The sequence below is a fragment of the Triturus cristatus genome, chromosome 3_2, assembly GCF_964204655.1.
Source record: "Triturus cristatus chromosome 3_2, aTriCri1.1, whole genome shotgun sequence".
In the NCBI taxonomy this organism is placed as follows: domain Eukaryota; kingdom Metazoa; phylum Chordata; class Amphibia; order Caudata; family Salamandridae; genus Triturus; species Triturus cristatus.
The window spans coordinates 792,909,132-792,970,079 of NC_140584.1; the positions used below are offsets into that span (position 1 = coordinate 792,909,132).

General features: G+C 40.2%; 1 protein-coding gene across 1 annotated transcript; it reads left to right on the forward strand.

Annotated features, from left to right (window-relative positions):
- Window positions 1-16,148: 16,148 nt before the first annotated feature.
- FAM237A (family with sequence similarity 237 member A) lies at window positions 16,149-37,580 on the forward strand. The gene is made up of 2 exons (XM_085646897.1): window positions 16,149-16,542; window positions 37,435-37,580. The coding sequence occupies exons 1-2, from the start codon at window positions 16,149-16,151 to the stop codon at window positions 37,578-37,580; spliced, it is 540 nt and encodes a 179-aa protein (XP_085503023.1).
- Window positions 37,581-60,948: the final 23,368 nt, after the last annotated feature.

The window sequence follows — 60,948 nt, forward strand, 5'->3', positions numbered from 1 at the left end:
TGCCGAACTCACCACTTGGGAGGGGTTAACAATCTCCTCACCCATAGGGTAAAAATGTGTCGGAAAAAAATTAAAAAGGCAGTTTGGACAGTAAAGCAAGCTCATTATAACATGTTTTAGACTACCTTTATTCTAGCCAGCAAAAAATAGGAACTCAAAAGCCTTCGGTCAAACAGTAAATTAAACTGGAAATGGATCCTTACAAGAGTGAACATTACTGAATTTGAATTGTCATACCCGCTATTCAACAAAAGCAGGACGCCAAGGCCAGAGTCATGTAAATAGCTTCAATCATTCAATGAAAACAGATTTGTTGGTCAAGTGACAGGGAATTGACTCGACATGTCAAATTTCATGGTGACTGGGGAGGCAAATCTCAATGATTTGCATCGCTTTACTCCTGTAGATTAATGAAAGCAGTCTTGAATACTGTGCACTCAAACTGAAGAAGTTAACAACTTACAGTCAGATGGTGCCCCTGGACACAATGGACTACTGCAGCAATTATATAAATTAAACCTGATTTTTTGGTCCAACTAGTTACTCCCATTTTACTATTGTATTCTCTCCAGAGAAGAAACACCTGAGTCCTGTGGCAGTTCCTTAATTCATTCAATTTTCAAGGTAGGTAAGAGATCACACCCAGGTAATTACCACCTGATAGTCTTACTTCATAATGAGGCATAATATTTTGCAAGTCTCCTGCTTGAAGACTTAATCACCTGGATGAACTACCATGGGATAATCCCTTGAAACTAAACAGGGTTCCGACAGAAAACTGGGACACTGTCAAACCTGATGATATTATCCCTACTCCTGGAAAAGAAGTTGGTACTCATACGCTTCTATTCACATGTTTTGTGGATTTCAATGCTGCTTTTGATCAGGTCCCCAGAAAAAGTCTCTCGAAAAAACTGGTCTCTTGGGAAATCCCACTAAACTTGCTGAAAGAGATCTAGCTTCTTTTTACAGACACTTGGATATGAATTAAACGTGTTGATGGCACCCACCTCTCTAGGAAAATCTATACCACAATCGTTTTGAGGCAAAGATACGTTTTAGTACTCAAGCTTTTTAACCTATTGTTGGAAAGTGGCTTATTGGTAGTAGTAAATATATATTTCCACTGGCAATAAGGTCACTAAGACGATTTAAGGCTCAGTATAGGTCTTAGAAAATTATTCCCATGCTCAACCCTTGAGTGCTTGGCTGCGAGCAGATAGGCTTAACTTCAAAGACAGGTATGCAAAGCATTTAAAATCACAATTTCAGTAAATATTTAACACACAATAAAATCTAACAGCAATTTTTTAAAATGGGAAATATTTGTATCTTTAAAATGACACCAAAATAAAAAAATAATCCAATGTGGGTATCTGGAGATATGAATTTTTAAAGATTTAGCACTATATAGCACATAGAATCCTATAGCGCCCATTGTGACATATGGTCGCGCTAGATCGGGACAAAGTCAAAGTTTCAGGCTGACCGCGATAGAGCCCTACGCAGCTAACCCTCATAGTAGGTCTCAGTCAAAGTTTTTACCTTCTGGAGCATTCCTTTTCGGGGTCCCCAGAAGCTCTCAGCAATTCTAGATTCGGCGTGGGTTCGCTGGCTTGCCTTGCGACGAGCTCCCGGTCAAACTTATGGAAGTCAGACCTCCAGAGTATTCCAGCAGGACGAACCAGAGATCCAGGTCGTCTCGCAGTTGAAGGTGGGCGGTTTGGCTCTCGTGGTTGATTCAAGTCACCTTTTCTATGTTCAGACTTAGAATCTTTTAAGGAGATTTTTCTCCCAGGGTTCCTCGATGCACTTTACCAGGCCGGATTCCCTGAGGGTTCACCACCTTGGGTTTCCACCAACTCCCAGTCAAACTCTGGAAGTCGGACCTCTGGAGCTTTTCAGTGGGATGAACCTGGATGGCAGGCAGGCAGGCTCGCGGTTGAGGATTGCAGGCTTGGCTGTCCAGGTGGAGTTGGTCCACTTTTGAAGTAGTTTTCCAAAGTTACTCCAAAGTTCTTCACACTTTTGGAACTTCTTCCTGAAGTTCCTCTGAGGGCCCCAAAGTGTCCAAAACCTACTCAAGGGTCTGGAAGCTTGTGGAAATGTGGATTTTCCTGATCAGTTATGTCCCCTATCTTGGACCCCAACGGTTCTATGTGCATGTCACAAGTACATGTATGTTCCCTCCAGTTCCAGTTTCCAAACGCAAACATATGTGCGTCCACCGTCAACATGTTCTCTGTCAGATCCGCCATCAATGGGCTGGATATTCGATTCCTAAGTATGAAAGGCCACCGACTTTATATGGCTAAGTTACTCCATTTTTACAGTTCAGGCAAGTAGGCCCGATTCTGTCCTCAAAGCCTTCCCTGCTCTCTGTCTCTGACAGCTTCAGCTTGAGCTCGCATCTGTATCCATGAACTTTGTCCTACTCCCTGTGCAGCTAACGGTGCCTGCCTCGGCCAGTTTTGCCTGCCTGCCAAGAAGCTGTATTTCACCTTCGAATTATCTACTTTGCTCTTCAGCCGATGCATTCCTGTCTAGTGATTTAGGTAAACATTTCCTTTAGCTCACAAGCAAAGGACTCGGCCTTTCCGTCCTCCTGCAAGTAATTCATAGCCCTGTTGCCATGGAAAGTTTTCTGCCCCTCGCATCTCATATAGACACTTAGACGCTTGTACACGCACACAGTCAGTATAGAATAGATTCTGTTCGAGAGTCTTTTCTTGTGGATAACATAGTTCTCTAAACATAGGATGTTAGATATGATTTGGGATTAGGTTGACTTGACCCCCCAGACTTCTCGTCTCCACATGTAGAGCTAAATGTCAAGTCCCCTTCACCCCCTAGTTGCACGTCAATCACACGTCATGCTGCTGCGCACGCATCTATGTTAAGTATTATCTTATAGATCCACCTATGCATGATAATCAGAGCCAATCATGTTTCTTTCTGCTCCTTATTACGCCTAGTTTCGATTACGTACCACTATGTCATTTCTCTTATCAATTATTACGCCTTTTGCATTCGTTTCATTGTAATGTATGACCTATAAAAGTTACTTCTTGTCAATAAAGTATTGTACTTCACTTCCTGAACCCTCGTGGTGACGGAACCTGAAGGCCGCCACTCGAGTCGGCCATTTTGGAATAAAGCCCATTCAGAAAATCTCTTATACCACGGATTCTGCCTCTTGTTATTCTGAGCTATTTTACTTTATTTTAGATTCCGTATGAAATTCAGTCAAGGTAAAAAGAATATTTACCACATAATGGCGCCCGAACAGGGACACTTTCTCATCTCACGCGCCGGCGGTGCGTTGCAGGCCCGGTCTCCTGCCACAGCTGGACGGACCATAAACGCGTACCAGCAGGATTTCCTGTAAGCTCCCTCCGGTCAAACGGGGGCGACTGAGGCTGCGATCAACCCAGACGAGGCGGTGAGAAGTGCGAAGTATCCCGACCAGAGCCTAGCTGAGAGAGCAAGATCCGAGGTATACAGAGGCCCACCAGGTTTTCGAAATCCCGATGTCCAGAGGGTCCGCTGTCCGCAGTCATCGAGTCCCGTTCATTCTCTGAGGCCTTCCGTTTCAAGGAGCTACTCGGTGAGTACCATCGCCGGGGAGGCGTGTTGACAGCACATAGGTTGTGCCGGTCAAGACGGATTTGGGTACACAAATCCGGTCTGCACTGTTTAGCAGTGTATATGTACTGTTTAGCAGTATATCAAGTATTCCGAAGTATTCAGTTATTGTCAAGAATTCAGCTTGGTGATTAGTTATGCAGACTGTCATCATTGTCGGTCATTTTTTTTAAATGTTTAATGTTTAATGTTTAAAGTGTTCAAATGTCTTGCATATTGTGGTATGAATGATTGTTCATTGTTCACTGTTCATTATTGTGTTTTTTTTTTTTCCTCGTATTAAGTGAGTTCAAGAGTAAGTATCAGATCAGTTGTCAAGATGCCGCTCTTCTCGAAGTTAAGACAGATTACTACCAGAAAAGGGGTGCTTGAAGAAGCAGTTCCTATTCCTCCTAGGGACACCCCAGGGCATTTTATGTATCACAAGCATGGCTTAGATGCTATATTATTCCTTGATTTATGGGTAGATTATACCAAGGGATTGCCGGAAAGTCAAAGGTGGCCCGCAGCGGGAACCTGGGATGCAGAGTGCATCATGAAAGTGGAGGAAGAGTTATGGAAAAGAAAAGTCAGACAGTCACAGAAAGACGCTGTTGAGTTATGGCGTAAAGAATCTCATAGACGTACAGAAAAAGCACGTAGACAAGAAGAGAGGAGTAAAGAAAGTTCAAAGGAAGTTCAAGAAAATCTATTAATTGAGGAAGGAATCCGAGTGAAATCAGAACAAGTAGATAGACAAAGAAATGCTCTTATGAACGGTATGTATCCTCTTCTAGCCGAAGGATTACCTAAGGCTACTCCAGAGATACCAAAAGACTTGCCACCCCCATTATTTCCAATTAAGGTACATCCAAAAGGGCATCCCCGAACCGCAGAAGATGTTTTTCTTTCCTCATATCTAGATGACGCAGCTCCCGAGTATGCTAACCCCGCACCACATAGATCGTCTGGCGGAGGGGTTCAACGTCAGGACCAGGTATCTGTCCCCGTGCAACAGCAAGTCCCGACACAAGCTCCGGCAAGCAAATCTGTTTCATCTGTCCCCGCAATCGATCCGACAGTGGTATCGACACCTATAGTTGCTGTGTCACGTTCAACGAATCCATTCACACCCGACACCCCAGATGGGGCCACGGGAGGTGCTAGCAATACCTTTACACCACCTAGAATAAATAAACTTGTTTTTCAAGAGTCAGCGCATTCACGTACACCCAAATTCGTAAGTGAACGTACGCTTAAGGAACTCCTTATAGATTGTAGATATGACCCGGTGGTCGGTAAAGAGGACGAAATGGTCCTGGCATCATTACGTATCAGACGAGCCGCAGAGTATTTAGCGAGGTTACCAGGAATGATTACGCATCTAGATAAAATATATCATTTTGTCCAAACAGGGCGAGACCCAGAATGTATTAACAGAGCTATGGAATTCCAGACAGTAGAGATACAGGGGGAACTGTTACGTTTCCTCATAAACTGTGTGATCAGAAATCAAGACCGTCCGGGGGTAGACCCGAATACAATGCTTACTCTTACAAGATGGAGCCAGAATATATCAGAAGGGAGACACGATAAGAAAACCTGTATAATAGCCATGTGCCGAAAAATCCGTAGAGAAATAGAACGTATTCACGAAGAAAGATTGGAAACAGACGAGTTCGAGCAAGATGAAGTATCCGAATCAGGGAATTCCGCAAGACAGTCAGAAACCATAGCCTACGTAGGCAGAGGAAGATCCTGTGATAATACTAGATGCTTTTCCGATCCCATACACTCTGTATGTCCAAATAATAGCAGAACGTATCCGATGCCTGTAATAAATCTGAAGTCTCCTGAACATTTGTTTCAAGCCGCAGATAAAATACTACGAGAACGAAGGGGTTACCACCTCCTCGATTCCATGGATGAGCAAGAATTAGCCAGATCAGCCGTTCACTGGATTGACAGTCCTGAAAAATACGGTGATGAGACCGTAGCACACACGTTTTTTAACCTCAGTGCAGATGAACAACGTTTAGCTGGAATCTATATGATTCAGCAACTCCTTATATTATATAAGAGCCAACATGCTGACCCTGGTCCTTTACCTGATATATTAACGGAACTACTCACGAACAGATGGAGAGGTTCTAGTAATAAGTTAATTAAAGAAATATTAGTGTCACGTAAACAGTATGTCCTTTTTGTAAGTCCGGATTCTTTCCCGCTGCCCCGCAGAGAAAGAACGCCGTATTGTATGGATAGACAAAATCCCTTACGAGAAGTGCACCCAATAAAAGGCGAAGACAATCAGTTTCACCGTGTATTTGTATACACACCCATATCAAAAATTGAATTGTTAGAAATGAAGAAAGTAGTACCAAGTCATGACAAAGACCCAGCGGGTTTCCACCGAGAAATTAAGGACATGTTACTGATGGGAGAGTATACCTATCCTGATATTATGACGATATTAAAGGTACTCTTACCTGCTGGCATTTATGAAAAACTGAAAGAGAAAGAGTGGGAAGTGGGAGACCAAAAGATAGATTGGACAGCATTAGAAACGGAAGAAAAGGCCCGAGCTGCAGGTTCAGGGCTCGGGGATAAAGTTAAAGCATTACCAGGTTTACTAGTACAAGTACTGCCACGTTTATTAACTACGAAAAAGGAAGATTGGGGTGCAATCACGGCCTGTAAACAAAAGCATGATGAAGACACAAGTGACTATTATGCCCGATTTGAAAAATGTTTTGGAATAAATAGTGGTATAAAAACAAGTAGTGAGTCGTATCCACATTTATTTGTGACAAAATTAGTAGAAAATGCTTTACCTCCAGTAAAGAATAGAATATTGAAATTCGAGAGTACCTGGCAAAGTAACACTCCGTCACAAATGCTACAAATGTTACAGTATCATCACAATAGAATTAGAGATGAACAAGAACACGAACAAAGACGTATGAAAGATACAAAAAATGAAAATGCTAGTGTCTCAGACAGTACCGGCTGAAGGACATAAAAAGGGTATGACACAGTCCGATTCAGCAGGACCGGTAAAAGGGACATGCAATTATTGCAAAAAGCCAGGTCATTACGTACACGATTGTCCAGTTTTAAAACATAATATCGCCATAGGTAAAACGCAAGAAAGATCACGGCCACTCAGACAAGATCAGAATGTACAAGGAGCTATGCCGCATTCCCAGGCCATGCCAGCCGCACAACAGCCAATACAGTTTGTGCCAGCTGCACCACCGTTGCCTGTTACTGCCACACAAACCACAACACGACAAATGTATCAGACTGCACAGTATGAATATCCTGAGTATCAGCGTTACGCATGAACCAGCCTAGAGAGGGAAGTTGACTTACCGCTTATCGAGATTCCTGTAGATCAAGAAGGACCTTATGTACATAGTGAATTATTAGGTCAAGATAGAAAATTCTTACTCGATACAGGGGCAAGTCGAACAACTATAAAACGTAGTGAAGTTCCAGGGGCACCCCTCTCAGGCTCTCAAAATGTTTCCCTTGGTTTTTCAGGAAAACCTATTGTTAATGAAGTATCGCAGCCTCTTCCACTTACGATAGGACCTTTGACACGAACTACAGATTTACTGCTTACTAAATCATGCCCAGAAAATCTGTTAGGAATTAAAACTCTGAAAGCCCTAGGAGCCATAATATGTTGTTCTCCGGGAGGAATAAGGTTGTTTTTACGTGATTTTAAAGGTCACTATGTGTCTAGAGACATGGATCCCCGACTACAGACTTTACCAGCGCATCTATGGGCACAAGGCCCTACTGATGTTGGTTACATGAACATTACACCATACCGAGTTACACTCAAGGCAGGAGTGGTATTACCACGATTGCGACAATACAAGTTACCGCAAGATGCTGTAGTGGCTTTGCTGAAAATCATTGATGAGTTAATTGCCCAAGGAGTAGTTGTAGAAACAGACTCCAATGTATGTAATTCGCCGATAATTCCGATTCTTAAACGAACTGACCCTACTGCTCCGCCAGTATACCGATTGGTTATTGATTTGCGTGAACTAAACAAGTGCATTGTGCCACAATTTCCTGTGGTCCCCGATATATCATCATTATTGACAGCAATTGATTCCGAAGCAACATTCTTTACTGTAATTGATCTCAAGAATGCCTTTTTCAGCGTCCCAATAGATCCGGAAAGCCAATATTTGTTCGGATTCAGTTTAAATGGGCGCAGCTTTAAATTCTCACGCGCTCCCCAAGGATTCACAGAAAGCCCCAGCATCTACAGCCAAGCACTGAAACGAGAACTTGACAGTATCCACATGCCAGTCAACACTGCACTGCTTCAATATGTCGATGATCTGCTGATCACCGCGAGAAGCGAACCTGAATGTGAAAAGGCTTCTCTGACAGTTTTACATTTTCTAGCCGACAAGGGGCACAAGGTGTCTCCTTCTAAGCTGCAATTCTGTGTCCAGCGAGTTATTTATCTTGGTCACTCGCTGTCCAAGGAGGGAAGGCAGCTTACACCAGATCGCATCCAGTTAATTGCTAACATGTCAATACCCCAGACACAAAAGGAGGTGCGGGCTTTCATAGGCCTCACTTCATATTGTAGGCAGTGGATCCCTCAGTACGCATTTCTAGCAAAACCACTCATTCAGTTAACCACACAGGAGGCAGCCACATCGACTGTTCTCCCTTGGACTCAGGAACATACACAAGCTTTTGAAAGCCTAAAGGAAGCTTTATGCCAAGCACCTGTTTTAGCAACACCATGTTATAGCAAACATTTTACACTCTTTGTTACAGAACGCGAAGGTACTGCTTTGTCAGTACTCACTCAGGATCAAGCAGGATCACGCAAGCCATGTGCTTATTTTTCCAGTACATTAGATCCCGTAGCTCAGGCTTTGCCCGCGTGCCTGAAATCAGTGACGGCAACAGCTTTAGCAATCAGACAAAGCGATGCCATAGTGTTAGGACATCCATTGACAGTACAAGTACCACATGCAGTAGAAGTTCTTGTGAACCGAACACAAACACAACACTTGACAATAGCAAGACTTACCGGTTATGAACTGACATTGTTTCAGCCACACATAGAGATCCGACGGTGTAATACATTGAATCCTGCTACACTTTTACCTGTAATTGGAACAGACCCACTAGCTCATGATTGTGTTGAAATTATTGAAATAAAGACGAAACCTAGACAAGACTTGACAGACGTTCCATTGTTAGATCCAGACCTGACGTTGTATGTAGACGGATCGTGCATGAGAACAAGTACAGGAGATTTAGTGGCCGCGTATGCAGTCACAACAGACACTGAAGTTATTGAGACAAACTGTATAGATACTTTGTCAGCTCAAGCAGCAGAACTTATTGCTCTAACACAAGCCTGTATTCAAGCTACAAACAAGAAAGTTAATGTATACACTGACTCACGTTATGCATTCGGAGTTGTACACGACTTCGGCGTGCTGTGGCGAGAGAGAGGTTATTTAACCTCCCATGGTGCCCACATTCAGCACGGAACCCTCATTCATGCCTTGTTAGACGCAATACATCTACCAACTGCCATATCGATTATGAAATGTAAAGCACACACGAAGGTTACTGATATCATTTCTCAAGGCAATGATTTAGCTGACAGAACAGCTAAACAGACTGCTCAGAATCGCACATTAGACATGACAAAGCCAATAGTTCAGACACCAACACAGTGTATGACAATTAAGGATCCCGCACTTGACGTAATTGACATACAGACACATGCTACTGCAGAAGAATTAAAGAAATGGACTGAACTAGGAGGGATCCAGACAGATCAGGGATGGATGACGAAGGAGAAATCTGTATGGTTTCTTCCTGACTCTATGGTCCAAGCCATTATAGCTACAATTCACAGCCCAGCGCATTTAGGAGAGAAAGCTATGCTAGATAGCATTCAACACATTTGGTTCAACAAACATTTACGAGCAGCAGCTAAACAAAAAGTCCGTACCTGTATGATATGTTGTCAGTTCAACCCAGGAAAAAGTGTTCCCGTAGAACAGGGTGGATTCCAGACTCCTGATCATCCTTTTGAAGTGCTCCAAATGGATCATATCCAGATGGAACGATGTCGAGGATTCAAATATGTTCTGGTAGTTGTCTGCGCTCTCTCCCGATGGACTGAGGCGTACCCAGTATCAGATTACACGGCCCCGACTACTGCCAAACAGTTAGTTCGAGAATTCTTCCCGCGGTACGGTTTACCACGTGTTGTATATTCAGATAACGGCCAGCCTTTCTCATCCGAATTAATGAAACATGTCTCACTTTTGTTGGGATATCAGTGGAAATTCCACTGTGTCCGACACCCCGAGGCAGCAGGTCTCGTGGAACGACATAATCAAATTTTGAAAATCAGATTGTCTAAAATATGTAAGGAGAAAGGTGTTGACTGGATAGTAGCATTACCAGTTGCACTATTTTACATAAGAATGGTAGCACACTCTCGAACAGGGCTATCCCCGTATGAGGTGATCTTCGGAAGGCCACCAAATATGTGGGGGACGCCTATACCACGTAAAATAACTGATGTTAATTGTAATATGCTGACAGATTACTTGGCTTCCTTGATGTCTGCACTACAATCTTGTCGTTCACAGGTAGCTGCAGTTTTCCCTGACAACACTGAGGTGAAACCCCATGACGTTGTTCCGGGTGATCTGGTGTTTGTGAGGAATTTCGATCGCAAGACCCAGTTGGAGCCCAGGTGGAAAGCACCGAAGCTAGTCCTGCTGACCACAAGAACAGCCGTGAAAGTTGAGGGCCGCAAGGGCTGGATACATTCCAGCCACATTAAGAAATTTCATGGACTATCCTCGGATATAGACACTGTGCCCTGCACTCCCTCACAGACTGATTCAAAACTTCCTTTTGTTGAACAGAATGACTCTCAGTGCTATAAATTAAAGCTTAGGCCCAAACAGTCGAGCAATTTGATTGTTTAAGTCCTCTCCAAGGTGAAGCGGTTGAATTGTCTCCGACATGTACCCCTTGGACCTGAGTAGAGAAAATACCCGAGAAATGTTGAAACGACAGGCGTATTGTAAATCACTGCGCAGCTACTGTATGAGGACATTATTAATTTTGTTTTTATTGAGTGTTTTAATAATTATTACGAGTGTGATTTTGCACATATATCATCCTATTTCTAGACATGTTTATAATGTTGCTGCTGAACATACTTTTAGTGACCTACCGCCACATGAATTATCTTATAGACTTGCGCTGCGCAATAACACCTTCATTAGTATGTTACATCATTCCCATCAGACTAGTAATGCCACCAATTGTTGGGTGTGTGGCCGACTCCCTCCCTATCAGAATAACAAAGGAGTTCTGCCTTTCTTTCCACATCCGTTCACACACAATGGCTCCTGTGGAGCATGGTTTAGTTTACTAAATTCCATAGACCCAGACACAGCCGTTTATCAACAACATTGGATATGGGGAAATCTGAATCTAGTTTTATTCAAAGTCTGTCATCCTAATAAGGAGGGTCGCCCCAGTAGAACAGGAACTGATCTAGAAAATGAAGTGTATAAATTAGGTAATTTTACACCTAATCTTATGATTCTGAATGTCAAATCCGAAGTTGAACTAATTCTGCCCACTATGTCAGTATTTCCAGTTAAGGGTGAATTATGTGTAAGAAAAGTTGGTTCCATACATATGGGCCACAGCCAATGCATTACTACAGTAGAATATAGTGATCAAGGTAAATCTTCATTTAGAGCTTCTCGCCATTCTTACTTTATATGTGGTCAGACGGCATATATGCGTCTGCCTCTAGATTGGGATGGTACCTGTTACATAGCATTCCTTCTGCCACCTGTTTTCCTAGCTCCCCCTGATTATTATCGGAATGTTCATTTAGTACACAATAGAGAGCGAAGAGATCTCCCAGTTGTCGATTATACTGAGACGGCATGGGACAAGTATGTAGATTTCAATAAAGGTATCTTTCCCTATATAGGTACAATATCAAATAGTAAGCTAATACGTAGACTAACCAAGACTCTCGAAGCTGTAGTAAACGAGACTATAGCTGCCCTAGGCAATCTGACAGAGGAACAATCAGTGATGAGAATTGTTGTTCTCCAGAATCGTCTTGTCCTTGACGTCATCCTGGCCGATAGGGGCGGAGCTTGCAGGGTCATCGGATCCAGCTGCTGCATATTCATACCAGAAAATTCGCCATCTGTATATAAAGCTATAACACGCCTTCATAAGATTGTGAGCCAGATACACGAGAATCCAGGCACTTGGACGTGGTCCGGGTGGTTTTGGAGTGTGATATCAGCCTGGGGATGGAGAGTTCTATCCTTCCTAGGTATTGGCCTTCTTATGCTCTTCAGTTGTTGTTTATGCCTGCAATGTGGACCAGCGATTTGTGGTCTGTGTGCCACATCATGCATTCCATATCAAGGTTCTCGTTCAAAATGCCGGAAGAAGAAGGAAGAAGAAATGATGCTCCATGAGCAAATCGATGGAATGATGAAGATTGATATCTCTTGAAGGGCAAGTAGGGGACAAGGAGGGAATGTGGAAATGTGGATTTTCCTGATCAGTTATGTCCCCTATCTTGGACCCCAACGGTTCTATGTGCATGTCACAAGTACATGTATGTTCCCTCCAGTTCCAGTTTCCAAACGCAAACATATGTGCGTCCACCGTCAACATGTTCTCTGTCAGATCCGCCATCAATGGGCTGGATATTCGATTCCTAAGTATGAAAGGCCACCGACTTTATATGGCTAAGTTACTCCATTTTTACAGTTCAGGCAAGTAGGCCCGATTCTGTCCTCAAAGCCTTCCCTGCTCTCTGTCTCTGACAGCTTCAGCTTGAGCTCGCATCTGTATCCATGAACTTTGTCCTACTCCCTGTGCAGCTAACGGTGCCTGCCTCGGCCAGTTTTGCCTGCCTGCCAAGAAGCTGTATTTCACCTTCGAATTATCTACTTTGCTCTTCAGCCGATGCATTCCTGTCTAGTGATTTAGGTAAACATTTCCTTTAGCTCACAAGCAAAGGACTCGGCCTTTCCGTCCTCCTGCAAGTAATTCATAGCCCTGTTGCCATGGAAAGTTTTCTGCCCCTCGCATCTCATATAGACACTTAGACGCTTGTACACGCACACAGTCAGTATAGAATAGATTCTGTTCGAGAGTCTTTTCTTGTGGATAACATAGTTCTCTAAACATAGGATGTTAGATATGATTTGGGATTAGGTTGACTTGACCCCCCAGACTTCTCGTCTCCACATGTAGAGCTAAATGTCAAGTCCCCTTCACCCCCTAGTTGCACGTCAATCACACGTCATGCTGCTGCGCACGCATCTATGTTAAGTATTATCTTATAGATCCACCTATGCATGATAATCAGAGCCAATCATGTTTCTTTCTGCTCCTTATTACGCCTAGTTTCGATTACGTACCACTATGTCATTTCTCTTATCAATTATTACGCCTTTTGCATTCGTTTCATTGTAATGTATGACCTATAAAAGTTACTTCTTGTCAATAAAGTATTGTACTTCACTTCCTGAACCCTCGTGGTGACGGAACCTGAAGGCCGCCACTCGAGTCGGCCATTTTGGAATAAAGCCCATTCAGAAAATCTCTTATACCACGGATTCTGCCTCTTGTTATTCTGAGCTATTTTACTTTATTTTAGATTCCGTATGAAATTCAGTCAAGGTAAAAAGAATATTTACCACAAGCTCCAAGATAGTCGTTGAAGTTTGGGACTTCAATTCCCACAATCCACTTGAACAAAACCCTTACAAATCCACTGGTAGTACTCCAGGTTTAGGATTATTATTGGTGATTGCCCAGGGGAGCTCTGTTAACCTGTGGCTTGCGGGGAGGCCACACTTTAGACCTTTTGAAGCAACTTACGTCCACAAGGCTGTAGTTCCAGATTGTGCAGCAGGCGCAGTCAGTGAGAGTGCAGGGCCTGGTTGGTGCAAATCAAAGAGGCAAGTGCTGGCTAAACCAACCTCCAGGATGGCTCATCTCCATATTGTCCTTCCCCGTGGCATCTGCACATTCCTTCCTTAAGCCTGTCATCAGTCTGGGTTCAAAGAGTAGGGGTGTAAATGAAACTCGTTTCTCCTGCCAGTCTCCTCCTTCTATTGAAGATTATTGTTTATGACCTTTCCCCTTGGTCTGGCATTCCTATGTAGCATAATCCTCTCTTCCCAGAATGACACCTGCACCACAGGGCTACTAATCACCTCCTCAAAGCAGCCTGGCTAATCCACGTAACTCTGACCAATCAGGACAGATCACTGGAAGACTGAATTTTGGGTTACAGACAAGAAAGTCTTATAACTTCTCATCTGTACATTTTAGGATGAACTCAACAATAGTATATTGTTGGATTTTTCAGTATCATTCTAGGAAGTCCTTGAATGATATTTTCTGATTCTCCTGGCGGGAATTATTAATGAATTACTTCTTGCCATGTTAACCTACGTAGCTGAGGATTTGCAATGGGAAAAATGACTTGGGCAATTCTTCCAACACCAGGGCTTATAAAACATATTTTATAAGGTCCCTACCTATATCTACAGGCCCCCCTTCCCGTGAAACACCTTGAGGAGACTTTAGGGGTTCTGAATATGTCAAAATATTACAGATACTCACTACACAGTGCTCCTAGCATAAAAGTCGATTTTGGGAAGCAACTTACTACAATGTGGGTAGTGAATTGTGCAATTTCACTAAACCCAGGGCATATAAAACCTATTTTATAAGGGTCCTCCTTATACATACCTGAACCCCCACCACTGGGACACCTAGGGGAGACCCTGGGGGTATGAATATGCAAAATATTGTAGTTTATTAATTTGTAAGTGCCCCAAATACCGAAGTCGGGTTTGGGAAAAATGTACATTTTAAAAAGAGTCCTGCAACACAGGGCTACTTTTAAACTTACCTCAGGCCTCACAAGTGCACATATGCAAGTGTAGACAGTTCTGCTGGCCTCTGGAATGCCATGCCCTATTATATACTAGGGACTTAAAGGCTCTGCCTGGTTAGGCAGAGCCCAGGGACAGTCAGAGTCACTTACCACCAGTTCCAGTCAGCAAACAAAATCTGGGGGTGCCCAGGGCACAGGATAGCTTTGCAACATCTATACATTTCTGATCTCTCACAAGACCTCAAGAACATAAACACACATGCATCTAAATTACTAAATTAGGGGACAGACAGATATCTAATCTGCTATCTGCAGACCATTTGGTGTTGTTCAGTAAAGCTAACATTGGCCTTTAAAGATTAATTAATTAACTCTGCGAGTATACAGTAAACTCAAGATCAATATCAAGAAAACCAAAGTGGTAATTTTAGGAAAGAAAATCAGAAAATCTTGAATGTGGAGCATTAACATCAGTGAAATAAATATGGAACAACAGCGCAAATACCTGGGTGTTACAGTAGACTCCAATAGGTACATTTCTCTTGCAAAAAGAACATATTAAAGCAAAGTCTCCTGCTTTATCTTCATCATTCTTAACTTTGGGGCCATAGCCTAGATCCATTCATTCAGGTTATAAGTATAAGGGCAATACTTCTCACTACTTTAACATACGGTAGTGAAATTCCATTGGAAAGGGACACACAATTACAAGATTCCTTAGTGGCAAAAGCCAATAAGTTACCTTTCTATCTTTCTCTTATGGCTTCTCAAGTGTAATGGTGCCTGAGTTAAAGGCATTGTTTTGTGCAGGAACGTATACCTTCCTGCACAAAAACATTCCTTAAAGACATTTTTCTCTTTCTTTCTTTAAATGTGTTCTTCTGAAGGCCTGAAAGTTTGGTGGATGGTCACTCTCAGTTTTGAAGGCCGTTCACCAATATTTAGTTTTTTAACAAAGAACTCCCAAAGTGGGAATTTATTTTGAAAAAAATAATCTAATGACCCCCCCACACACACACACACACAGACTTTCTCTTTGGGTGTCAGGGGATTATTTGTATTTTTCTGTTCATTTGTCTGTTCATCACAGCTACATTTTTATAGAGGTTCCAGAGCAAAAAAATAATAACATCAGGCAGTCAGCCCTTCATAGGACATATAGTGTGATGCCCTTATTCAGATGGTCAGAACTCCCTCACGTCAGAGTAAGCGTGCCATTGATAGAGCCAAGGGGGGCACCACCATTGGAAAATTGACTGTCTGCTTGGCTCTAAAGGGGCAGTTTTGGGGCAAGAGTTTGGCAGATAGGATGCTTCCTCATGTTTGTGACAGAGTACCCTGTCTACCTTACTTTAAATCGAGCTCTTAATGTGAAGTTTTTTAGAGTATGTTATAAAAGGACAATCAAGGTTGCCAAAATATTGATTGCCTCTCCATGCCAGGCTCTGACATAGGAGGCAGTTGTGGTTTGTTTCCAGACTAAGAAAATTGCAGGTGTTTTGACAGCTCGTGTTTCTGTTTTTTTTGTTTTAGTGACAGCATGGACCTTGTGAACAGAGGACTACTACACCGTGGTATGCGGATCACCTGCACCCTCATATTCCTGGGCATGTTCTTTGTTAACCCCACATCTAGTCAAATTGACCCTCTAGCCCTGGGACGTGTTGATACCCAGTGCTGGGATTCCTCCTCTGCCATTCTGTTGGAGATGAGAAAGCCCCGTATTTCTGACACTGTTGCTGGCTTTTGGGACTTTATGGTCTACCTGAAATCATCTGAGAACTTAAAGCATGGGGCTCTCTTCTGGGACCTAGCACAGCTCTTTTGGGACATCTATGTGGACTGTGTGCTTTCTAGAACCCACGGCTTGGGCAGGAGGGAGCTGGCCCTGGCGCAACAAAAAAGTGCAAGACTTCCATACCTGTTCTCATGGGGTAAGTAATAATTCCACATTTAACCATCTCATTGGAATGGTATTGGCAAGCAAAGGGAAACTTGCCAGAAAGAGAGTATAGCTAGTACAGGGCTTGAAACATATCTATTAGACATACGTGCTGAATAATGTTGTTGTTTGTGCCCTCAAGATTTTAAGGACTGAGAAACACTTTCCCTACTCAAACTTTTATTCCAAAAACCATTTGTTTCACGTTCATAGGTAATGGTGTGCGGCATTGTAAAGCTTAGTGTTTCGAAACTTTGCATATCATTTTGCAAACTTTGCTTACATCAAAACTTTCTGCCTCGAGGAACACGATTGTTGCAACAACATGAGCCAGGTATATCCTATTCCCTGTTGACAGAAGTCCCAGGGTAGGGCTACAGCCAGCAGAAAATTAGAAATAGAAAGTATGTGGTTCGTCAAGTGGCAGCCAATGTGGTTTACTCACTTTCACTTGCGGCTGGGCTCTCTGAGTAACAGAGGAGGAACAATGTCCTGTGGGATGTATTGTTGCAGGCATTAGGACTGGAAAATATGAAGTTTTGCCTTAGGCAAAGATAGACAATGTGGGATCATCACTCCAGGGAGATAAAGCTCTCCCTCATTTAGCAAGAACCAAGCCAGAAGGGGTGAGTCCACACAATGAGACAAAGACACTTAGTTGATGCCTCATGATCATTAGCATGTCGGGTCATTCAACATGCAATCTGTGAGCCATTAAACAATGTTTTTTCATTTAATTTAACACAATATTGTGGTACTAACTATTGTACAATTTGCAAATAAATGGCAGTGCAAACAATGTGTCTTAGAAAGCCGCTGCCCACTTACACCAGCCTTCCTTACATCCTCAGGCCTCAGACAGAAATAGTGATGTCATAGAAAGTTTTTTCAGCAATGATGGTAAAATACCTTCACATAAGTCATAAATGAATCGCAATAAAAGTAAGTGGTACTAAGCAATCAAAACGAACATTAAGCCTCTCAATATCTAGCTGAATTTTATAACCTTTATTGCAACCGACTTCAGATTTTTGTGACTTTTCAAAGGCATGGTCAAATTACTTTTGTGCAAAGTGAAATGTCTTTATAAACTACAGTTGGGGGTACGTCATACCACATGCATCTAGTTAGTGGGGTGTTCGCAAACACCACAATGCCTAGTAGGGTGATTTTGTGTGTTACATTTACAGTTTTGGATTTTGCCAAGTAGTCTATTTAGAAGGAAATGTAAAAAAGCAAGAGAAAACATCCTGATCACAAAAAAAGTATCTATTTTTTCACATTGGCACATAAATGCAAAAAACATTCTGCATGTGGCAGTGCTACCTTTTTTGGGTTTCTCTCCCATTCCCAACATTAGCTTCAAGTAGGTCTCAATATTAAGCTCAACAGCAACCACTTCTAGATAAATCATCAAGTATCCACCCTTTGTTCTTTTGCTCCTCCCTCCCCGCACCCACAGCAGTGAACATTAAGCACTCGGAGCCAGCTTTCTAATTATTTTTACAGATTAATATTTGCCATTTAACTATTTTTGTTTAGTTTACATTGCAACAATATTGTTCAGAAAGCCAATATAGTTTCAGACTTTTGTGCTGGGTCAGGTTGAAAGTGAAAAAAGCATGATAAAGCTTTGGAATGTGACCATGTAAAAGTAGAAATGTCCAAGGTTAACATCAAGAAAACTGAATGACTGTCTGTCATGCTTAATCTAATGCAATTTTTGAAAATTACATGATGTCTCTGTGGTTAAATGTGGATGCTTATGTTCTTGTAATTTGTACCCATGTATACTGGTAAATGGTCAGCCATCCAGGAATGTAATACTGGTATTACAGTCAAATGTTTTAGCTTATGTAATCATTTTTCAGACAGTCATCTGACTTATGCATACCATATATGTTAATATTGACTAAAAGGAGAAACACATTTCGTTGTACACTTCATAAATAGGTACTAATCAATTGCATTGGCCATTGAGAAAAACTACCATGAACCAAGTACCACTGTATTGAAGAAATTCTACCTGACATCCTATAATAACAACTCTCAGTTATTCTTGATCTTTATTGTTTCTCTGAATAGTATCTGATTTACAAGTATTGTCAATTTTGGGTCAACATGCCGCACCTTTTACAGAGAGAATCCATCTTGCACCCTGTTTACGTAAACAAATTTCTCTGTTATCCCCTTGTTGAAATGTAGAACTCCTACATAAAAGATACCAAGGACTTCATACAAAAACTGGAGGCTGTAGTTCTCACAGAAGAGATTTTATTCTGCACGATTGATGTTAAGTCACTGCACACTTCCATACCACACATTGCAGGCATGGAATCTGTAGAGTGGGCCCTGCTGCGACAATCCTCACTCAGAGCTGATAAAGTGTTCATACTTGAACTCTTACATTTTTGTCTATACCACAGCTATTTCTATTGGAACAACAACTTTTTTCTTCAACAACAAGGAACTTCAATGGGCTTTGCAGGGGCGCCTGCATACGCCAATACCTTCATGGCCAAATTTGAATCTGATCACATATATAATGATGTTGAATGGACAAGGAACTCCCTGCTTTATTGCAGGTTCAGAGATGACATTTTTATACTATGGACGAACACCCAAGACTTACTTGAAGAAAAAATTTGCAATCTAAATCAAGTAGATGAACATATTCAATTCACTCATCTAATTAGCAACACTAAGATTTCCTACCTAGATGTGACCCTTACTACCAGAGGGGGGCGCATTCAGACTGAAGCACACAGGAAAATGACCGATGTCAACAGTGCATTGCACTTTCAGAGTTTTCACCCCACCAGCCTTAAATATAACTTACCATTTTCCCAATTTTTACGGATTAAAAGAATCTGTTCAGAACCCGAAGATATGGAAAGACACTCTTCATACCAACAACAGATTTATTTACAAAGAGGATATCCACACGAAGTGATAGAACAAGCAAAACAACGCACTTCTAAACACACGAGAGAGAGTTTGCTAAAACTTCAACCTCGTAGAAAACACATCCAGACAAGTGTTCGTTTCAAAGTACTCGACAAGCTCCGTAAAGCTTAAAAAGATTATCAATAAGAGATGGGAAATGTTACAGAACGAATCTGACTTCAACAACATCTTTAAGGATCCACCCATGTTCGCATATATGCGTTCTAAAAATTTAAAAGAACTTATCAACACACCCAAACAGCAACTCGGCATCAACTACAAAGGCATGAGTAAATGTCAGAATTGCGTTCAATGCAATAATGTTATAGTGGGGAATGTACTACACCATCCTATCTCAGGAGAAGCGATCAACCTTCATCATGACTCGGATTGTAATTCAAACAAACTCATCTATTACATTAAGTGCCCTTGTGTAAAACTCTATGTAGGAAAAACAGAACGAAAAATTAAAGTGCGAATATCCGAACACAAAAGCACTATAAGAACTCAGAATAAAAACAGCAGTTTAGCTACCCATTGGCTTGAGGGGAGACACAGTATTGCCCAATTAAAGTTTTCAGTGTTAGAAAGGGTAGCACAACGTTCAGACATGGATCTCACTAGAGGTCTTTTACAGAGAGAGACGTATTGGATAAAACGTCTAGATACCCTGATTGATAGGGGAATTAATGACAGAATCGATTATGCATGTTATCTATGAGAATGTAAATATACACTGTCACAGGCTGGTACTGCATGATTTATATGCGTTGTTTTCATATGGATTTTTAAAAAAATAACGACATTTCACTTGGGGTCTCCTAATGGTTTCTTACACTATTTTCACACTTTATAGAACAGTTTCCTTCACAGTATATCACATTGTCCAGAGCATCAGTCACTAGCATCTGCAGGTGATACGATGTTAGCGATTATTCTTTCCCTTCATTTTTTATATTTTTTTTTCATTTTTTATATTCATTTTTAATTTTTTATATTCATTTTTCATATTCATTTCTCATTTTTTATATACATAAAGCAGTCACCTTCCCTCTATCCTTTCTTGATCACAGCTTCTCAGAGTGACTAGTTTAATTTTGAGTTTTTTAACCGACCGTGCACCTCTAAATAGATGAGAGGAAGCCCTCTAAGATGGCGATAGCGTAACATTTTCAGACAAGTGTCCCATTGTCTGTTTTTAGTTTCTAAGGAAGAGATCGTTAACGCGAGACTAGTCCGTTTTTTATTGCAATACCGGACGCACACCATTGCGCTCAGCAACACTGCTCCCCAACGAAGTGGACCCACGGCTGAACCTCCCCGAATTTGCTACGTTAACATTGAGGACTGTGGCTTAGAATCTTCGAATTTCCCTGCACGGTATGACCCTTCAACTTTTTTAGTTTTTCACGCTATAAGACACCCACCGAGTAGTTCGACCGAGAAATATCTACACCATGTCACTGAAAACCATCGTTCTCGTTTTTTTTCAGACCTCGTTTTTTTCAGACCTCAGATTTTGGTTACGTCGTGCATACATGTATTAGGACAAAGGTATTTCTTTTTCAAACTTTAAATCCACACGTTAGTGGTCAACATTCAGCACGCTAGTTACAACGTGTTAGCAGATTCACAGAGTTTGGAATTAAATTAATCACCCATCCAGAATAGCGTTACTCTTTGGTGGAGGGCTTTCTGTCTACTTTAATGTCGTTTCTAAAAAGATCCATTAATCACCTTAATTGTTTCATTGAATGAAGTATATGTTGCTTTGGAATTAATGACGCTAGTACTCCTACAATTGTATAGCATAATTTTCTTGTTTATGTTGTAGAATTTGAGCCCCTGAAGAAGAGCCAGTTCAGGCTCGAAATGCATTGGGCAGCAAGATAATTGTCTGAAAATTCCATTCATTTATGATCTTGGATTGAACATGATGAATATATGGACATTCAATGAATAAAATTTGAATGTATCTATATCAATGCATTGGATTCGTCGAATGTGATGTGTATTTTATGTTTATGAAAAGTATAAGATTTATACAACTATAAATATTGTGATAATAACAATGTATTAAATATTCAGGTATTTTAACCTGCTTGTTACAGTTCGCAGAGGACGGGTCTCATCGACCCTTAAAATTGAAATGTAGAATTCAACATTGTAGCAATTTGTGTGGTGTCAATCAAAACGTTTATTGTATGCTTAGCGGCCTCATTTGCTCTCAAACTACAAAACTGATAGGTTGGTATAACACAGAGAACACGAGGTCACCATGACTGTGCCTATCCCCCCCTCTTATTAGGGATGCTGTTTCTTATTTAAAAAAAAAACATTATTCCCTGAACTAAAATTGGAAAATGTTAATAATCATTTTGGCATGCTCTAAAAGGATAGCAGTACAGGCTACTAAAAGTGCAATAATTCCATACTGTTTTCAATGCACATTTAGAAGTTTTGTGTATTGAATCTGACTGGAACCAACAGTTGTGTACACAAAAGAAGCTAACCTGAGTGAAAGAAGACCAAAGTTAAAAGGTGATAAGTGGAGTGCCTGGTATCTCACAAAAAGTGAAGGAATGTCCTCACACAGCACGAGGTGTCATGCTTCATCATCGTCAGTCCTCGCTCACTAAAAAACTTGGTTTGATAGAGAGCGGGCCTCACCTGGAGACAGGGAGGCACTTCTAAATCTAAGCAGGGGCCCATGACAGTGAGTGATAGTTAAAAATCAGTGTAATTGCCAAAAATACATTTATTCAAGTGGCATCTACTAGATATTAAAATGGAAGCAGTGAAGAAGGGGAATTTGTACCCCATCACTATAGTGGTGAAGGTCGTCAACATGTTTCTGTCCTTACGGCCCAAAGGGTTCGTGGTATTCATCAGGACAAAAGAAATGTAGGCTCCTATCTTAAACATTAAGATTAGGTTCTATTAAATGGCTTAGAACCACACTTGGGGTTTCACACAAAAGTAGAGGTCCACTTTTACTGTCTTCCTTAAATGTTTAGGACCTACAAGACAATATATAGCAAAATGAAATGTAGGCAAGATTTAGTAGACCATGCAAAATAACTGGAAAATGTCTCAACACATCACTGTTACACACACCTTGCATTACACATCACTGTACACAGGATTCGCCCGCAGTATATTTGAGCCTCCAATTAGTTTGCTAATTTGTATTGCAGCTTCTTCAAGTATTGGGCTGCATACTGAGGACATGTGGTATTTTCAAATGTATTGTCCCTATTTTAGAAAAAGCTTCATGTAAAATGTCGATGTTTCACATTCAATTGTGTAAATGGTTCAGCTCTTAACTCAAAATGACAAGAAATCGGAAGAGGAAGCAATACACTCCTACTGTGAAATCGCATACAAAGTAGAAATCAAAATGAGTCTGTTGGTGGGATCACACATTTTAGAAGTTGCTGAACATGTGCCAAAAACCAACCAATATTTTCTTCCCTATACTGTTTTCTTTATACCATTTAGTTTCACACAGAATTTGTCATGATATATTCAGGATATTTCTCGACTGTCTTACCTAATTTCCTAGTCCACTTCATACCTAATTTATTTGGACCTTTTAAGTGGGAGACGTGCAAACTAATTTCACAATGATGATGATGAACACCAATATATAAGCAATGGCATGGGTATCCTGTTTCCAACAAAATAGTCAATACGTCACTCAGAAAAAAGTTTCTTTATGTTGAAAAAAAGGCAGTGGGGCTAGGTCATTAACACAATACCCTTATTGCTACTCCTGAAACACCATTATTTGGGCTGTCAAGCCAAGTCAGTCTTTTTTTTAAGTTCCAAAAGTAAGTTTATTTAAGAATAACAATTAATCAATAATACTTCGTACATGTAGAAATTGAAGGAGAGAGAAAATTAATAAATAAATAAATTAAGGATATTGATGGTACATGGTTACAATGTATATGAAAAAGAAAAGCACATTAAGAGATATGCAAAACTAAAGGCAAAGAAAGCCTGGTTCATGTTAAATAAAGCATAGAACAAAAAGAAACTATAATGTTATTTCAATATATTATCATGTACATAGTACTTAAAAGGGATATTACGCAATGTTTATACAAAATAAAGGAAGTCAAGGAGGCTTAACAACTTCTTGTAATGAAGGTTGGGGAATAAAGAATTTTTTCGCACTATCATCTAAAAATTGTGTAACAGGAGACCATAGGTGTAATTGTTTTGTGGCGAGCAAGATTGGATGAACAAGAGTCGTGTCTAATCTGTGATTGTGGCAAATAGCATACCACCAGGCGAGATATGACAGTTTGGAGGTATCTTTCCACTTTTTTGTTATCTGTTGAAAGGCAACTGCTAATAGTAAATCAATGATTCCTTATTGTGAATGACCTTTTTGCCAATCAGAGGACTAGCTACCTAAGATAATATTAATAAAGGACAAGGGCACTGTGATATTGAAAATGGTATTAATTTGAGACCAAACCTGTTCCCAAAACTTGAAGACATATGGGCATATGGGCATATAAATAGCATGTTTTTTAAGTCGGCAATGTCATGAAAACAAGTCCAGCATGTACTGGGAGTAGCAACCTGTATCCTATGTAGGTGTGCGGGTGAAAAAAGCAATCTTTTATAGATAAAAAAAGATTGTTTGGATGGTGCTTGCTGCTCTGGAGGATTTCCTTATTTTTAGTAATATTTTGTTACATAAAGAGATGGGCCAATCAACTCCCAAGTCAGACTCCCAAGAGAGTTCTATTTTAGATTTATCTCTATTTGTAGGAGATTGTGTTAAGCGAGAATAAATAGTAGAAGCTCTAGGATGTACACATAGAAAACTATTCCAAATGTTATTAGATAGGGAGGATGAGGAGGAAGTATGTGAGAACTGAACGCATGAGTCAGAAATCGCAGTTTGTAGAGTTAGGAATTTGTGCTTGAAGGAAATCGGTAAGTGGTACAGATCCTGTGCTTGCGAAAATTGAAGAGGTATGCCTTTGTCAAATAACTGGTATATCCAAATTAAGCCTTTATTCCTCCATATTTTCCAGTATATGGGTTTATTTTTAATTAATAGAAGTTTATTATGCCAAATTGTGGAATGGAAAAAAGTATCAAGATCATGTGGGGCCAGAGAAAGAGTGGTTTGTAATAATTTGCATGAATGTTTAATTACTGGAGTGTAGTTTTTTTGCGGCTTGCAAGTGAAAGAAAGATATTCTTGATATGAAAAAGGTGCTATAAATGAAGCTTCAAGGTCCATAAAAATGTTGCTATTATAGAGTTGATCTTGTGAAAGTATTTAGCTGGTAAAGGTAATGGATTATTAGAAATGATATAGAGAATTATAGGGGTAAGCATCATTTTGATGGTGTCTAAACAGCCCCACCAAGAAAGATGAAGCGGATGCCATCTTGCAGCGAGCGTTTTTCATTTATCTATGCATTTATCTAAGTTGAGAGAAATAGATTTGGCTATGGAGGGAGAGAACCAAAGTCCGAGATATTTTAGATGTTTGGAGTTCCAAGTAAACTTGGAGATCTGAAAATCTTCTTTAAACGTGTATTTAGTTAAAGGCATAATCTCACATTTGTCAGTATTTAATTCATACCCCGACACTAAACCGTAAGCTTCAACCTCATGTAAAAATGCAGAGAGTGAGGATTGTGGCTGAGAAAGGAAAACCAATATGTCATCTGCGTATGCAGCTAGTTTGATGTGTTGCGAACCAGATGAAAAGCCCTTAATGGAGTGATTCTGCCGTATTCGAGAAAGAAAAGGTTCTAACGCTGAATTAAAAAGAAAAGGGGATAAAGGCAACCTTAGCGGACACCTCTGTCTGAAAGTAAGAAGATACAAGACCATTGGTAGAGATGGCTGTCTTGGGTTCTGAATAGAGTAAAGCAATCAAGGAAATGATTTTTAGGCCGAAGCATTAAAGGGCATGAAAAATAAATGGCCATGAGACTCTATCGAAGGCTTTCTCTGCATCAAGGGCAATTGCATCTAGTGAATCTGAGTGATGAGACATCCTAGATAAAATCCTGAAGAACAATCTAGTATTATCTGTAATATTGCAATTTTTAACAAAGCCTGATTGCTCTTTACCAAGCAACAAAGGAAGATGTGGTTCTAAACGTATAGAGAATGATTTTGAATTTTTTTTATAGTCCACATTAACTAACGAGACGGGCCTATAATTTTTGCAATTTCTGGAGTCCTTGCCATCTTTCAGATTAAACATATCAATGCCTCTAAAAATGAACCTGATGGGTTGCAGGAAGAAGTGAATGAGGAAATGAGAGTTTGCAAATACGGAATAAGGAATTGGGTGAAGTGTAAGAAAAATTCAACTGTGAATCCATCAGGGCCCGGAGCTTTGTCTTTTTTGAGGAGCTAATAATTCATCTTGTGTAATATCGGATTCCAAAGTGTCTTAGAAAGGGGAATATCACGCTTCTGGATATTGGAAAAATATTGAAGTATAGCTTTATCCGGAGGTATAGTTTCTGGTGTGTAAAGAGATTCATAGAAAAGTACAAATTCCTGGAGAATTTCGTAATCTTTATGTTTTGGTGTCTGATTATCAGCTATAATGGAATCAATGTGAAGCCTGTTTTGCTTAATCTTAAGATAATTGGCTAATAGTTTGCCTGATTAATTTTGGCCACCATAGTATTTCGCACTCGTCTTCAATAAAAATAACGAGGCACTCTCAGTCGAAGATTTATTAAAAGCTATCTTTGCATTTATTAGATCTTCCAGACTGGCCTTTGTTTTAGAGGTGTAAAAGGTATGTTTTAATTTTTTTATTTTAGTAAGAAGTGTATTGTGGATTGTTTTAAAAGATTTGTTTGACGAGTACCTAGTGATAAAATTCCTGAATAAAAGTGGTAAAAGGGGTATTAAAGTTGGGATCAAGAAGTAAGGAGTTATTGAAACGCCATCTCTTGGGGAAAGTGGATTGTTGGAGGATATCTAGTTGAATCGTACCAGGAGCGTGGTCAGAGATGAGGATGGGTCCTATATCTGCTGTAAGCAGAGATTGGGAAACATTGTGTGTGATGAAAATATGGTCAATTCTGGATTGTGTCTGATGTGGTGAAGAAAAATAGGAGTATTCTCTCAAGTGCGGGTTGCAAAGTCTCCAGGCATCAACCACATTTCTCTGTTCTATAGTGTGCAAAAAAGCTTTGTGCGGTTTGTTTGGGATGAAGGAAACCTTGAAATTCCGATCAAGAAAGGGATCCATTACATGGTTACACAATCGCCTGCAAAAATGAGGTTCTCTGTGGGATGTTGTAAGAGTAGTTAGGATATGCGGGTCCAAAAGGAGACATCTCCAGCTGTGGTAGGAGCATATATGTTAAGTAAGGATATGGGAGTTTTCCTTATCAAAAGATTGGTGAGCAACCATCTACCCTTATTGTCTGATTCCTGTGAGATTAGTTTGGCGTTCAGTGCTTTATGACACAAGGTTATGACACCATTTTTTTTACCATCCCCTGGTGAGAAAATGATTTTACCCACCCAAATCCTCTTAAGCTTTAATGATTCGCTTTCAGTGAGATGTGACTCTTGTATCAAAGCTATGTTAACATCCATTTTGGATACATTTGGAAAGGACTCGCTGTCTTTTAATAGGAGAATTTAAGCCTCTGACATTCCAAGGGATAATTTTTAGGAACATATATAAATCAAGTAAAATGAAAATTCAATTGAACCATTCATAGCATAAATATTTCCAGATAGAAAACATATATTGAACATTATGAAAAACATTTGGTGAATATAAGAATGACATATAAAGCGTGTGTTAGAAAACACAAAAATATGAGTTGTAAAAGCCATTAGAGTAAATTTTGAAATAAGTACGAAGACAAGAATTATAGCAACCAGGAAAACCGATCGAACAATCTTTATAATAAGTATGAAGAAAAGAAATAGAAGAACCCTTTGAAATGAAATAAAAAGATAAAGGAGGTAAGGAAAAGAAAGGTGATAGAAGAAAGCAGGATTGAAGATATAGTCAAAGAAAAGAAACAAAAGAGTGACAAAGGAAAGACGAAGTAGTATGAGAAGTAATAGAAAAAGAAAGACTATACCTACATAAAATCCAAAACATGTAAGGAGGGGGGGAGGCCACATGGAAGGATGACACGTCCAGACTCCGTGGGGTCGGGTAGAGAGATTCCAAGAGGAGATGACATATTAAACGGATACATCAGACAAACGAGAATGGGGCCCTGTAAAAAGAAAAAAAATGTGTTAGTAACATAAAAATAATTACTGAATAAAAGCAGTTGTCAAAACTTTAAGGCAAATGATATAAAGGCGTAACCGGAAAATAAAAAGTTATCAAGGCAGGTGAATGAGTATATTATGCTTATACTTAAACTAAACTATTATAGTAGTTATTTAAAGACACTAGAGGAGGTGTATGCAGTCAAACGGAGCTAGGACAGAGTCACTTGAAACGTGAACTGGGAATATCCATCTCTTCCAGACAATGCATGTTGAGAAAGCTTCATAGCTCAACTGGATCCTCGTACGTAATGGTGTTATTATTAAAAGTGACTTTGAAAAGGCAAGGGTGGAATAAGCCAAACCGAGCTCCAATTGACCGTAGGTCTGCTCTCAATGCTTAGAACTCTTTACGCCTGTCTGCTGTGGATTTTGCATAGTCCTGCGAGAAGAAGACCTAATTTCCCGAAGAGGAGATGCGTTTGATGGATCTGACCGCTGATAACACCTTGAGGAGATCTCTGTATTCAAGGAAGTATAATATAATTCCTCTTGGCTTCCTCATGCCTGAAGCCGATGGATCCAGAGGACCTAATATTAAGAGGGGTATCCTCAGGTAGGTGTAATACTGTTGGCAGGAACTGCTTGAAAAAAGTAATAGGGTCGGAACCTTCCAAACCCTCCGGTAGACCGTAAATACGAAGGTTATTTCGTCAGTTTCTATTTTCGAGGTTTTCAACCTGTTTCTGTAGAGAAGTGATTTGCGAGTGAAGACTCTCGACTTTGACTAAGGATGAGCCCATCGCTTCCACACTATGTTCTACTTTAGATATTCTTTCTTCCATCTTTGACCAACCATCCATTAAAATTTGCAATTTGGAGCTTGTTTCTTCGACAAAAGGGCATAGAGCCCGAATTTCCCTCAAGAGCAAATCCATGGATACAGATGATGCTTGTTTTGGTGGGGATGGAGAATCTGTTTTCAACCTTTTAGATGATGTTTTAGTGGCTGCGGAGGAAGCATTCATGGAAGATGTAAAAGAAGAAGAAGCTGGATTAGGGGGTGGAGTTGCAGAGTCTTCCATTTGGATGTGAGAAGCGCGTAGTTTTGAATGAACAATGAATGTACGAATTGTAGATGCCAACATCAGTCTTGCTTTCTTCAGTCTGGCCATACAACTCTGTGGTGAGTTTTAATACCTCCAAAGTTGCGTAGAACTGCAAGAAAATGAAGAGCCTTGTCTTTACGATATTAGTCTTGTTAATAATATTAAAGCCTGTGCACTAGTAACGATGGAAGATACACCAGCTTGAAAGTCAAAGCTCATACACTGCTATGCTCCAAAAAAGTCACAAGAATCATAAAAATAATTGGTGAGCGTGGGCAATATGTAATGTACGATAAGAAGAAACACCTATCATAGAGGAAAGAAAACCTGAAGACAAATATTGCTCTGCGGTATATTGTGCTTATATGAAAAACACAGTGTTCCTCAGAAAACAAAGAAAAAGGTGTATAAATCATGAACTCTCATGACTTGCAGCCGGAGATGAGAGGTTCGCCTCAGGAAGCAGAGCGCGTTATTATGTGGCTTAGAGTTGAGCTATATTCAAGTGCGCAGTACACCATATATTCTGACAGCTATATATCTGGGGAAAAAGAGAATAAATCGACGTTTCGCAGTTGCCTCGGTAATGTTCAATACACTTTCTCGCCCTTCAGATTCTGTATAAAAAGCAAGGTACTTGCTTGAAGATAGGAGACAGGTTACGTGGTAACCGCCGTTCTCCTCAGCTCGCCGAGCAGATACAAAATGGTGGGGGCCATAGGAGGGTAAGTGAGAGCCAGTCTACAGAAACTGCCTGTTTGCTGGTAAAACTTATTCCTGCAGCATCCCCGGGTGTTCTGACGTCTGTTCCCTTAGTTTGAGCAGATTCCGCTGCGAAGGGAAAGAAGAAAACCTCCCGGTTTCTCCACCGTTGCTGGGCGGGTCACAGAGATGCCGCCATCTTCTCCGGGCGCTAGCCACGCCCCCAAGCCAAGTCAGTCTTAATTTATATAAAATGAAAAAAACATTAAAGAATACATGGCATAAAAATCCATCATATTACAGTACATAATAATAATTTGAATATAAAAACAGGTAAATAAAACGTTCTCAGCAGCAAATGACTTAAATTCCATTAATATCCAGATACCCCATTGCAATAATTAAAACCATAAAGTGGATCATGCAAGAATGAACAGAAGAAAAGTGCAACATCTTATTAGCTCAATAAATAGATTACCATTAAAATATTACTTCTCCACCATATTCCTCAATGTTACAGCAGCAGAGATAAACCTATGAACCATTGTAAAAATTATTCAGTTTAAAGCAGCTACAGATTGAATAAAGCTGGTCTACGCCTTCTAATATTCAAATACCTAAGCAATTGAATTCAAAATGTCCTCCTTGGGACAATATAAAATTTACTGAAAAAAAAGAAATGAAGTATAGATTGAGCAAAGCAAGAGTCACAAGGACATAGTTCATTGCTTCAATCATGGTAGGATTTGCATTAGTAGGAGACCAGGAAATGATCTATGTTGAACCTAACCCTCAGCAAAAAAGATTTCTCTGACAATGACGTGGTAGAGAATAGAGATAAGGCTCCATACAGTCTGTGGTTACTAACAGATAATCAGCAGCAACCCTCTTTTTTCCTAGATTTTGGGTTTCTCTTCTCCAACCCTACATAGTTAAAAATGTAGGGACATATTTACAAGGGCTTTATCTCCGCTTTTTTGGCTTACAAAGCCAAAAAAGCTGAGATAAAACCAGCGCCCTATTTACAAGAGGGTGCTAACATGCATAATCGCATGTTAGCACACTTTTTCCCCAACGCCTCACTTTGCATCTCCAATGAGATTCAAAGTGGGCGTTACTGGGCGTATCCAAAATGGACTATCTTGCAAATATCGCTGATGTTTACATCGCGATATTTACAAGGCAGGCCACATGATTTTAGCACACATTAGATTTTGGCAAAAACGGCCGTTTTCGCCTAAACCTAACGTCAGCTAAAATCCTGACTTAGCCATCCCTAACATAGGGGGTGGATTATGCTGATACGACCCTGTGGGTCGTATCAGCAAGGTTATCGCCCTTTTAAAGGGAACATCGCTGGAAAACCAGTGATGTTCCCTGCAAAAGGGCGATAACCTCACTATCTCTGGAATTTTTATCGCCCTGGAGTAACGCGTTGCTAATAACGCGCTACTAGGGTGATAAATACCAGAGATAGCCTGCGACAATATAATTATCGCTAAGCATGGCCAGCATTATTGCTGGCCATTGTTAATATGCCCCATAGTCTTTATGCAAGTCAGCTTTGAGAAAGGGCAATAACGTCCCATTGGCTGAATAAACATTCTGGTCTTCCTAACAAAACAAATTGTCCTTTGACATATCTCAGCCACAAGATAATATGAACATGTTCAAGCTTTAAACAGTCATTGATTGGTTTAAAAAAGTTTCTTGTTTGGACCAGATAGAGTACCACAACATAAGTGGGTCTAATTAAATGCAGTCCTCCAAGTACGGTAGGTCCAGCTCCGTATGACAAAGAAATATGGGTACACTACTAGGTACAGACAAAAATCTTCTCAAAACACTTTCTCACTTGCCTGTAGGTGTGACATATTACAATAACCCCAAATACCATGACATTGTTGTTCTGTCATGACAGAACAACAACCGGATTTGTATATGTTGACCACCACATCCAACGGTTTGGAGCTCAGCTTTCCAGCAGAACTGAAAAGTGCCTCTGTAGTTTGTTCCAACTGGGATTTCTTAACCTTGATTACATGCATCCAGGTGCCTTTGAGGTTAAAGGTTACCCCCAAATATGTGAAGGTTGGAACACAAAGAAGTTTAACACCATTAATAAAATGAGAACTCGTTTTGAGGAAGTGCGCCCATTGACCATGGTATGTGACTTGGTTATGTTTGATGATAGTCCCAAGTCACTCATGAACAGAACAAATCTATTGAACAGCTTCTGTAGTCCCACACCGGTTCTCAATATTAGAACTGCCCATAACAATTCAGGGAGTCTCCACTCCCATTTCCAATATTTTCCCCAGCGTTTCTCTCATTTCATCCGGATCCAAGAATGCAAATATGTATACAGCTCTTCTTCACATGGGTGTACTTCTTAAGGATTAAGTGAAGGTTCAAACATTGATCAACTGTCCCGAGAACCTGCCTAAACCCATACTGAATGATGGAGAAGTTGCCCTCCTCTGCCACCCAGACCTCCAACCAATTCAATATGATCCTACCCAGTACTTTAGCTGTTGACTCAATTAAGGAGATGGGCTGATAACATTGAGGGTCGGATCTGTCACCCTTCTTATAGATAGAGACAATGTTGGAGTTCGACTATGACTTAGGTGGGCTCACGGCAACAGAACTCCTCAATACGTTGACAATAAGTGGAGCCCATAGAGCGATATTGTCATAAGATGATCGATTGGCCCCCCGTCAGGGCCTGGGGCCTTGCGCTCCCTTCTGTTGCAGATCTAACCTCCCCCAGTGTAATAGGAGACAAATCCAAACAACACCCTATAGGGTTGAACACCACATTGTTAGAATGTCTATCTGATTCAGCATTGTTATCATATACCCTTGAAAGTGTTCCACCCATTTCCATAACGAGATGGTTACATCAAGTGAGGTATTATGGCATTCACCAAAGAAGGAGGCATTGACCATTTTTCAGGAAAGGCAAGTATTGTTCTTTAAGCTAGCATCCCACACTTGTCCTAAGGCTTCCTGCCTTATCACTGCCTTCCTAATTTGGTTGCCATTAAATGATTTGCTTGAATAAAAGGGGATTTTACCCAAATGCCCCAAGGGATCATTTGTGAGCTAGCTGGCTGTCTCCAATGCCTCCACAAGACACCATTGTCCTATAGAACCTACACACTTTGTCCGTTCTTTGGATCACAACATTGTTTCAAAGGTTACTGGACTTGGAATGTTCTACTAATGCACAATGAACATGTCAGTAGAAAAAATAATGAAAACTTCTGCATGTGATAGCAGTATTTGCAATATTGTCAGTATTCTTTCACAATATTTTACAAACATCTTCTATGTACTATTGCGACTTTGTCAAATTTCCTGAGAATGGGTTAGTGTAGTGGAAATTACTTAAACCTTGAAATTATGTTCAAAACAATTAGCTATGATTGGGGAATAAGAAAGACCTATGCTTGTCCCGCAAACGTGCCTGTTTCTTATACTGGAAGTAATCATCCGTAAGAACAAATATGGCATATTCAATTATGAAGCTTTTTAAGTGGGTGGTATTGCCACTCCGTATTAAGTAGTAGCATGTTAATGGCCCTTATAGTTGCTTTTTGTTGGATATTGCGTCAGCATCGAAGGAGAAGAGTATCTATGTTGCTGGAATAAACCATATGTCCTTAAGAAGATTCAGAATTGACTAGATGTCTTTCAAGAATTATAATAATGGGGGTGGGATGCACACCATTTCTTTCATAATTTTCAACTTATATCCTAGTTCTCCTGATGTTGCGTGCAGACTGGTTAGGTGCCAGCCCATATGACACCGGTCAAGAACAACTGCATGGGGAGGGGCCCGCCTTGAGCCCCTCCCCATGAGTAAAAGAAGAAGGATTACAAGGAATACATTGGCGAAATCAAACGAATAATGTTTGCCAAAGTGGCGCAATCCAGCTGTGTGTCTGGTTCGGGGCTCAAGGCGGGCCCCTCCCCATGCAGTTTTTCAAGAATTATGGCATTTTTATCTCTAAGGGCTACAAGAACAAATACACCAATAGTGCTAATGGTCCTTAAAAGGAACCCATTCCTGAAATTAAAGGCCTTCTAAAAGGTGGTGTCTTATTTTTGTGAATTTCTGGTAAGGAATAAACATATGGCACTATAGGTTCCTCTGCTATTGTTGTAAGATTCATCCTTGCATTTTTGCCTCAACTAATGACACAACTTGTCACTTAATGTTTTTGTGGGATTTCATCTAGATTCCTGTAACTCTTTTTGCTAGCAAACAGTCTAAGGAATTCTGGGCCAGATGTATCAACATTGGATTTTGCAAGTCTAGAATTTTATCGATTCGCTATTATAGACTCGCAAAATGCAATGTATGTAGGTTTTGGCAAACATATTGCGATTCCTATGCATTCCTTAATTGCGACTCGCAATTTAAGAAATGGCTTCCCATTCATTTCTATAGGCCTAGAGGCCCATAGGAATGAATGGGAATTGCATGCGCAATTTGCGAGTACCCAATAGGTACTTGCAAATTGAGTATGCAATTTCAAGGGTGTAAGGGTGCCAAAAGGAAACCCTGTTGCACCCCTGAAATATGCATGTGTGCACATGCAGCGCACATGCATGCGCTAAGGCACTTCGAAAAATGCAAAAAAGTGAATTTTTCTAGGAATTGTAAATTACCACCAACCAGAAAATGGTGGTAATATGCGATTCCTTAATGCGAATTCGCAATTTGCGATAGCCACAAGAATTGCATTTAGGGAATCGCAAATTGCGACTCCCTAACTGCATTCGCAATTTAGGTAATCGCAAAAAATTGCGATTACCCATATTATGAATTCAAAATGTTTCATACATTGCCATACGCATTTTGCATTCGCAAACGGGCCGATACCGCAAATCGGCCCATTTGAGATTGCAAAAAGCGTTGACACATCTGGCCCTCTGTTTTGTATACCATGAGAACTTGTACAACTAAAAACCTATACACTGTAAAAAGGTACTAATTGAACATGAAGAAGGTGTCTTCAAGCTTGGATTGTCTTTCTGCCATATACCATATGAATCTCACGGATCTTAAGACTGATTGATTTGAAACATAAAAGCAAATCACTAATTTTACCAGCAGAGATATTGACACACTGATTGTTTTAGATCAACTGCAGAGTTTAGCAAAATTTAAATTACACCAGGGTAATTAACATAATTATGTGAATTTTGTGTTCTGCGTGTTTTGCAAACTTCCTGAAATTATGCCACTATGCCTTTTTGCATAATTATGCGCCATTCGATGTGAAACTTAACAGTGAACACACAGGAACTGCAGATTACGAGTGACTATTGTTAATTGAGCTTTTTTTAAATACGTTTTCATGGCAAAAATTGAAGCGAGGTCACATTTCATGCTAAAATACTGCGTGAAAAGATGGATTTGCATTTCACTTATTTTGGGGTAATTCGCCATAATTTCACATAGTTACGCAAAAGCAAACTATTTGAATTTCGCACACCACTAAAATAATGATTTGGGAAGCTGAGGTGTAGAATCAAATGCTTATATTCAAAGCGGTCAGAAGCCATGCTCTGTATTGTGCCAAATAATTATGAAAGATGACTCAGCAAAAGTATTTAAAGATATTGACATAAGAGTAGGCTGTCAAACTTGTTTTTGGGTACTAAGTCTAATAGATCATGTCACAATATATCAAAAGAATAATTGCTTGACTTAAAGAGTTTATAGATGCAAAGCACTCACTGGGGGTAATCCCTTATCTGGAGAGCATGTAACTATGTGGAAAATGCAAATGTTAGCTTTCAGATAATCACTGCTGTAGAAGATTGAGCTAACATTAGTGAGCATGTCAAAGCTGTATGTTCTGCTGGTTTAATGGTTTGTTCCAGGGATATTAAGTAGGGATGGTTTGATTTTTCTAAAAATAAACTTTATGGTCACCCTGAGTTTTCTTATCCTTACTAGAGTCCATAAATCATTAACAAACTCTCCTGAAAAACCTATAATGCCAACTATTGACACTTTCACTGAGAATCTTTTGATATATGTGAAAAGAAAAAAATTGTATTTTAATATATTACTGATTTTCTACATTTTGATTGAGTTAGATATTGCGGCCTTTTATGCCAGCATAACACAATTTGATGAAATAAAAGCGGCAAGGTATTACCTTTTGTACGGTTCAGCATTCTATTATTCTTACAGCAAAATGCTAGTTGAGATGCTAGAATTTATCTTGTATGATAACACCCGTATGATCAATGGCAGCTACTATCCACACATACATTGCAGAGCCATGGGCTCATGTTTGGTTCCAAATTATGCCAATTTAGTAATTGAGTATTGGGATAGTCTGGAATAACAGCTGCGTGAATTGGCATAGTCATGCTGCATCCTGAATTCTGGCTAAGGTTTATTGATGACTTGCTGATTCTGCAGGTCAAAAACAAGACAGAGATTGAGAGATGTATCCATATTTCCAATGAGAATGACTTCAACTTGAAAGTGTGTCAAAAATATAGTTGAATCAACAAATCATTATGTTTGCAATGACAGACTGAAAACAAAGTTGCACAGAAAAGAGACAGGAACTTACTTACCTGACCCTGCATGCACAAAATTACCGACCAGTGTAAATTAGAAAAGCATACCTTTTGGGGAGCTTTTAAAACTGCACAAAATGAATTACAGGATGGAAGTAAGTACGATGGGGGAATGTTTTGTTGCTAGAGTGTAGTCAAAGAAGTGGGCTTCCACAGTTTATGTGTAAGTAGAAAATCTGAAAAAAGAAAACCTGTATAACTGAAGTAAAATTAAGAAAATTGATGTTTCCAACATGAGGTTCAATATCATCTAGACTAATTTCTGTACAGGTTTGATAAAACTAATAATCAGAAATTGTGTATTGTGCTTTTATGTTCATTAATTTGCACCGAATAAAGCTTAATTGAATTTTATTAATCAGAAATTGAAACATCAGTAGAGTAGATTCTGACTTACTTGATTGCTTACCTCCTTCACCCACTATTACTTGCAGGAAATGCCTACTTGAGATTGGATTTCGAATAGTCTTCTCAATAAAATAAATATTGACTGATTCTGATGAAATTTTGATTCATTTTTATTGTAAATGTAAACTTAATGTTAATTTAATGAGAGCAAATATTTAATTAACATATATACATAACCTTTTATATTAAGATAATTCTTGAGAGAAATTTTAAGGACACATTTTGTGTATGCCCTTGTTGGGCTAGACATCTGATACTGCAATGTAAGGAAAATGGGAACCTGTCTAAGCGGCAGGCAAAGAAGCTTTTGCTAGCAAGTAGAAAAGGCATCTGCTCTAAAGGCTAGTGGAAATGTTTCTGAATCTGCACTTACATTGCTTAAATCACTGAAGTTTCACACTTTTTATATGTACACAAGATTTTGAGATGAACAACTAATCTGGTTAAGGTAAAAATTGATAACTACAGAATGAGATACATTTGTCCAAGGCTATGCTTTGCAGGTGCCCCCTAACAGTTTGTTAACACATTCTTCAAAGTTCACATAAAAGAAAACATGTTCACATGAAACAGATCACCAAGGGCACATTGATAATATATGTGTTGTTGAGTTCTCCAGAGATAAAAAGACATGTTAGGAAAGCAAGCTAAAAACCAAATGATAACCATTTTAAAATGAAACCTACATTTATATGGTCAACCTTAACATGAAGGCCACACAGTAAATATAAGTGTGTTAATGTTGATAAAAATGCAAATAAAAATTAAGATGAAAAATAACTCCACCGTATTTATGCTCTATCTTATCCCCAAAGAATTGCAGATCCTAATTTATGTTTCCTTTATTTTGGCAGAGGCATTTATTCAAGATCAGAGATTAACACGTCCTGAGAAGAGAGAAGTGAATGAAGACATGATCACTGTCCATGTACAGCATAGTGGATCTCGAAAGCTCCAAAGGATAATCACAGACCTGATCACCAAAAGCAAACAGGTTTAAGTTGAAGATTTCATATGTCTCTGAGTCACTGAAAATGCTGTTCAGTTTTCTGCTCTCTTCTTATTCCATAGTGGGTGTTGTGGTCCATTGAGACCGCTTGCTTCACATGTAGGAGAATACTACTTCCAGGATTGGACTACATTGTGCTTATGGTTTGGAGACATGTCACTAATGTGATCAAGCGTTTATACTGTTTGTGTACTTTGGGATTCATTTTTTACTTCATTATGCTCTGTCTCTCCGCCCTTCACTCTCCTTACAAGCTTTCACCTTATCTGTACATATACTGTATTTAAATGTTGTCTGATTTTGTGACCTTGGACTTTTCCGACCACTGTCCATTATTATTAAAAAGAAAGCATTATGTTGTTCTGTCAAATAAACTGCATGGTTTCCACGCAGATGGCCACCCCTGTGTGTATACATGTCCTTTTAACTTGATCTGCACGAGTGGTTGCGGCTGAGCTAGGGCTGCTGGAGTAAACGTATGTCACAATATTGTGGTTTTAATCTCGACCTTTCAAAATATTTTATCTTTGATATTCACTTCCAGTACTAAGGGAACTATAGATTAACTATGAATAACTCCACATCTGCTTACCTTGACAACATGTTGGTAACCATATGATTGCTATGATTTTGTGGTTGGTCAACATTACATCATTGAATACTGTGGAATGATAGGGCGGATGATGTGGGAAGAACATTGTACTCCCCTTGTGAAAATCTATTTTTGTAAACAGGATGAAGCACAAGTACCAGCTGAGCTGACATGATGAGACAATTATATTAAATGCAAAAATAACCAATAAAAACATGGTTTCACTTACAGTTGCAGATGACTTTCTCTCTTGATTATTGAAATGGTGTAAAACGTTCACGCTTTCCATGAATGGGCTTTTGGGAGAACAAGCATCACAGGATAGGCAAGGGTGTTTCATGCAAAGAGGGAGCATTGCCTCGGTTTGATCAAGCCTAGACTTAAATACGATAATAGTTGATAAATGCCAATTTCTTTTTCACATTTTTGGGGAACTTGGGGCCAGATGTACTATATTTAAATTGACCAATTTCTGATTTGTGATCCTTCTATTATCATGTCAATGTTCAAATTAGCACTTTCTAGGAATCACCTTGTTAAAATGTGGAATCACAAAATGCAATTTCTTCACTGGTGCAATTGCAACCTGCACACAAACACATTCTGATGACATCACAGTCAGGGAATACTTTGTTGCTCTGCCAGTCTGCAGCACAGGAGCTTGCTGGCAGGACCTGTTTGTACTCAAAGACATATTTCTAGGGCAAAAGTGGCATCTCATGAAGGTAAAACAGCGGAAGCAGAAGTTTGCAGACACTGAGATGGCCATCCTCATTGAGGAGTGTGCTAAACACCGACCAATTGTTTGGTAATCCTCCCTAACTCTGCCTAAAGCCACCAAGATGTGCATTTGGAATCAAACCCAAGAACGAATCAATGCTGTTGGAATAACAACTTGTGGTATCCAGGAAATATGCAAGTGCTGGACGACCTTCAATCACATTTTATGGAGAATTAGGCCACAAGGATAAAGGGAGCTGCAGACACTTGAGGGGGTCCTTCCACCCAGCCACCAGCAGCAGCAATATATGATGTCATTGAAAGCACCCTCAAAGGAGGATATATCTGGACTTACTGATATTGATACTTCAAAACCTCCTCAACAGCACACAGGTTTGTTTTTGTTTCATTAGTTCTTTTTTAAAATGACACTATAAATGTTGTTATACTTTAAAATGTTTATTCAATATGATGCAAACATATATATTTTATATCAGGTTGATACACCAGCTCATTATATTAAGATTTGTTTAGTCCACAAAATTGCAATATGAGAGATGTAGTCCTATGACAATCTTAGTGATTTTTTTGAGCCTAAGATTAGACAAAGGTAAACATTGTCTCACTGTGAAATCACATAACTAATATAGTGGTTTGATAAACATGTGTATCATGATTCAGTCAAAAAAACAGTGCATCACATACTTAATAAGGTTACACTAAAACTTAGCCTGATTTGTTTCATTTCAGATTGCATACATATAAATTTCAATGCTATAACATTTTACATGCAGAGATAGACTATAACGTAACAAGAGAACATGAGGCATCCATGCAGTCAAGCTGCAGATTTAAAAGTGGATATGTTGGTAAGTGACCCTGAGAGGGCTACTGTCAGCAAAAAACACAGAAAGACATTGCATTTATGTAATATGAAGAAACAAAGAGACGTTTATTTTTTAACAGAAATGTTTAGTTTAAATATTTTATGAAAAAATCTCACTGTGACCCTTCTTATTTCCTGTGAAAAAACAAGGTTAAAAATATTTTTCTGCAGTCTGATTGTCACTATCTCATTATATATTACATGTTTTCACTGAGATACACTTACCTTAGAAACAATTGTTGGCAATGTAACTGTGTCTATCTCCTTTCCATCTGCTGCTCTGTGAGCATCTTGGGATGTGTTTGGTAGTGGGTGTGATTCCTCTTGTCCTCCTCTAGCTATAGTGGACGTCTCTTACATGCTGCTATATTGTGCAGCATAGCACATACTGCCAGAATCTTTCATGCCACTGAATGTGAATACTGAAGGGCTCTCTCACTCTTATGAAGGCAGCAAAACCTTGCCTTCAGCAGCACAAACAGAAGTTTGATTTCTGGCCATGTCCACTTGTGAGCAATGTTGTGTAATGTTGTGCTTGTATTGAGGTATAGGGTTAAAATCCATGTTCATAGTGCTTAAGCACTGTCACCTAACACAATTAAAATTACAATTAACAACACCCCAAATGTGAGCGTATGTATGACATAAAAAGTTAAAAAGTATAAGTACCTAGAAGATATTCTTTCCCGAAATGTCCTCTTGCAAAACTGTTGAATATGGCACTGTGGCGAAAGATTTAGGAGTTATCAGTGAAAGTTGGAAATTAAGGGCCTGATTACTAGTCTGGCGGTCTAGTGACTGTCAGACTCATGGTGACGCAGGAGTGGTGGTCCACTGTTTTGCCAATTGTGACTTTGTAAATCATATCGACAGTGGACCGCTGGCTGCGCCAGGCAACAGTCATTCCCTGGCAGTGGTGCTGAAGCGACAGAACCCTTTATGCTGATCAGGGACTGACACAGTCTGCTCAGCATATTTTTAGTTCCTTGACCGCCACCCTTTTTTAATGGTGGAGCCTCACCAGGAAAAGGCTGGTGGTGCAGGAAACAAAGGGGCCCCTACAGGGCCCCCCCATGTCCTCCCTGCCATGGGGTTTCATTCAGAGGGGCTAAACATGTGTATTCACTCCAGTTCCAGCACGACATGGATGTCGCGGTCCATGCCGTGTTGGAACTTTCTGCCCGTTCCCATTGAGCTGCCTATTTTCAAGGCACCGCCATGGAAAAGGCCAAAGGACTGCTGACCGTATTACTAGTTGTACTTTTACAACTCGTAATACGGCCGGCGGTCCATGCGTGGTTTGGTGCAGCGGAGCCAATGTTGAGTCAGCTCAGCTGCGCCAAACTCGTAATCAGGCACTTAGTCATCAAGGTCTATAATTCTAGCCCCAGTATTACAAACAATCTGAATATTAAAGGTGTTCTGACTTTTCTGATTTCTATACAAATATTCACTAGGAGGGCAGATTAGGACATGTGTCCCATCAACATAACCAATGACCTGGGGGAATTGTGCCACATGGAAAAATGTAATTTTGTATGCATCAAGTCTTGTTGGGAGTTTGTAAAATATATAGGAAGATGAATGTTTAGCAGCATCTCATCTCACCATTACAAAAAAACATAAAAGAACACTTTGTGAAACCCCTTCCGGTGTGGAAACAGCTAATTTATATCTTCCTAAGTATAAAAGGTGTATGCAGCAAAGAACCTGAATGTGGGGTGATATAGAAACACTCCTCTGTGTGTCCCTACACAAAACACGGACTAACTCAGCAATTAACACTAAAATAACAGTGCTTCTAAGCCAATACTTGGCATATATCTCCTCAGTTTGCTGAAGCAAAATTACCCTCATTCTGAAAATTCACTCCCGTCTTTGCTTTCTCCTGTTGCAGTGTGGAGCAAACAGCCTCATCCTATTTGCCATAACATACAGTCATTGTGGAAATAAAACGTTACCACTGCTTTTACAGTTGCCACCTGATTACCACCTGCTCTGACTTGATGCTAATTTGACCGTGCAAAATCATGATTTTCTAACAATACGCAATTAGCGAACCAATAGTACATCAATTTAAGGAATTGCAATTTGGAAATCGTACAGAGGTAAAAGCAAATCTAAGTCACAGAAATTGCGAGTCTGAAACATTACTGTCACAATATTTGGAAATGGAGAGTAAAACCACTTAGATACATGCCAAACTTACTTTTGAATAGTTGCAATCCAAACCAATTTGAGAGTTGCAAAACGTTCTTAAATATGACCCATAGTGCCAGTTCCCACTACTAGTTACTAAAGTAGGTGTTAATGAGTCATGTGCAAATATTAGTCCTTAGCTATTCTGTCACACTTGGGTTTGACAGCATCCTCCCAACTTGAATACTCAACTCTTTACCTTACCTTTGTACCTTGTTTCAACTATTCTGCCTAAGTTATGGAACTGCAACTCTTCAACAGCTCAGAAATGTCTTTTACTATGGTGGTTATTTGTGTAATTAACAGTACTGAATCTTAAAGTGTTTCAAAAGAACAAGTGGTTTTTAGTGTGACAGAAAGGCAAAAGTCCCAAATATAGCAAACCATAACCACATGATTAACCAAACACCCTGAGCTTGGCAATGCCTGCAATGCTTTTAACAATTTAATGAACATGGCAGTGACCACCATGATAATTCAATCTACCTTTGTAGTGTCTAGGGAATCTCATTAGAGACTCTTAGAGACTCTGCGAAGCAGTTTACGAGACCTATGACATCACTGATGAACACTAGGTTATATTTATATATAATATATATGTACGTATGTGTGTGTAAATATATGTATATATGTATGTATGTATGTATGTATGTATGAATGTTATGTATGTATATATTCGCTGAAAAAACCATAGGTTTCAGGGGCGTTATAGTTAGCTGGACTTTTCACTCGTACAAAACCATTGAAATTCCCCCGTTATAGTTAGTTCAGCTAACTATAACTCGCACGCCCGCAATGCACTGCTGATGACGTCACATATTACATCACTCATGACATGGTCAGTCACATCACTCATGACATCACTGATGACATCTCAAATGACATCACTGATGACATCATCCAGTCAATGTGTGTTTTTCTGAAAATTGCATATGTTTTAGCTATGTATATCTCAAGGTCGATGGAAGAATAAATGGGTATATAAGTGTCTAAATGGATGATTTGTTTTTGAAAAATTGATTGTTTAACTGACTGAGAAAGTGTATCTTAGTGAATACATGGCTTAGTGAGTAATGTTTAAATATGTAAATATCTGTATCAGTCTCTCACTTTGTGTATAAGTGGCTGCATGGGTTGGTGAGTAGCTACATGGGTGTCTATATAGGTTATTAGTTGGTTTTTTGAGTATCAGTCTGAGTGTCTGCATGGTTCGGTGGGGGGTATTACGTAGTGCATAGGTGCATGAATGAGTGACTCACTGTTTGTATGTGTTAAACACAGCATGTGTGCAGGACTGTATGGGTGGATGAGTGTGTGCATGGGTGTGTTAGTGAGTGAATGACTGTCTCAATAGTGTCTTTATGAGTAACTACATATGTTTTAAACTAGTATATGTGACTATTGGTGTATATAAGTGAGTATATGTGAGAGTGAGAGATTGAAAGAGTTCCTGTACGAATAAGTATGTGTTTCTATAAGTGATTGTTTAAAAGACTAAGTATGTGTAATTTTCTGTAGAAGTAAGTGTGGTGTTGTGTGTATAACTGTATATGCAAGTAAATGGATGTTTGATTCTTTAATAGCATGAGTGACTATGTGTGTGAGTAACTCTATGGATGAGTGGCATTGTGTAACAGGATGTATAGGTGTATGAGTACATATGATGAGTGAGTACATGTATGAGTGACTGCATAGGACTGTTGGTGAATGAGTGGATGTTTATGTGGATCTTAGAATTACTGAATAGGTTGTTGTAACTGATATTGGTATGTCCATTGTTTTGAAAATTTTAGTTTCTATCTTTTAATGTGTCTATCAAAGGTTATATTAGGGGGAGAGGAGGTCTGCCACTCTATCACAAGGATGATATCATCAGTGATGTCATTTGAGATGTCATCAGTGATGTCATGAGTGATGTCACTGACCATGTCATGAGTGATGTAATATGTGACGTCATCAGCAGTGCATTGCGGGCGCACGAGTTATAGTTAGCTGAACTAACTATAACGGGGGAATTTCAATGGTTTGGTACGAGTGAAAAGTCCAGCTAACTATAACGCCCCTGAAACCTGTGGTTTTTTCAGTGAATTTCTAAGGTTTTTTAAATGCTAATTCCTAACTATAACGTGCCTGAAACCTACGGTTTTTTCAGTGAATTTCAAAGGTTTTTTAAATGCTAATTTCTAACTATCCCTACAGAGATAGGACATGTGAAGAAAGAAGAAAAAACGCACAGAAAGAAAAAAAAGAAATGCAGAAAGAAGCAACAGAAGTCCTCAAAGGCGAAGAAAAGTGCAGGAAGAAGGATAACGTGCAGAAAGAACAAACAGAAGAGCAGAAAGAAGCCTTGTTGCAAAATCATCCTGTACCCTCAATTTTTCAAACGGATACTGGTGGTAACTGAGTCTGACTAACCAGTCCTAGAGCCAGTGCTATGTTAAAAGACACTCAGAATACAGTGAAAACACCTACATGCACTAGGGAACACTATGCGTTGGGGTCCCCCTGTGATCAGCATGACCTCCTCTGTAAGCCCCTAGTATATAATAGGGCAGGGGATTAAAACTACCTCTTAAAACGTGCCACAGGGCGTGTTTGCACACCTCACCTCAGGCCCCGTCCCCTCCCTTCCCCACTGTGTAAACACGCCCTGTGGCCGTTTTAAGTTGGGAGATTAAGTCCCCTTGAATCCTGAGGGTCCGTATGGTCCAACTAAACCACTAGGTACCTCCAGTAAGCGCCACAGAGCTGCGTTGCAGAGAGATGTAAAAAGGGGCATGGTCTAGACCACCTCTCTGCAATTCAGCGCAGTGGCGCTTACTGGAAGCACCTGGTGGGCTAGTTGGGCCCCAGGGTCCCTCAGGATTGAAGGGGAATTATTTCCCCAACTTAAAACACGCCACATGGCTTGTTTGCACACGTTAACTCAGGCCCCGTCCCCTCCCTTCACCACTGTGTAAACACACCCTGTGGCCGTTTTTAGTTGGGAGATTAAGTTCATTTGAATCCTAAGGGTCCCAAGGGTCAAACTAGCCCACTAGGTACCATCAGTAAGCACCACAGAGCTGCATTGCATAGAGGTTTAAAAAGGGGCATGGCCTCAGAACACCTGTCTGCAACGCAGCTCCCTGGCGAATACCTGTTGGGCTAGTTGGCCCTCAGGGACCCTCAGTATTGAAGGGGAATTAATTCCCCAACTTACAACTGGCCAGGGGGCGCGTTTGCAGAGTGCTGCAAGGAGGGGGCGTGGCCTCCGGCACAATGCCGGTCTTTTAATTATTTAATTTTTTTAAGAAGTAGGGCTGTGTGGCCCCCCCCCTTCTTTTTCTAATTTACTGGCCCTGGGGACCCCATCCCCCAGGGCATGCACCCTAACTGTTTTTGTTGAAAAAAACTAATTTGGCCCTCCCAAGGCCTTAATCGGCCCCGGGGACCCCAACCCCCGGGTCATGGCCTTTTTTTTTTTTTTAAATTCTTTAGGAGGGGGCTGCGTTGCCCCCCTCCTCAGGCCACTTATGGCCCCGGGGACCCCATCCCCCGGGGACGGCCTTTGTTTTGTATTATTTAAAAAAAATATATATTTATAGAAACACCTAGGACATGCTGGACAAACCGTACGTACCTATCACCATGACGATTGTGTGATATAAATTAAAAGGCGACTATGCATAGAATGAATCCACATGGAATGTATTTACACCGCTAATGAAGCTCTGACGTGTCTGACGCCCTACCGTGCCTAATCCCGGCGCCCCCGCCGGTGGGTACTCTCCAAGTAGACACCCTTGTCGTTTATTTATACAAATATGGGTAGCTATTGACGGGCACATTTAATATACATGCACACCAAGCCATTCAAAGGGGATTCGACAAAAATTCGACCAAACTATGCAAGAAACCCCCTCACGGTTAATAAAATTCACATCCACCGCCGGATGTGTAATACTTTTTATTTTACTCTCTGGAAAGGAGACAAACCTCACTTGAGAGTCACAGCGTGCTCCTGGCTGAGCCCAATGCTGTGTTACACCCACCTGTGCCCGCCGAGTGCCTCATACCTCTGTGTTGTATTCCACCAGCTAGTGCGTATGCTATGACACTCTCTAGCCCATGTGCACTGTAACACCCCCCCGTGAATATGTCATGCCACACTTGCCTTCGCACGGGTTATATTGCCCCATCTAACGTGCCTTCCTCGATGCCTATGTTATAACGCACAGCGCTATGCCATACATATTACAATCTGGGATCCATATCTTTGTCACAGTGCATATGCAACATTACACTCCCCAGCACATATTTTATATTACAACTTTAGAGACTAGTCAGGTTACACAACACTGCCCTGTGCATATTACACTCCAAGGCGCATATCTCATAGCACGCGCTAGTGCCTGTGCTATCTCACGCTTTCCAATGAATCTGTCATTGCGCACAATGTATTGCATATTATATTTCACGCCCCGGTTCATCTTATATCACACTTTTTGGTGCATAGTTTATACCATATACTATATCTAGTTTTCATTTTCAATCGTGCTCTCAGGACTATGTTCTATATAACACTGCGTCCACCTACCCTTTTCACGGGCATTACATTTTGCGATGGGGGGTGGAGGATCAGGGGGTGTTTCTGCCAAGTGAGCCCGGAGTCACAGTCACAAACGTCCTCTTCTTCCTGAATAAAAGTGAGATTATGCTGCATACTTGTTCATATTTTAAGTAGTTCGCACAGACACACATTTTAAAAACAATAAAGTTCCTAATACCCACCTTCTATGAACAGTTAGCTTGCTGCCCCATCCACCTCCTCCCTATCCTCTGTTGTCTGAATCCATGGACTAGCGTCCTCCCTCCTGCCATGCATGGTCTGATGTGCTGCCACTTCCCTCCATTTAGCATGATGTACCAGTCCACTCCTCCTGCCCTCCATTGCCCAATTATATGGCCCATCATTGACCTCCTACTTAGCCTCTGTGCTTAGCTTGCTGCCCCTATTCTCCTTCACCCTGCCCTCCGATGTCTTTGTGCATGCCCCTGCTCCATCCTTTTTGCCCACCATGTTCCCTGGACGTGCCACTCCTATCTACTCTGAGTGTTCTGTTGAGCTGCCACTCCCCTCCCACCTGCCTAGCATTGTCAGATGACTGTAACCTGTCCCTGTCACCTCCACCCTGCCTGTCCACATGCCATGCCCCTATCCCCTTCCTCCTGTCCTCCATGGTCCATTTTACTGACACACCCTTCTGCCCTCCCTGGTCTGTTTTGCTGCAACTGCTCCTCCTGCCTGCCCCGCGCGGTCTGTTGTGAGGCCCTTTCCCCTGAACTCTCTTGTCTGTGCCCAGGTCCTGACCCTCCCTTCTATCCTCCATGGTCCTTTGTGCATGCCCCTGCACCCTCCTTCTTGCCCATCATAGCCATTGTGCTGCCACTAACCCTCCCGCTTGCCATGCATGATCTTCTGTGCTGCCATGGCCCCTCCCACCTTCCCTGTGTGGTCAGCTAGCTGCCCCTGACCCCCTCCTACCTTCCCTCCATGGTCTGTGTGTATGCCTTCATAGTCTCATTGTTGCTCTCCATGGTGTGTCTTGTTTCTAGTGCCCATCCTGCCTGACCTCCATGTTTATCTTGCTGCTCCTGTCCTGCCCCCTTGCCCCCAGCTCTCTGTTTCCATGTGCAGACCCCTATTCCCTCCCTCCTGGCTTGTCTGTTCCATTGTAATGCCGCTGATCCATCCCTCCTGCCCTTTATGGTCTGTTATGCTGCAGCTTTCTCTCCTGTCTGTCCATTATGGTCAGCTAGCTTCCATTGCCTCTTTCCCCTCTGTTCTCTGTTGTCCATGTGCATGGTCCTGTCCCCTCCCTATTGCTTTCTATGGATTGTTGTGCTGTACTCCCGTCCCGCATGCGCTGTGTGGTGTATTGTGCTGCTGCAAACCCTGATGCCTGCCCTGTAGGGTCAGTTTGGTGCACCTCTCCATGTCCCTCCTGTCCTCTGTTATCTGAGTCCATGTCCCTACCCCAATTCCTCCTGCCTACCATGATCCAATGTACCATACTTGCGAACATTTTGAGCTTGGTAAGAGGGAGATTTTGAAAAAAAACTGGGGTATTGATATTTCCCTTTGAACTACATTGAAAAAGAGGAGATTGTAGACAGGAGACAGATCAAATAAAGCCCATTTGAGCTTAAAAACATTGGACGTTTCCTGGCTGAAACGGGTCTGTTGGCATGTATGGTTGTACTACCACTGCCTCTTCCTTCTGACCACAATGGTCTATTATATTGCCACAGCCTCTCTTGCCAGTCCTGTATTGTTGGTTTGTTGTTCCTGCCCCCCTTTCCACTGCCCTCCATAGTCTGTTGTGCTGCCACTGCCCTTCCTGCCTGCCCAGTGTGGTCAAATTGTTGCCTCTGCACTCTCCTACCTGCCTTCAATTTTCAGAATCTGTGCCCCTGGCCTCTGCCTCTCAACAGTAACCCAATGAACAACTAGATTGTTAACATTCTATATTTATTACAAAAGTGTGGAACGCCTGACGTCATCTTGATGTAATCAAAACTGTAATACCTAGAGTATTTCCTTTAGAAATTACATATATGAGAGGGTCTTATTTGCATCAAAATTATGGTTAGTGCTCTAAAAAACTAAAATGAGGACATATTTTCTGAGTTTTCAAATAGCGACAAAGAACTTTTAAATTATTTGTAATCTTTATGTTTTTTTATCCAGTTGACCACTTGATTAAATGTTGCACCTAGGGGAGAAGATGTGGTGTTACTTCCAGAGCTGCAGACTTTGCAACTGGGGAACCAGGTTGGAGTTTCTGCTTCAGCTCAACATTCTGTGATTCTGGTCAAATCACTTAATCTCCCCATGTCTACAACCAAAATGAATTTGATCTTGTGTGATGTAACCAATGCTCATGTAAAGCACTCCAACACCTGACAAGTCTGCACTATATAAAACTGCAAATACACAAAAAATAAGTGTTTTGCACACTTCTGTGATTGGGCTACATGTGGGCTACATCTGGGTGATATTTGGGCTGCATTTGGGCTCTTTTGTCTCTGGTGGCCATCTTGGGAGATTTATTTATTATGAAGTTTCCTAATTTCCTCATTTACTGCAGTCTCCTGGGAATACTTTCAGTTTTTTATTGTGGTTCCATCAAGAAGTGTCACACATTTGCCATAAATTCTGAATGTTAGCACTCTAGTTGCTCATTACATCACTGTAGTAAAACTACTGCTCACCAGGGAAGTCTGCTGCTGGTATTCAAAGTGCAAGTTTCAGTCTGTATGTCAGACTTTGTTCATGAAATAGAAGAGGATTTGAGAAGTCAAAATGTTCCCTAATTTTTTCTTTCTGCAGAACTAATCATAATTTCTATGGCAAAATGAAAACCCTCATTTTGTTCCTTTGTAAATTAAATGTTTTAAGTGTTACCACTTTATTCCAATCAAGATGGCTTCAGGTGTGCCATACTTTTGTCAGAAGTAAGACTGTTAGTGCTCTAGTTGTTTGTTAGAACACTCTGGGACATTCTGTCATTGGGCTATACTTGGGCTACATCTGGGTGATATTTGGGCTACATTTGGGCTCTTTTGTCTCTGGTGGCCATTTTGGGAGACTTAATTGTTATGATGTTTCCTAATTTCCTCATTTACAACAGTCTCCTCAGTAGGAAATACTTTCAGTTTTTTACTTTGATTCCATCAAGAAGGCATTCAGATGTGTCACACATTTGCCATAAATTCAGAATGTTAGCACTCTAGTTGCTTATTAGATCACTGTAGTAGAGCTACTGCTCACCAGGGAAGTCTGCTGCTGGTATTGAAAGTGCATGTTTCAGTCTGCATGTCAGAATTTTTTAATGAAATAGAAGAGGATTTGAGAAGTCACTCAAAATGTGCCCTAATTTTTCTTTCTGCAGCATTAATCATACTTTCTATGGCAAAATGAACCCCCTCATTTTGTTCCTTTTTAAATTAAGTGTTTTAAGAGTTACCACTTTATTCCAACCAAGATGGCTTCAGTTGTGCCATATGTTTGTCATAAGTAGGACTGTTAGCGCTCTAGTTGTTCTTTAGAACCCTCTGGGAAGCTGCAGTAGAACACAAAGGAATCAACTGACAGTCTCTGCCCTTGTTGGATGTACATGTTTTACTGAGAATGTCAGACTTCATTCTCACATGACTGAGAAAGATAATGTGAATTTACAGAAAATATGCTCTCAGTTTATCTTATAGATCACCTTCCAAACCTCTGTGGGAAAAGCATGAGAAAATAGTTTTCTCTCAAATATGATAAATGATATCACAGCAGAAGACTTTTCACATGGTAAAATCGCCTTAGAAAACACCACAATTCCTAAAATGAGTATGGTACCATCAACAAATGATTTATAATGTAACTAAAGTCTTAAAACCTTCTATTAACTGCAATGCTTTTTAATGAGGTGCTATCATGTATATTGGTTCCAAGATGACTGCCAACACTTCTTGGATGGAGTGCTGACAGCCAATCAGATCTAACGATGAGATGTGTGGTTAGGCTCCGCCCAGATATATATGTGATTTTACTTTTGATTTTCTCAGGAACTACTGAACGGACTTACACCATTTAAGCAAAAGTCACATGCCTGACCTGAGGACTACCTCTTTGCCAAATTTCAAGTAATTCTGTTCAGGCGTTCGGGCTGTACCTTCGACTAAAGGTCCTATGGGAAAATGCATGGGGAAAACGTGTTTTGGGACCCCCCTTTTTTCTCAGCCCCCGCTTGATGAATCACCCTGAGACTTTCAGGGTAGGAGCTGAGCGGAGCGCCCATTAGTTTTGACAATTTCACGAAGACAAGTCAACCGGCGCCAAAGTTATTCAAAATAGAATTTTCAGATTTCCTATGGGAACTCGGCCCTAACTATAACTATCTACTGGCGACCGCCAGTAGATAATATATCTATTTATATATAGATATATGTATATATATGAAGATAGTGTTGACGCAGTCTATCATATAATGGACGGTGTTGTCCTCAAGAACATATAGGCTATGTGTGTTAAGGAAATTAGTTAGATAGCAAATAAAATAAATCAGTGTAATCAATTAAAAAAGCCTGCATGAGAAGTGGAAAGGTTTGAGACTGTGAAGGTCTATTAAATAATTCAAGTTCAATACAGAAGGCAAAAATAATAGTTAGTCAAAGTGCATGAGAAATCAAATATAGGCAATTAGCATAGGCACGCAGCCAAATGCGGCAGGAGTCTGACATGAAGTTAAACCTCGGAGAAAAAATATTTTAAGTCCTAATCAAGAGAAAGGCTGAAAAGGGTCTACTCCTTAAAGAGTCGTAAAGCTAAATTGTTTCCTTTCATAATGAAGTGCACAGCAAACCCACGTAAATGATGCTGCGCTCAACCAATGACAATATAGCAATATAAAAAAATAAGGAACTAAATTAAAAATTATCAATCTTTTTGACCTAAAGTCTGTCGATGTGACAGTGCAAATCTAGTTACACATAAAACAACGAAAAGCTTATTAGAACATTGGAATGTTGGGAGCTCTATTGAAGACAATGGAGTGTTCCAGGCTTCTAATGGCTTGTAAAAGGCCGGAGCGCCAATATTTCATTGTTTGTCGTTCACAGGTGTGGCAGAATGTTCTAATAGACTTGTAGCCCTCCATAGCTAGGCTGTACTGGTAATTAAAGGTCCGCTCCCTTGTTAGAGCACTCGCCTTTGGCTCAGGCCACTAACAGCCGGTATATTGCTGCTATGGCGGGAAATAAGGCTATATGAATGAATATCTGTAGAGAAGAAGAACCAGAAGCAATAAAAGTCCAGCACACGTGCTCCTTGCTTAAATCAAATTATAAACACTGGAGCTTTCATTGTTTTCACCCTCGCCCCCTTTCGCTCTTCTTCTTTTTTCATATTTTCTACTTGAACTACTTCCTTTGTTCATGTAGTTTTATTTCCTATGGACTGGTTGAGTTATAGTCTAGATTGCTTCAGCACATTAATGGATATTAGTCACATAAGTTAGGAATTTATAAAATTATGGTACATGTTATATTTGCCCATTGGGGCTTAATTGTGGTTGATGTTTTTTACAAATGCAATTTTTATAAATGAGATGGTATTGATATTTGCTACTAAATATGTGATATCCACCTTATAACCCAAATGAACCTTTATACCATTGGTACATTGTTTATTAGTCGTAATCCATTTTAGTAAAGACAGATGTATTTATTAGTATTTTTGTGAAAAATGTTATGGTATAATTGCCATTTCATGTAATATGGGGTATTGTGTAATATATTTTTGTATTTATAGTTATATTTTTGTATACACCCGAAGACGGCCAAAACAATCACCAGCATCATTACTCATTCTCTTTGCAATGTCCTTTATCTATGTCTGTTACCATCACATTATGTTTAAACCTTGCCGGTAACATGCCTTTCCTACCCGTGACCAAGGCGCCAAAGATAGAGGCACATCAAAAGAAAAATAGGTCCTAACTACAATTTGGCGTATATATGTATATATATATATATATTTTTAGAAACCGGACATCACCATCACAGCTCCAACTCGTCTTGGGTGCTCGCTCCTGCGGTGGTGAGCCGCTAATCATTCGTTAACAGAAGCAACCATCTCTCGCTCCAAACGGAAAGCACTCAAGGGTGTGGTTTAAGCAAAAATGCTTTATTGTGCAGACCACCCCCCCCCCTCCTCCCGCACTGACAGGCGCGTTTCACTTTGCGGCTTTCTCGATGTCAGCTTCTCCATGGAAAACCAGCAGTATTTCATCACGGTGTATCACATGATTTAACATTGACATAGATAATGGACTAAAATTTAATTACTGTCCAAAAGCGTGGCAGCCATCTTAGATGATGTTTTATTCGAATACACTGGTGTTCTACTGCCCTAAAGTGAAATATAAAGTGCATAAGTGCGTCAATTTTAAAACCATGGGTACCAAAAGGGGGACAGCAATTCATATATTGAGTAAGTGCTATTCAATATCGACTTCATTTTATATTAATTTGTCGTTTAGCAACATTACACAATTATACATGTGAGGAAACATTTCCTGCTATAAGAAAGTTTCTTAGCAGCGATATTGTTCGAGGATTTACAGCAAGTTAGATTTTATGAACTTCTGCCCCAATAATATATTTTCACAGTTTATCTTTAACAGTAGATAGTAGATACTCATTCATTTATGTATATAACATTCTTAAAGTGTTTAGAAACACTCAGTCACTTGATAATGTCATCAGTGATGTCTTTTGAGATGTCATGAGTGATGTCATGAGTGATGTCACTGACCATGTCATGAGTGATGTAATATGTGAGGTCATAAGCAGTGCATTGCGGGGGCGAGATTTATAGTTAGCTCAGCTGACTATAGCTGCTGAATTTCACTGGTTTTGTGAGAGTGAAACATGAGCCTAACAATAACGTCTCTGTAACCCTTGTTTTTTTCAGTGAATTTCTAAGGTTTTTTAAATATAGTACCTAACTACAATGTTCCTGTAATCTTTGTTTTTTTCAAAGAATTTCCAAGGTTTTTTAAATGCTAATTCCTAATTATAACGTCACTGTAACCTTTGTTTTTTTCAGAGAATTTCTAAGGTATTTAATATTTTATTTCCTAACTGCAACCTGAAAATTTGAGAATGTGTGTGTGAGTGTAGGCTGCTGGAGTGTGCAATGTCTGGGTAAATATGTAAGTGCATGAGTAGTGCATGGTTGATTGTAGGATTGCATAGTTTAGTGCCTGTGTGATTCTGTGAGTGCAATTGCCAAGGACACACTGCGAATACCGGGTGTTTTTGACAAAGTATAAAATAGATATATAGACATATATTACATAAAGTTTCAGTGTAGCTGTTGGAAAACCACACTCCCACTCTGAAAGGGTGGTGGTGGTCTTCCGGACACACTGTGGTAGCTTGGCTCGAGTGGTCAGGAAACAGGCTCCGTGCTAAGCATACGACATACCCAAACAATAACCATGCGTGCATCCGTTCCAAAAACGACTCTACACCGTAAAAATTATGAAAATATCTTTCTTTATCTTCTTTTTCTCTTAGTTGCTGATTGGATAAAATAAATAACAATCACAATATACAACTTTAAATAGTGCAGGTCAAATAAATACTGGCTTAATGATTCAATAAATAGGGGTGATCATAAATAAGGAAGGCATAAATATAAGTGCAATACATACAGGCAATTAAATATTCTGAGGCAATAAATACTGTAAACCAATAAATATTGTGCATCAATAAATACTGTAGACCAATAAATACAGTGAAGCAATAAATAGGTTAAATACAATAAATACAGTGCCCCTAATAAATACTTAAAAGCTGACAGTGACACTCATAGAATCAGTTCACTTTTGAATTCCTAAGGGCTGATTTGGCCCAGGCACAGCTTGTGGGGATGTGGAAGGCTTGGGGGTGTCTACTCCCTGGCTTGGACAAGGCTGAGGCCTAAACTGAGGTAGATCAAGGGGGGAATACCAGAGACCTGGCTCTCTCCCTCCACACAGCTTCTCTAGATTAGTCCCAGCTCACCCCTGGCACAGTCAGGTTGGTTCCAGCACCTCCCTAGCCCCTTAGAGCAGTCTCTCAGGTCTCCACAGGGCCTTAGGCGCCCTCTACTCCACTTACTGCCCTTTTTCTGATGCTCCGACGCCGCTGGAGTCGTGTCGACGCCGTGAGGCGGTTCCAGTTCGATGTCGGCGGCCTCGGCACAATGTCAGTTCTTTGACGACGCCGGTAGGCGGCTCCGGTCTCGATGTCAGCGACCTCGGTTCGATCTCGCCCTCCGATTCGATGGCGTCGGGCAGTCTTTACTCGATGTCGACTTCGGGCGGCTCCGGTCCGATGGCGACCTCGATTTCGATGACGTCGGCCGGCCTTGACTCGATGTCGACTTCCGGCGGCTCCGGAGTGCGAACCTCACTCCCGACCTCCGGTGCTCCTCTCCTTAGGTTTCCGGCGACTCCGGAGTGCGACCTCCACTCCCGACCTCCGGCACGATTCTCACAGGTTCCGGCGACTCCGGAGTGCGATCCTCACTCCCGACCTCCGTTACACTTCACCTCGGTCTCCGACGACTCCGGAGGGCGGACTTCACTCCTCCGATGACGCCGCTCACTCGACCTCGGGTGACTTCCTCCTCGACCTCTGGTACTCCTCACGACCTCTGACGGCGCCCTCTCTCGACCTCCGGCGGCTCCGGGTACGACGTCTGCTTTTCCAGTCAGCGCCGCTTCTCCACCTCGGGCTCCAGGTCTCAGGCTACTCGACGTCGGACTCCAGGGAAACCAGTTTCCAGGTCAGGATCTTGCTTTCTCTGTTTCTAAGGCCTGTTCCTGCTGTCCAGGTCCTTAGGATGGTTTTTCTGGCTTCTTCCCACACAGGGCTCCAGGCTGGGCTCAGTCAGTAGGGACTAGTATCAAGGGTGGGTTTATGGACCCCACTCCAGGCACAAGTTTCCACCCCTGCTGCTTCACTCCTTCCTCCTTCAAGTTTCGGCTGCTCACTCTTCACCAGTCAGGTGCCAACTGCCAGCTCCAACTGCCAACTCTCTGTCTTAGCTTCCCAACATTCTAAACCGCCTCCAACTGTCACAGGGTTCTGGAATGTTCTGGAAGGTGCTAGCAGGTTCCAGTGGATGCTGGTGATGTCACAGGTGGCCACCATTTTGTGCTCCAGGCCCTCAGACAGAAGTTTCAGGGGTAGCTAAAATGGCTCCCTGAATCTGCAGCAACACGAAAAAGTCTGGTGGTTCCCAAAAAGGAAAAATTCAAACAGGGTTTGAGGCAAAAGTGGGACAAAATAAATAATGATGAGGAGGGACCACCCAAAGGGCTGACAGGTCTAACAGTAGCTATTTAGTAAGATACTAATTTAACTTTCCCCTTTGTATTCATTGTTGAAATAAATTACCAAAAATGCATTTTCATTCTTCACAGCAACACCAGTGGTCGCAATGATATCAGTAGTTATGAATACAAATGACAAAGTGTGAAACGGACTTATAGACATATTTTACACAACGTTAGAGTCTAGCTGTTTAGTAACATTTTGGTTTAACTTCATTTGAACAACATATTTCTAAAAAACAACAGTTTCAAAAAATAACTTTCAACATCTGAATTCATGAATACATAACTACAAAACAAACATCAAACTATACATTGTTACCCAAACTCATGGGGAATCAAAAACTGCTGCACAACTAGTGCAATGCACAATGTGTGACATGACTGTCTCTAGAGGGATAAACAAAAAATATTCATGCGGGATGATGCCCATCTTATATTATCTTAAAACCTATCATAAAAAAAATTGCCAACTGGCAACTACCATAGGGAAGCTGGAGGACCATCTACATCAGTGGCAGCAGCAACAATAACTGGCCAGAAAATCCCTTCAGAGGTGCACACTACTATAACAGATATGGCTCTTGAATTTTCAAGAATGGCCATGTATTGCATGGACTGTAGTATTGTTATAAGTGTGTTACAGCTATTTGCAATGCTGCAGAAAATCATGCTATTTTTTCTCCCCTTTTATATTTTTGTATATTTCTCAGTGTCCATTTTTCGAATTCCTCCTGTCCCAGTTGCCATTTTTGTTACTATAAAAAATAACTTTTTTTAAACTCTACAAAAGCACTAAAAAAAGAAATCATGTCACCAAGAAATAAAGGAATATCATTGGATAATACACTTTTCAACTACAAAATGAAGAACAAGCCACTTTAGCTATCTTGAACATTCTTTAAGAGGATTTCAAATTAAGCAGATTTGCGTAATGTACATAAGGACACAAGACATTGTCATGGGGTACAAATAAACAATATTCTTGCTGGACTACGTCCATGCTTTAACATCTAAAAACAAACCATAGCAACAGTGTAAAAGCAGCAAGAAGGCAACACAAGGCTGAAAGACCCTCAACTTAAATAGCAACCGCAACAACACCGGGGCAGAGAGTCCCTTCAGAGGTCCAATCTCAACTTCAAGATTTGGCTCCACAGTGTTCCTGGATGGCTTCATACTGCATGGATTGTGGAGTTGTAGTGAGTGCTGGAGAGCAGTCCAGAACAGCCCTTTGCAATGCTGTAAAGAATCACAAATGCTGTGTTTTTAAACATTTTTGAGCCCTCATTGTTTTCTACATTAGCAGGCATTTTATTATCTTACAAAATGGGTATCTAATATCTATGTGGTCTTCATTTTATTATCTTATAACTCATTGTAACACTACTTACATATAACTTGCCGTATGGACAAGCCAAAGCATTCCTCTACAAATAAATACACACCTAATCATCAACAGTCTGTGTTTGAATCTTCTAGTGAGTGCGTCAACAACATATATAAACATACTCTGGTTTTTGAGGCCACACTGTGTTACATTTTATAATCTCTTTTTAAAAACTATCAACTGTAATATTTGTGTCCTGTTCTGTAACTCCTCCTCTTAACAATAATTAATTTCCCTAGAATCCCACTCAGGACCAAAGAAACAAAACTGCACATCATTACAAACCTTTTCTACGTCTGCCACAGTACCATGCAGAAGTGCTCTATTCATTTCTCCTAACTCTAAAGCAGGAGTTTTTACATAGTACAGCCTCCTAACTAAAGTTTGCATTGTTGAGTGATATACAGCTAACATCCTGAAATTCTGAAACATGCTTAGGCACACTATCTTTGATAAACAAGCTAGTGAGTGTCCCAGCAAATTTGCATACTTTCTAATCTTGCAGGGATCCAATCTTTGTAAAGTACTTATTTTGTGTTTTAAACTTCGCCTTGGAAAGATACGTAGGAATTTTCTTCATATATCAATGGATTGTTGTCAAATACTACAAACACTACTACACTTCCATTTGTATACAGTCACCTGACTCCGCCTTCCTTGTACCCATTCTCCAATAACTTGTTCTAAATTTGTAGGTACTGTCACCTCTTTTGCTATGGGAATGCTATTCTTCATTTCATAACATCGTCTACTGTAATCAATAGTATGATCTAATCTATTATCCTGGAGATAGCTTTCTTCATTAAAAAAGACTCTGCACTAGAAGTGTGTATGCATTCCCCACTAAAAACTGTATTAAAGCTATTTCTATTCACTGATCTTGTTCTAGTTTTGTCTCCTCGTGCACACCACCATTCTATATATATTCACAATTAAAAGCTTCCTTTTCAAAGCAAAGACCTTATCAACTACTCTCTCAACTAGTTCTTTCTGTTTCAGTGTCTCTCTCCTTCTTCTATACTTTTTCATAGTTCTCAGTAGAATTATAACTATTCTACTACAAAACATCTTGGCTCTGATTTCCTTAAACTGTATCTGTCTCCTGATTAAGGTATATCCATCGTTGTTACGTTCTTTCCTATTCTTGTTATATACACTTTGTCCATTGTAATCTTTCTCATAGTTTGAATTTTATTTTCATTATTTAATAATCTTTGGAAACATCCAAATATATTTTTAAGAAATGAATTTGTCCTCTTACCAATAGCTCTTTTTTCGTTCACCACTTCTTCATTTTTCCCATTTTGAGTCTCAGTTCTGCATATATACTGTGGTTGCTTCTGTTCCTTTTTCCTCCGATTTTTTGTAGGCATTCTGTCTATGCAGATATTGTTCTGTAAAAATAACTACATTTAAAAAAAATTCTAGCCAATATACCAACTACTTTCCTACAGGCTTACACATAATACAAAAACAGTTTTTTTGTTATGTGGCAGTTTTAAATCTACAAATGAACCTACCTACATAACTACAAGCACATACTTCAATGTACGAAACCAAAACACAAAACTTAATTTATTAGTTACCTTTAATATTGTAGCACCTTCTCCTACAACACACCTGCTCGATATCTCAGTTCTCACTTATACACGCAAAACAACACTTTATCCATTATTATTATTATCAATTTTAAAATGAACATCAACCAAAGTGTAAAACTACATACAGTATCTCAATACTGTAAATCCAAAAACACAACATAAGAGCTATTTCTGTGCCTCTCTACCACTGTGTCACTGGTACATTTAGTGTTTCAATACTTTTCTACTTAGATGTGTCAGATTTATATGTTAAATACCACTGCATATAAAATTCTACACATTAATCTGTATCACAGCATATAGCTCACTAATTCTTCCAAGTAAACGCAAACTAGGTTGTGACAGGTTACATATATATTTCACCAGATGGTTCTAAAAGAGTACATATTCCTCACTAAACCTTGTAAATACATGTGTTTCTGGGTGAGTACAACAATAGTCTCTGGATGATTGGATGAGTGCATAGATAGTGCCTAGGTGTTTCTCTCAGACTATAGGTAGTGCCTGCATGATTCCATGAGTATGTAGAAACTACATCGGTGGTTACATATCTGCACAGTTAGTGCCTGTGTATTCACATCACTATATTGTTACTATCTGTGTGATTGGATGAATACATGGGTGTTGCCTGCATAGTTCAATGAGTATATAATTAGTGCCTGCATTATTGGAAGAGTGCATGTGTAGTGCCAAAGTAATCGAAGAAGTCTAGATATCACACTTGAAATATAATTGCATTCATGACTCTCTAAGAGCATACATTGCTCTGTTACGCAGCGCGTACATGCATCAGTGAGTTTCTAAAACTGAAAACACCAATTCTCACTTTTTCAAAGCACAAAATCTTTTCTTAATGGAATACCTACATCATTTCAGAAATATTTCTTGTGTCTTTAAAACATATATTCAGTATTGCACTAGGAAAAGTTACACGCCAAGTGAAGCTAGCACAAGAACTCTCAAGAGACATTCTGTACTATTAACCCTCATCTAATTTAAACATAGCATGTTTAAAGAAATACACCGCCCTCACATACACGATATTTTCAACAGCCTTAAAGAACATGCATCGCCATGTAAACATATATGTGATTTCAAAATAGATATACACCTTCAGGCCATCTTTCCAAAAATATATAGTTGCCTGCATCTTTAAGAATACTTAAGAGTCTCATCGTACATTTACCTATCTACAACTACAAAATCCATATTACAATCTTCAGCTACTGTGGCTCACCCTCAGTTCAGCACCTCAAACCCCGTTCCACAAATATAAATGTCCTGTGCATAACACCTCAAAAGTCTGCTGCAGTTCGACTCTACTGGAAACCAGTAAAAAGATTTTGAAGGAGTGGAAGGTGCACTAGGCAGAGTCCAAACGCTGATAAGTAAGTCCTTAAAGTTTCTTTTATTTCTTATAGTAAAACATGTAGTCAAACATCAGCCAACGCGTTTTGTTCTTAACACAAGAACGTCTTCAGGGCTGAAACAGTTAACATAAAACGGCACATAAATATATAAACATTTATAAAGACTCTTCGGACACAAAGAAAACTACATCACATATATATATACAAATGACATGCAACACCAAACAAAAAATTCAACTCATAAACATATAAATAAAAACACAACATGCACATATTGCTTATTTTGATCGAATCCTTATAACAACACCCTATGTTCAGCCAAATACCATGAAAACCAGAGTTTGAATCCGGCCATGATATCAGAAATACCCTAGAGAATGTCAATAAAATTGTCACAACGTGTACAGATCCCAAGTGACACAGTGTTCCAAATATCACAAGCACCAATTTATATTTACATTAGATCAAAACAAGTCATTATATTCAAAGGTTATATTGTCTAAGAAAAGACTAGAATGGTAGATCTTAGAAAACAGTAAACAACAAAGGGTAAATTAGGAGATTTGATAAAGTAGAATGAAAAAACAGGTATAAAGAGGAGCATCTTACAAATAAATAAGTAGTATCAGGTCTAATGTATAATCATATTACGTGTGAGTACCATAGCTAAGCTCAAAAA

Coding starts and splice junctions, on each gene's coding strand:
- FAM237A (XM_085646897.1), top strand. CDS start 16,149: ATGGACCTTGTGAACAGAGGACTACTACACCGTGGTATGCGGATCACC. Junction 16,543..37,434: donor TCCATACCTGTTCTCATGGG/GTAAGTAATAAT, acceptor TTATTTTGGCAG/AGGCATTTATTCAAGATCAG.